This window comes from Triturus cristatus, chromosome 2_2 (genome assembly GCF_964204655.1).
Source record: "Triturus cristatus chromosome 2_2, aTriCri1.1, whole genome shotgun sequence".
Lineage (NCBI taxonomy): Eukaryota > Metazoa > Chordata > Amphibia > Caudata > Salamandridae > Triturus > Triturus cristatus.
In genome coordinates, this window is record NC_140582.1 from 962,859,759 (window position 1) to 962,931,847 (window position 72,089).

Consider the following 72,089-nt stretch of genomic DNA (forward strand, 5'->3'; position numbering starts at 1 on the left):
TCCATGCAACATCCATGTTTCATTAGTTTCAAAGTTGGAACATTTCCTCTGGGAATTTGGATCTGTCTTGCATTCCACTCACAGTGCACTTGTGCATGGGTGTGTCCCTTGGGCACAGCTTTGGCGACTTTAACTATGTGTGGCACAGTCTTACTTGCTGCGTCAAGTGTGACTGCAGTCAGCAGTGGAGTGGGCAGGTGTGGCGAGCCGTGCATTGGCGCCTTCCGTGTTGCACTGTACGTGGGCACATGAAGTTGTTCCACACACTTTAATGATGCAGGTAGCTGTCGTTGTGCTCGTGCACAGGTTATGACATGGCCCTGTGTTTTGCCATGGAGGAGAGGGGGGGTGCTGGCACTGGCCACCCTTGTCTACATGCACGCAGTCCACCTGCTGACGAGCAGACATTCCCACACACCACAAGGCTGATTTGCTCTCCCTGTGTCTCCCTCCCTCTCTGTCCCCCTCTCCCTCCCTCTGTGTGTCAGCCTCCTCCCTCTGTCCGTCTCCCTGTGTCTCCCTCCCTCTCTGTCCCCCTCTCCCTCCCTCTCTGTCCCCCTCTCCCTCCCTCTGTGTGTCAGCCTCCTCCCTCTGTCCGTCTCCCTGTGTCTCCCTCCCTCTCTGTCCCCCTCTCCCTCCCTCTCTGTCCCCCTCTCCCTCCCTTTGTGTGTCAGCCTCCTCCCTCTGTCCGTCTCCCTGTGTCTCCCTCCCTCTCTGTCCCCCTCTCCCTCCCTCTCTGTCCCCCTCTCCCTCCCTCTGTGTGTCAGCCTCCTCCCTCTGTCCGTCTCCCTGTGTCTCCCTCCCTCTCTGTCCCCCTCTCCCTCCCTCTCTGTCCCCCTCTCCCTCCATCTGTGTGTCAGCCTCCTCCCTCTGTCCGTCTCCCTGTGTCTCCCTCCCTCTCTGTCCCCCTCTCCCTCCCTCTCTGTCCCCCTCTCCCTCCCTCTGTGTGTCACCCTCTGTCACCTCAGCCCAGCTTCCTGGGCACACACTGTTAGCAGTTCTTTGAATGGCCCTTGGATTGTTGCTGTGAGTTTGTTTCTGATCTCCAGGCACCCATTGGGTGTAGTGTGTGTGTCTGTGCTGCTGCTGTGGTGGTGTGTGCTGCCACTCTGTCACAGTGTTGGCTGTTCATTAGCTGCTGTCATGTGCAAAACAGTGCCTTCACACCCATGTGTTAATGCAAGGCGTCCGCCATTTGCTGGCGAGTCTTTCCTGTGTGGGGACACACTGTTTGTCTTGCTGTGACCTAGGCCATATGGGCAGAGGGCATTGTTGTCTGCTTCTGAGTTGCACTATGTGATTTTTGGGGCCCACCCTCCCGCCATCCGGGTTCCCGTGTCATGTGTTGGTGTCTTCTGTGGCCTGTGACTTGACATTGTCCAGCTGGGTGCATGGGGCATGGTGGCGCCAGTGGCATGTGCGTGTTCATGGAGTGTGGTTGAGTCATGCGATAGCTTGGGGTGGTTGCGTGCCTGTTTGTGAGTTTGGTTGTGGATGACGTTCCCCCCATGTGAGGTGCGTTGTTTGTGTACTCACCCGGGTCTCGGAGTCCTCCTAATCCTTCGACTGCCTCCACCGACAGTATGGCCATCACCCTCTCCTCCCAGGGATGGTAGTGTATGGGTCTGCGGGACGGCCCTCCTCCAGTGACGTTGGCCTGGTTGTGTTCATCCGTCATCTTGGCTCGGACCCTCCTCCGCAGATCGTACCACCTGGCTTGGCATTCCTGCTTGTTCCTTCTGGTGTCCGCAACAGCATTCACAGCATCGACGATGGTCTGCCACATGGCTGTTTTTTCTGAAATGCTGGTCTGTCTGACCAATGTTCCAAAGAGGTGTGGCTCGACTCTGAGGATTTCATCGACAAGGACCTCCAACTCTCGGTTACTGAACTTTGGATTCTTGTTAGTGGGCATGGTGAGGGGTGTGGGTGTGGATGGTGGGGGGGGGTGTGTGGACGGTTGTGGGTGTGTGGGTGTGGTTGTGCAGGTGTGTGTGTGAATGTGATGAGGGGGTGTTTGTGAAGGTGGTTGTGTGAAGGTGTGCAAGTGTAAGGTGTGGTAAAGCTTCTAGTATGGTGCTGTAGGTTGTCTGTGGGATCTGGCAGCAGTGAGTCTGTTGCAAAGGCTCATGGTTTGTGTGTGTGGGCCCTTTTTATTGGTCCATTGGTGGGTGTGGCTGTGTTTGAAGTTTGGGTGGGTGTGTTATAAGGAGTGGTGGTGTTTTGGTCCTCTGTTTGTCTTTTGGCAGTTGCAGGTCAGTGAATGTGTTGTTTTAGTGGTTGTTGGACATGTTTAGTGGCTTTGTGCCATTCGAATGGTGTATTCTTGTGTTGTTTTGGTTTGTCCTGGTTGTGTACGTGCGTTTTTAGCGTGTGTACGAGGTGTACATGGGCCATTTTGTTGTACAGTGCTGTCCTTGTGTGTGGCTTGGTACGACTCGTACATGCGGTTGTGATGTTGGGGCCTGGGGTGCGCTCCGTACTTAGGATGTTGTGGTGGGGGTACGACTCTAACGTACAGGGGTGTACATACACGGGGGGGTATGACACGTACAGGGGTGTACATACACGGGGGGTACGACACGTACAGGGGTGTACATACACGGGGGTACGACACGTACACGGGTGTACATACACGGGGGGTACGACATGTACAGGGTTGTACATACACGGGGGTACGACACGTACACGGGTGTACATACACGGGGGGTACGACACGTACAGGGGTGTACATACACGGGGGGTTCGACACGTACACGTGTGTACATACACGGAGGGGTACGACACGTACAGGGGTGTACATACACGGGGGGTACGACACGTACACGGGTGTACATACACGGGGGGGTACGACACGTACAGGGGTGTACATACACTGGGGGTACGACATGTACACGGGTGTACATACACGGGTGTACATACACGGGGGTACGACACGTACAGGGGTGTACATACATGGGGGTACGACACGTACACGGGGGTACGACATGTACAGGAGTGTACATACACGGGGGTACAACATGTACAGGGGTGTACATACACGGGGGTATGACACGTACACAGGTGTACATACACGGGTGGGGGTACGACTCTAATGTACACGGGTGTACATACACGGGGGTAGGACACGTACACGGGTGTACATACACGGGGGGTTCGACACGTACACGGGTGTACATACACAGAGGGGTACGACACGTACAGGGGTGTACATACACGGGGGTATGACACATACAGGGGTGTACATACACGGAGGGGTACGACATGTACAGGGGTGTACATACACGGGGGTACGACACGTACAGGGGTGTACATACACGGAGGGGTACGACACGTACACGGGTGTACATACACGGGGGGGTACGACACGTACACGGGTGTACATACACGGGGGTACGACACGTACAGGGGTGTACATACACGGGGGTACGACACGTACACGGGTGTACATACACGGGGGTACGACACGTACAGGGGTGTACATACACGGGGGGTACGACACATACAGGGGTGTACATACACGGGGGTACGACACGTACACGGGTGTACATACACGGGTGGGGGTACGACTCTAATGTACACGGGTGTACATACACGGGGGGTAGGACACGTACACGGGTGTACATACACGGGGGGTACGACACGTACACGGGTGTACATACACGGGGAGGTTCGACACGTACGTACGGGGGCTGGGGGGGGTCGGCGCATACGTACAGGGGCTGGGGGGGTCGGCGCGTATGTACGGGTGCTGGGGGGGTCGGCGCGTACGTACGGGGGCTGGGGGGGTCGGCGCGTATGCGGGCACATGTCTCCATGGTTGCTATGGGTGTTCGGTGCGGACGGTGTTTTTTCCATACGGTTGTAACTTCTGACGCACGGGATGGATCGTGATTCCGCGGTCGGACTTCACTTTTCACATTTGTACGGTGATTCGTCCGAGGACGTGTCGGACACTTTTTCCGACCCGAGGACGTGTGGGGAATGATTCCCAATGCGATTCGTATGGTCTTTTTCCCATGCGAATCGTAATTGGCAGTTTGTACGGCAATTGTACGATTTGTACGGTAAAAAGACCGGATACGAGTCGTACGGGGAAATTTTTTACCGGATCGTAATTGGCACCACAATATCGCTATTAATAGTGCTAATAATAAGAAATCCACCAATCATGAGAGGAGATATTGGCAACTCATCAAGAAATTGAAAGAAAACCATCAGATTATTATACGCAACTCGGATAAAGGAGGCAATCTGGTGTTATGGCCTCTAAAGGAATATTTGGAAGAGGCATACAGTCAACTCAATAACACAGAGTGCTATAGAAGGGTCTCACCTGCTAAATTCAAGGACATACAGGAGGCATTGTTTTCTCAACTTGTAGCCTGGAGGAGCATGGTGTTGCTCAGTTGGGATGAATTTAAATATCTTAAGAAGGAGTATGCCATTATTCCTGTGATCTATTTCATACCCAAACTACATAAAGATATGAACAAACCGCCGGGACACCCCAATATTGCTGCTTGTGATGGCTTGTTAGAGAACCTGTCTAGATACATTTTTTTTCCTGCAAGAATTTGTAAGAAATTTGAAGTCATATGTGCAGGATACAAGTGACTTCCTGAGAAAGGTGCAGAATATAACTTGGAAGTCTACTTACCTAATGATAGCACTTGATGTGTCCTCATTATATACCTGTATTAGGAATAATGATGGTATGAGGGCGGTTGAATATTTCTTGATGAATAGACCGATTGATCTCTTTCAGCATAAAAACATGCTCCTTAAAATGTTATTATTCTGCCTGGAAAATAATCTGCTTCTGTTTAATGGAAAGATGTATCAACAGATCCAGGGAGTTGCTATGGGGGCCAGCTCTCTCCCAGCTACGCCTGTTTATTTATGGGGTGGTGGGAGGAGCTGGTCTTCATGCAGCAACATGAGCAGATTTTTCATAGGAGAGTGGTTACTTGGCTCCGCTATATTGATGATTTGTTTATAGTGTGGGATGGTGATTTTGAAAGTGCCACAACCTTTATTGAGGTATTAAATGACAATTCACTCAATCTTAAATTTACATTTGATATAAGTAAGGAAATGGTCACATTTCTGGACGTACAATCCAGATATTGAATAATAAGCTATCTACTACCCTCTACAGGAAACCTACGGCGGGCAATACATTGCTCCATGCCTCTAGTGCTCATCCTCCGCACCTTATCAAGTGCATCCCCTATGGGGAGATGCTCCGTATCAGACGTATATGCAGTGAGGAAGATGAATGTAACAGAAAACAGAAGGAAAGCCGAATTAGGTTTCTGAATAGGGGACATAGCTCAGATGTGATTGAATCTGCAATTGTTAAGTCTAAATCCTAGGCCAGACATGCCTTGCTAAAGTACAAAAATACACTTGCTGGCCATAAGGGAGAAGAAGAACCCATCAGGTTGATTCTAGGTGGAGAAGTGTGGTTTACTGGTTAGAGTAGGCAGACCTGGAAGCAGAGATCAGCCCGGGACCAGGGTTCAATTCCCGGCTCGGCTGGGTCTTGAGTCCATAAATTGTCCATGGACTCGATAATTCTCGCTCCAGTGCATACTCAATTCATGGGTTCACACTCTGCGACTCTGGGCAATAGCTTGCTTAATCTCCACGATGGCCCCTCGCGGCGGGATGCCTGGCTTTCACCTTGTGGATACCCTGCTGGGTTATCTCACAGGGGAATACCAGGACGGGTTCCCTAAGCAAGCGCTTAGAGACCGGTTGGTGATTTGCGCTATATAAATATCTGTACATTTACATTTACATTCTCTCGCCAAGAAAAACAAATAAGGGCTATAGTGAGAAAAAATTGGCCCATTATGAAGGATGACCCAGTAATTGGGGGATTATTACCAAGCAATCCTTCAGTCACCTTCAGGAAAACAAACAGTATGGGTATGACACTAGTAAAAAGCAACCTAGAGACAAAGGGAACGGGTTCTTGGCTTACGGCAAGGAAGGGGTTCTTTAAATGTTCTTCATGCAAGGCATGCCAATATGGAATTAACACTAAGACCTATACAACAGCATTTGGGTCTAAAACATGTGAAATCGGACATTTTCTTACATGTAAGTCTGATTTTTCAGTTTACGTGCTAACCTGCAGTTGCAATTTGAAATATGTTGGTAGCACGAAGCTGCCTGTGCACAAAAGAATCCTGCAGCACATCCGAGCTATCTGCAACAACGATGATAATTATCCTGTTGCAAGGCATTTTAAGACTAACCACAATAGTGACCCGAAATATCTGAAATACTGTTATAGACACTGTTATCCTTCAAAGGAGAGGAGGAGATAGGGAATCCAAGTTGAGAAGGTTGGAAACAACCTATATTCTGCAATTTGATTCTAAACATCCGAGGGGTCTAAATAACAGTGAAGACTTATAGACATTTCTTTAACATTTTATCATTTAATAAGTAACATCATTGGGGACTCAAGCATACTACATAGGACAAATTATTTTTCATCTATTGGCAGTCTTCCTTTAAAGATGTGCGTCAACAATCTCCACTAGACAAGAATTTTTTAAGGCAAATTTTAGGATGGTATTTATTTATTTCTGATGTTTTAGGATTGATTTTAGAAATCAGTAAGGGAAAGCATATTATATGCTTCCATATATTTGGAATGGTTTCTAGTTGGATCTACCTATTATATTTAAAGATATTTATTATTGTCCTAAAAACTGTTTGCACTTTAGAATACTCTTGCGTTTTGCACAACCCTTCAACTCACATATAAGATACATGAAGTAATATGTGAGTCTGATTGGTCACCTTGGTGTCACCTGAAACTGTGTAGTGTTTACATAATTTTTTTTGCTTTTAAGTTTTATTATAATTGGCACTTTATTATATTTTGGTAAGCACTTTGATTGTTTTAAAGTAAGGACACAGTGAAATATAGAATTTATCTATGCATTTATGCTGCTATTAGTACCTGTTTACTTCAAACAGTGGAAAGTCAAAAGAAACATAAGAAAACAGTTTCTTTTTTATAATCCTGGGGTATATATATATAAAAAATTGTGATCTGAATTTGTATATTCATGCAATTATTTATGATCCTCTTTTTATCACCTCCTCGATATATTGTAGTGTTTCTACTGTGTCTATGAATCAAGCCATTGCACTTGCACTTTAAATAATGTGGTTTGAAGCTAATGAGATGTCATGTGATCAAGGGCGGGATCGCCCGAAATGCGTAATGGTGGAATTGGCTAAATAAACAGGAATAGCACAAGAATTACTGGGTCCACGCTCGTTCATTTCTTCAAAAAAAGGAAAAGTGAGGGAGAGTTATTGCATATATATATATATATATATGTATTTATATAATATATATATATATATATATATATATATATATATATATATATATATGTATATATATATATATATTATCTACTGGCGGTCGCCAGTAGATAGTTATAGTTAGGACCGTGTTTCCATAGGAAGTCTCAAAATTCTTCTTTGAATAACTTTGGCGCCGATTGACAAATCTTCGCGAAATTTTCAAAACTAATGTGGCGCTCCGCTCAGCTCCTACCCTAAAAGTCTCGGGGGGATTCGTCAAGCGGGGGCCGAGAAAAAAGGGGGGTCCCAAAACGCGTTTTCCCCATACATTTTCCCATAGGACCTTTAGTCGAAGGTACAGCCCGAACGGCTGAACAGAATTACTTGAAATTTGGCAGAGAGGTAGTCCTCAGGTCAGGGATGTGCCTTTTGCATACATGGAGTCAATCTGTTCAGTAGTTCCATAGAAAATTGCAGTAAAAAGCACATACATATCTATAGCCACGCACCGTGCGCGCACCCTTACGTGCGCAAGCGTAATTCTGATTGGTTGTTACATGTCAGTCAACGTTCGAATCGGTCGAAATCAGGAAGTGTCGGCCGCCATTTTGTTTGTTTTCAGTGCGAGAGTGGAAAAGGAAGGTGGCGAACGTGAAAAGGGGGCAGGGTAGAGAGTTCCTGACCCCCTGAAGGACCCCGAAGGCAGAAAAAAACATTTAAATGTATTTTTTTTTTAAATCGCGGGGGTGCGCGCACGGTGAAAAACCATAAAAAAAAAAATTTTATACGTAGTTTATTGAAAAATAAATATATATAAAAAATAATAATACATACATAACTTAGCATTTAAAAAAAAAACATACAAATTCACTGATAAAACCATAGGTTTCACACACGTTATAGTTAGGAATTAGCATTTAAAAAACCTTGGAAATTTACTTAAAAAACCATAGGTTTCACACATGTTATAGTTAGGTGGATATTTCACTCGTAAAAAACCAATGAAATTCCCCCGTTATAGTTAGTTGAGATAACTATCACTCGCGCGACCGCCACTCTATCACAAGGATGATGTCATCAGTGATGTCATGAGTTCATGAGTGATGCCACTGACCATGTCATGAGTGATGTAATATGTGACGTCATGAGCAGAGGATTGTGGGCGCGCGAGTTATAGTTATCTCAACTAACTATAACAGGGGATTTTCATTGTTTTTTTACGAGTGAAATATCCACCTAACTATAACATGTGTGAAACCTATAGTTTTTTAAGTGAATATATATATATATATATATATATATATATATATATATATATATATAAAACCAAAGTTGCTCACAAGCAAAGTTGCTCACAAGCTTGAGGCCGCAACCCACTGCAGGCGAAGGAACATCCTTTATTCAAACAAAACAGGCAGCTTTTGATTCAGTTTTTTCACCCATGGCCTGACGCGTTTCAGAGATACAATCTCTTTCCTCAGAGGCCTTCGTATCACAAATGGTGAGTCTTCAAGCATTCTGCAAATGCCTCTGCGTGTTTTTTTAAAGTGTTCTTAATTGGCACCCGGTGTGACTTTCAAATATAATTATTCCACATTGCACGCTGGTATTTGTAGTTGTTTAAAGCTAGTTGCACCCTCCAGTGGGCCCGTTTGCACCGAATTTTTCAGGGTATATTTTCCAGCCCTCCATTGGGCCCCCCAATCAAACTGTGCCTGCTTTAATATAGTTGCCTGCAGCGCCACTCACAAGCGAGATTTCTCCTGTGTGGTTCCCTTTCATTCTCGGGATGGCGCGATCCCTCTGTGGCTGGAGCCGCCACATGTATATATAACCAAAGTTGCTCACAAGCTTGAGGCCGCAACCCACTGCAGGCGAAGGAACATCCTTTATTCAAACAAAACAGGCAGTTTTTGATTCAGTTTTTTCACCCATGGCCTGACGCGTTTCAGAGATACAATCTCTTTCCTCAGAGGCCTTCGTATCATAAACGGTGAGACTTCAAGCATTCTGCAAATGCCTCTGCGTGTTTTTTTAAATCACCGTTTGTGATACGAAGGCCTCTGAGGAAAGAGATTGTTTGAATAAAGGATGTTCCTTCGCCTGCAGTGGGTTGCGGCCTCAAGCTTGTGAGCAACTTTGGTTATATATATATATATATATATATATATCCAAACCAAAACAGTTGCCTGCTGTAAGAAGGCCCACACAGGTAAGTCGGTTTACGCTTCTTTATTCTGTTGGAAGGAACACAAACTCCAAACATCAACTGTGCCTCGCAGTGGTGATTTGACTCGCCCAATGCGTTTCGTGAAAACACTTCATCAGGAGCTAGACATCACTGGAAACAAAGTCACGGCAAAGTTCATTGCACTAATTTAAATGAATGTCTCCGCCTCAGTGGGCGTGGCTACTAGCATACCCTGCTGGATCTTGTAGTGCAATCCGTATTCCTACAGAGAGGCGCCGCGCACTTGCTCGCTAAGTATTCATGAAATTTCATCCCAAGTGGGTTGCGATGACAAACAGCGATGTAGGAATTGCTGATCCATCCTCCCAACGGCATACCTGTCTTCGCGCTGCAGCGTCGGTTGGCGCTGCAGCCAGTCTGCACCGAGGCACAGCAGGGTCTTCCCGCGGCTCAGGCTGGGCCGCTAGTATCCAAACCAAAACAGTTGCCTGCTGTAAGAAGGCCCACACAGGTAAGTCGGTTTACGCCTCTTTATTCTGTTGGAAGGAACACAAACTCCAAACATCAACTGTGCCTCGCAGTGGTGATTTGACTCGCCCAACGCGTTTCGTGAAAACACTTCATCAGGAGCTAGACATCACAGGAAACAAAGTCACGGCAAAGTTCATTGCACTAATTTAAATGAATGTCTCCGCCTCAGTGGGCGTGGCTACTAGCATAGCCTACTGGATCTTGTAGTGCAATGCGTATTCCTACAGTGAGGCGCCGCGCACTTGCTCGCTAAGTATTCATGAAATTTCATCCCAAGTGTGTTGCGATGAGAAACAGCGATGTAGGAATTGCCGATCCATCCTCCCAACGGCATACCTGTCTTCGCGCTGCAGCGTCGGTTGGCGCTGCAGCCAGTCTGCACCGAGGCACAGCAGGGCCTTCCCGCGGCTCAGGCTGGGCCGCTAATATCCAAACCAAAACAGTTGCCTGCTGTAAGAAGGCCCACACAGGTAAGTCGGTTTACGCCTCTTTATTCTGTTGGAAGGAACACAAACTCCAAACATCAACTGTGCCTCGCAGTGGTGATTTGACTCGCCCAACACGTTTCGTGAAAACACTTCATCAGGAACTAGACATCACAGGAAACAAAGTCACGGCAAAGTTCATTGCACTAATTTAAATGAATGTCTCCGCCTCAGTGGGCATGGCTACTAGCATAGCCTGCTGGATCTTGTAGTACAATGCGTATTCCTACAGTGAGGCGCCGCGCACTTGCTCGCTATGTATTCATGAAATTTCCTCCCAAGTGGGTTGCGATGACAAACAGCGATGTAGGAATTGCCGATCCATCCTCCCAACGGCATACCTGTCTTCGCGCTGCAGCGTCGGTTGGCGCTGCAGCCAGTCTGCACCGAGGCACAGCAGGGCCTTCCCGCGGCTCAGGCTGGGCCGCTAATATCCAAACCAAAACAGTTGCCTGCTGTAAGAAGGCCCACACAGGTAAGTCGGTTTACGCCTCTTTATTCTGTTGGAAGGAACACAAACTCCAAACATCAACTGTGCCTCGCAGTGGTGATTGGACTCGCCCAACGCGTTTCGTGAAAACACTTTATCAGGGGCTAGACATCACAGGAAACAAAGTCACGGCAAAGTTCATTGCACTAATTTAAATTAATGTCTCCGCCTCAGTGGGCGTGGCTACTAGCATAGCCTGCTGGATCTTGTAGTGCAATGCGTATTCCTACAGTGAGGCGCCGCGCACTTGCTCTCTAAGTGTTCATGAAATTTCATCCCAAGTGGGTTGCGATGACAAACAGCGATGTAGGAATTGCCGATCCATCCTCCCAACGGCATACCTGTCTTCGCGCTGCAGCGTCGGTTGGCGCTGCAGCCAGTCTGCACCGAGGCACAGCAGGGCCTTCCCGCGGCTCAGGCTGGGCCGCTAATATCCAAACCAAAACAGTTGCCTGCTGTAAGAAGGCCCACACAGGTAAGTCGGTTTACGCCTCTTTATTATGTTGGAAGGAACACAAACTCCAAACATCAACTGTGCCTCGCAGTGGTGATTTGACTCGCCCAACGCGTTTCGTGAAAACACTTCATCAGGAGCTAGACATCACAGGAAACAAAGTCACGGCAAAGTTCCTTGCACTAATTTAAATGAATGTCTCCGCCTCAGTGGGCGTGGCTACTAGCATAGCCTGCTGGATCTTGTAGTGCAATGCGTATTCCTACAGTGAGGCGCTGCGCACTTGCTCGCTAAGTATTCATGAAATTTCATCCCATATATATATATATATATATATATATATTCACTTAAAAAACCATAGGTTTCACACATGTTATAGTTAGCTGGACATTTCACTCATAAAAAACCAATGAAATTCCCCCGTTATAGTTACTGCAGGCAACTATAACTCACGCGACCGTAATCCTCTGCTGATGCTAATACTGTATTTAGACACTTATTTACCCATGTCTTCTTCCATTAATCTTTAGCTATACATATATTACAAATATTTATTTTTCAGAAAGACACATATGTCATCAGTGATGTAATATCTGACGTCATCAGCAGAGGATTGCGGTCGCGTGAGTTATAGTTGCCTGCAGTAACTATAACGGGGGAATTTCATTGGTTTTTTATGAGGGAAATGTCCAGCTAACTATAACATGTGTGAAACCTATGGTTTTTTAAGTGAATTTGCAAGGTTTTTTAAATGCTAATTCCTAACTATAACGTGTGTGAAACCTATGGTTTTTTCAGTGAATTTGTACGGTTTTTTAAATGCTAATTTATTTATGTATTTTTTTTATATATTTATTTTACAATAAACTACGTATTAAAAATTTTTTTTTTTTTTTTTTTTTTTGGCCGAACATCGTGAGTGATCCTCCAATGCTTCAGCGCAATTTGTTTGGTTATAAAGTTGCACGGCTGCCCGGCCGTGGGAGGAAGCACCGTCATCGGTTGGGACCGAATGCACTTTCCAGCCGATGTAAGCCGTAGCTCTGAACTTATCAGGACTTGTACCGGCACGATGTTCTATATGCAAATAGAGCTGGCTCTTTAAGTGCGTGACTCACTCAGAGGTAACAATGTAAATATAATTGAAAACGCACGCATGAACTTACTGAAAGGAGATGACTTACCTGCACAAAGGACTCCATGCCCTACAATGCATCCGGGGAGAGTGTAAGATCCACACGCCCAAGGAGGGCGGGCATGTTTAATAAATACCGGAAATGAACATGTGCAGGCTTCAGGTGTGTGGTTTTTTGCCCAGGAAGAAGGGGCTTGAGGCCCTGAAACGCGTAGGCAGTGTGAAAAGAAACACGCAGTTGAAAGGCTGGCTGCATTTATTAAGCTGGGATGGCCGAACATCGTGAGTGATCCTCCAATGCTTCAGGGCAATTTGTTTGGTTATAAAGTTGCACGGCTGCCCGGCCGTGGGAGGAAGCACCGTCATCGGTTGGGACCGAATGCACTTTCCAGCCGATGTAAGCCGTAGCTCTGAACTTATCGGGACTTGTACCGGCACGATGTTCTATATGCAAATAGAGCTGGCTCTTTAAGTGCATGACTCACTCAGAGGTAACAATGTAAATATAATTGAAAACGCACGCATGAACTTACTGAAAGGAGATGACTTACCTGCACAAAGGACTCCATGCCCCACAATGCATCCGGGGAGAGTGTAAGATCCACACGCCCATGGAAGGCGGGCATGTTTAATAAATACCGGAAATGAACATGTGCAGGCTTCAGGTGTGTGGTTTTTTGCCCAGGAAGAAGGGGCTTGAGGCCCTGAAACGCGTAGGCAGTGTGAAAAGAAACACGCATTTGAAAGGCTGGCTGCATTTATTAAGCTGGATGGCCGAACATCGTGAGTGATCTTCCAATGCTTCAGGGCAATTTGTTTGGTTATAAAGTTGCACGGCTGCCCGGCCGTGGGAGGAAGCACCGTCATCGGTTGGGACCGAATGCACTTTCCAGCCGATGTAAGCCGTAGCTCTGAACTTATCAGGACTTGTACCGGGACGATGTTCTATATGCAAATAGAGCTGGCTCTTTAAGTGCGTGACTCACTCAGAGGTAACAATGTAAATATAATTGAAAACGCACGCATGAACTTACTGAAAGGAAATGACTTACCTGCACAAAGGACTCCATGCCCCACAATGCATCCGGGGAGAGTGTAAGATCCACACGCCCATGGAGGGCAGGCATGTTTAATAAATACCGGAAATGAACATGTGCAGGCTTCAGGTGTGTGGTTTTTTGCCCAGGAAGAAGGGGCTTGAGGCCCTGAAACGCGTAGGCAGTGTGAAAAGAAACACGCATTTGAAAGGCTGGCTGCATTTATTAAGCTGGATGGCCGAACATCGTGAGTGATCCTCCAATGCTTCAGGGCAATTTGTTTGGTTATAAAGTTGCACGGCTGCCCGGCCGTGGGAGGAAGCACCGTCATCGGTTGGGACCGAATGCACTTTCCAGCTGATGTAAGCCGTAGCTCTGAACTTATCGGGACTTGTACCGGCACGATGTTCTATATGCAAATAGAGCTGGCTCTTTAAGTGCATGACTCACTCAGAGGTAACAATGTAAATATAATTGAAAACGCACGCATGAACTTACTGAAAGGAAATGACTTACCTGCACAAAGGACTCCATGCCCCACAATGCATCCGGGGAGAGTGTAAGATCCACACGCCCATGGAGGGTGGGCATGTTTAATAAATACCGGAAATAAACATGTGCAGGCTTCAGGTGTGTGGTTTTTTGCCCAGGAAGAAGGGGCTTGAGGCCCTGAAACGCGTAGGCAGTGTGAAAAGAAACACGCATTTGAAAGGCTGGCTGCATTTATTAAGCTGGATGGCCGAACATCGTGAGTGATCCTCCAATGCCTCAGGGCAATTTGTGGTTATATATATATATATATATATATATATATATATATATATATATATATATATATATATATATATATATATATATATATATATATATTACCTACTGGCGGTCGCCAGTAGGTAGTAATAGTTAGGGCCAAGTTTCCATAGGAAGAGCATTTTCTTTTTTTTGCTTATAACTTTGGCGTCGTTTGATGAATCTTCATGACATTTTTAAAACTAATTCTTTGTTCATATCATCTCCTATGTTGAAAGTTTGGGGGTGATTCGTCAAGGGGGGGCCGAGAAAAAAGGGGGGTCCCTAAACGTGTTTTCTACATGCATTTACATAGGAAACTTTAGACAAGGCTACAGGTCGAACGGGTGAACAGTATTGCCCCAAATTTGGCAGGGAGAAGGGTCTTGGTCTAGAAATCACGTGTTTGTTTATTTGGTGTAAATCCGTTCAGTAGTTTTGGAGAAATATCGAAATTTGCAGATATCGATATTTGGGAATTCTGCCATCTGAATGGCTGAGGCGTTACGAGCACGAGCTTGCTGCTTATTGGCTGCGAGCTGTTGCAACTAGGAAGTGTTGGCAGCCATTTTGTGATTCCGTTGAAACGCGTAAGGGGAAAAACGACAAAAAGAGTAGGAAACAGGAGGATAGGAGCACTGTAACCTCTGTGGGGGAGTGCGAAGCGAAGTAGTCACTCCTACCGGTCTGAAAGTGCGGTGTTGCTCAGAATGACATGGTGCTGAGATGAGATGCTGCTACACTCGGGTATGAAATCGAGAGCCTGAACCGTGATCTCATTGCTGTAAAGTGATGTGCTCTGGTCTTTGCAGCATACCTGTGCAAGTAGTGTTAGTAGGCGTTTATACCATAGAGGGAGTGGGAAGTGAACTACTGACCTCTACCATGTGTTTATACTATACCAGAAGTGGGAAGCGAAGTACTCACGCCTACCTGTGTGAAAACTCGGGGATCAAACCAAGATGATTGCAGTAAAGTGATGGGATCTGGGCACTGTAGCATGCTGGCCGCTGTAGTATAACTGTGTAAGTAGTGTTAGTATGCGTTTGTACTATACAGGGAGTGGGAAGCGAACTACTCAACCCTACTGGTCTGAAGACTCGGGGATTAAACTGTGAGCTCATTGCTGTAAAGTGATGTGCTCTGGGCACATTAGCATACCTGTGGAAGTAGTGTTAGTTTGCGTTTATACAATACAGGGAGTGGGAAGCGAACTACTCACCCCAACCGGTCTCAAGACTCGTTGATGAAACCATGAGCTCATTGCTGTAAAGTCATGTGCTCTGTGTAGTATTCCAATGTAAGTCATAGTAGAATGTTAGTATGTAATGCTACTAGAATGTAAGTATGTAATGTTAGAATGAAGGGCTGTTATGAGGGGAATCTTGGGGAGTTTGTACACAGTGCTGGAGAAGACAGTTGCCTTGCTGTCTGCTCCTGTTGGTGGCTGTTTAAGTTGTCTTCTTTTCCTGCAATAAATCTACTTATTGGATCCACTGCTGTCTTCCTCTTCACTACATGAATTTGGAGACGAGCGGGAGAAGGTAAAAAGAAGGCAGCACTCACCAATATTTTGAGCTTCCTTGCGTTCTGCTGAAGACCCGTTTTCTCAGTGAAGCTGTTTCTACTCATCCCAGGGTCATCGGCTCATGGAACTATGTCATCCGACCTGGTAGGATTTACATTTTTGGATTTTGGGCTTCCTCTGCCTCTTCACTAAACTCTGGTCGCTGTACAACACATGTGCAAGTAGTGTTAGTATGCGTTTATACTAATTCTGTAGTTATGCAGTAACCAATGCATCATGGCCCTATGGAGCGCCACCTACCAGGCGCAGTTCATACTATGTACCAGGGTGTGCATCCGCGGGACATTTATGTTTGCTATTACAGGGTGGGAGCATGGCTTCCACCCTGTGATAGCAAATCCTTGTTTGCCTCGTTGAAGCGAGAGGAGGAAAACCTCGTTACGCTTCAATAAAGCAGATACGGATGGTAAGAATGGAGAAAAAAAATTAAGCGGGGTCTCACCCGTTCATTTAAATAAGCCCCCTGGTGGGTAATGTTCCAGGGCCAATCCTATTATTATATTGCGGGGTATCTGCAGCACTTGTGACCTTAATCTCACATGTAAATTAGGCGCGGGAGGGCACAGACACGTTTCGCAGCCTAGGGGATCACCACCTCCCCGGGTATTGTTTAGTAATTGTTCTGGGGGCTTCGAGGCCAACTCAAGTCCGGGGATCGCCACCCTCCGGAACTTTACTTAAATATGCAGGGTGGGCGTCGTCAGTCCCTGAAGCCTCGGTGGCCCTAGGCAGTGCCTTATTGCTTCTGTAATCACACGGGCAGTACTCATGGTGTTATAAAGTGATACACTCATAGAAGCCTTGCAGTTGTAGAATTACCTAGGCTTCATTTATGTAATAGTCTGTTGGTTTATATTTGGTAGGTGCACCGCAAAATTACAAATGTTTTCCCTCATAACCTCCTATCAACCGCCGATTTTCACAATAAACTGCAGACAAGTGTTGTCAGAAAAAGAAGACCCACACTCACTTATTTATTGGTAAAAAAAATAACTTTTATTAAAACAACACAAATAAATGGAAATGCAACTTTATTCGAACAAACAACAGTAAAACATGAAATAAGTGGGTGGGACTCCTCCGGAAGCAGCGTACAAAACCTGCAAGACAAAAAAGAAACATAAGTATATGTGCCATGTCCAAGAGAAAAAGAAAGATAGTCAGAATGAAAGGAAGAAAGTGAGAATGGGACAGAGAACGAGTGGGTGGAAAGGAGAAGGGGAGGAAGAGTCAAAAGAACAGAGGGAGGAGGAGATAGAGCGTCGGCCTACTGCACCCAGCCCTCACTGTTCACCTCCCATCACCCTTGTGTCTGGGACGCTGGGGTCAGCGAGAAAAAGTGCGGTCTAGCAAGTCTTTAAAATGAAACAGAGATATGAATGAGGCAAGAGATTACATTATTATCTACGGCAACATCGCTTGCCTGCACCTGTGCACCCAGGCTGCTGCACACCAGCTCTTTCCCCCGCACTGTGCTCAATTGCAGCTCCTGCGCACCGAGGGTTCACTGCTCACCTGCCACAACCATTGTGTCCAACGACGTGCCGGTGCAAGCTCCAACTCTGGGGTGCCACCCTCACGGGGGGCACAGCAGGTCTCCGGTCGGGGACGGTGTCTTGATACCACGATGGAAGGCATATGAATGCCCAGGGCCTCATCTGGTGCCACTAACTCAATGTCTGAAAAGGGAGAAATAATATAATGGTGGAAACGTGTTGAGGTAAATGAAGGTTTATTTCAAGCTTAATAGAGAACACCAGTTGAGTGTATCCTTCCTTCTTGAAGTACAATCTACCAACTGTTAGTGTCATTTGAGATGTCATCAGTGATGTCATCAGTGATTTCACTGACCATGTCATGAGTGACATAATATGTGACGTCATCACCAATGCATTGCGGGCGCGCGAGTTATAGTTAGCTCAACTAACTATAACGTGCAAATTTCTCTGGTTTTATATGAGTCAAATGTCCAACTAACTATAACGTCCCTGAAACCTATGTTTTTTTCAGTGAATATATATATATATATATATATATATATATATATATATATCATTCTTTCTTTATGTACATATATATATATATATATATATTATCTACTGGCAATCGCCAGTAGATAGTTATAGTTAGGACCGTGTTTCCATAGGAAATCCGCAACATTCTATTTGGAATAACTTTGGCGCCGGTTAACGAATCCTCGCGAAATTTTCAAAATAGGTGGGGCGCTCCGCTCCGCTCCTACCCTGAAAGTCTTGGGGGGATTCGTCAAGCGGGGGCTGAGAATAAGGGGGGTCCCAAAACGCGTTTTCCCCATGCAATTTTCCATAGGGATATTTAGTCCAAGGTACAGCCCGAACGGCTGAACAGAATTACTTGAAATTTGGCAGAGAGGTAGTCCTCAGCTCAGGGAAGTGCCTTTTGCAGGTCTGGCGTCAATCTGTTCAGTAGTTCCTGAGAAAATCAAAAGTAAAATCATATATATATATGTGGGCGGAGCCTAACCACACATCTCATCCTGAGATCTGATTGGCTGTCAGCACTTCATCCAAGAAGTGTTGGCAGCCATCTTGGGACCAATGTACATGATAGCACCTCATTAAAAAGCATTGCAGTTAATAGAAGGTTTTAAGACTTTAGATACATTATAAATCATTTGTTGATGGTACCATACTCATTTTAGGATTTGTGGTATGTTCTAAGGTGATTTCACCATGTGAAAAAGCCTTCTGCTGGGATATCATGATTGAGAGAAAAATATTTTCTCATGCTTTTCCCACAGAGGTTTGGAAGGTGATCTATAAGCTAAACTGAGAGCTTATTTTCTGTAAATTCACATTATCTTTCTCAGTCATGTGAGAATGAAGTCTGACATTCTCAGTAAAACATGTACATCCAACAAGGGCAGAGACTGTCAGTTGATTCCTTTGTGTTCTACTGCAGCTTCCCAGAGTGTGCCAAAGAACAACTAGAGCTCTAACAGTCCTACTTATGATAAACGTATGGCACACCTGAAGCCATCTTGCTTGGATTAAAGTGGTAACTCTTAAACATTTAATTTAAAAAGGAACAAAATGAGGGGGTTCATTTCTCCATAAAAAGTATGATTAGTGCTGCAGAAAGAAAAATTAGGGCACATTTTGAGTGACTTCTCAAATCCTCTTCTATTTCATTAAAAAATTCTGACATGCAGACTGAAACATGCACTTTCAATACCAGCAGCAGTTTTCCCTGGTGAGCAGTAGCTTTACTACAGTGATCTAATGAGCAAAAAGAGTGCTAACATTCTGAATTTATGGCAAATGTGTGACACATCTGAATGCCTTCTTGATGGAATCAAAGTAAAAAACTGAAAGTAATTCCTACTGAGGAGACTGCAGTAAATGAGGAAATTAGGAAACTTCATAACAAATAAGTCTCCCAAGATGGCCACCAGAGACAAACGAGCCCAAATGTAGCCCAAATATCACCCAGATGTAGCCCAAGTATAGCCCAATGTCAGAATGTCCCAGAGTGTTCTTAAAAACAACTAGAGCGCTTACTGTCTTCATTATGACAAAAGTATGGCACATCTGAAGCCATCTTGATTGGAATAAACTGGTAACACTTAAAACATTTAATTTAAAAAGGAACACAATGAGGGGGTTCATTTTGCCATAGAAATTATGATTAATGCTGAAGAAAGAAAATGAGGGCACATTTTGAGTGACTTCTCAAATCCTCTTCTATTTCATTAAAAAATTCTGACATGCAGACTGAAACATGCACTTTTAATACCAGGAGCAGACTTCCATGGTGAACAGTAGTTTTACTACAGTGATCTAATGAGCAACTAGAGTGCTAACTTTCAGAATTTATGGCAAATCAAAGTAAAAAACTGAAAGCATTTCCTACTGAGGAGACTGCAGTACATGAGGAAATTAGGAAACTTCATAACAAATAAATCTCCCAAGATGGCCACCGGAGACAAAACAGCCTAAATGTAGCCCAAAATCACCCAGATGTAGCCCAAATATAGCCCAATGACAGAAGTGTGCAAAACACTTATTATTTTGTGTTTTTGCAGTGTTATATAGTGCAGACTTGTCAGGTATTGGAGTGCTTTACATGAGCATTGGTTACATCACACAAGAACAAATTCATTTTGGTTGTAGACATGGGGAGACTAAGTGATTTGACCAGAATCACAGAATGTCGAGCTGAAGCAGAATCTCCAACCTGGTTCCCCAGTTGCAAAGTCTGCAGTTCTGGAAGTAACACCACATCCTCTCCCCTAAGTGCAACATTTAATCAAGTGGTCAACTGGATAAAAAAACATAAAGATAACAAATAATTTAAAAGTGCTTTGTCGCTATTTGAGAACTCAGAAAATATGTCCTTATTTTAGTCTTTTAGAGCACTAACCATAATTTTGATGCCAATAAGACCCTCTCATATATGTAATTTCTAAAGGAAATGCTCTAGGTATTACAGTTTTGATTACATCAAGATGACGTCAGGCGTTCCACACTTTTGTAATAAATATAGAATGTTAGCAATCTAGTTATTCATTAGGATACTGTTGAGAGGCAGAGGCCAGGGGCACGGACTCTGAAAATTGAAGGCAGGTAGGAGGGTGCAAAGGCAACAATTTAACCACACTGAGCAGGCAGGAAGGGCCGTGGCAGCACAACAGACTATGGAGGGCAGTGGAAAGGGGGGCAGGGGCAACAAACCAACAATACAGGACTTGCAAGAGAGGCTGTGGCAATGTAATAGACCATTGTGGGCAGAAGGAAGAGGCAATGGTAGTACAACCATACATGCCAACAGACCCGATTCAGCCAGGAAACGTCCAATGTTTTTAAGCTCAAATGGGTTTTATTTGATCTGTCTCCTGTCTACAATCTCCTCTTTTTCAATGTAACTCAAAGGGGAAAATCAATACCCCAGTTTTTTTTCAAAATCTCCCTCTTACCAAGTTCAAAATGTTCGCAAGTATGGTACATTGGATCATGGAAGGAAATGGGGTAGGGACATGGACTTGGATAACAGAGGACAGGCGGGACATGGAGAGGTGCACCAAACTGACCCTGCAGGGCAGGCATCAGGGTTTGCAGCAGCACAATACACCACACAGGGCATGCGGGACGGGAGTGCAGCACAACAATCCATAGAAAGCAAGAGGGAGGGAACAGGACCATGCACATTGACAACAGAGAACAGAGGGGCAAGAGGCAATGGTAGCTAGCTGACCATAATGGACAGACAGGAGAGAAAGCTGCAGCATAATAGACCATAAAGGGCAGGAGGGACGGATCAGGGGCATTACAATGGAACAGACAAGCCAGGAGGGAGGGAGTAGGGGTCTGCACATGTAAACAGAGGGCTGGGGGCAAGGGGGCAGGGCAGGAGCAGCAAGATAGCCATGGAGGTCAGGCAGGATGGGCACTAGAAGCAAGACACACCATGAAGAGCAACAGTGAGACTGTTATGGCAGACACACAGACCATGGAGGGAAGGTGGGAGGGGGTCAGGGGCAGCTAACTGACCACACAGGGAAGGTGGGAGGGGCCATGGCAGCACAGAAGACCATGCATGGCAAGTGGGAGGGTTAGTGGGAGCACAATGGCTATGATGGGCAAGAAGGAGGGTGCAGGGGCATGCACAAAGGACGATGGAGGATAGAAGGGAGGGTCAGGACCTGTGCACAGACAAGAATGTTCAGGGAAGGGGCCTCACAACAGACTGCACGGGGCAGGCAGGAGGAGCAGTTGCAGCACAACAGACCAGGGAGGGCAGAAGGGTGTGGCAGTACAATGGACCATGTAGGACAGGAGGAAGAGGATAGGGGCATGGCATGTGGACAGGTAGGGCGGAGGTGGCAGGGACAGGTTACAGTCATCTGACAATGCTAGGCAGGTGGGAGGGGAGTGGTAGCTCAACAGAACACTCAGAGTAGATAGGAGTGGCAGGTCCATGGAACATGGTGGGCAAAAAGGATGAAGCAGGGGCATGCACAAAGACATCGGAGGGCAGGGGGAAGGAGAATAGGGGCAGCAAGCTAAGCACAGAGTTTAAGCTGGAGGTCAATGATGGGGCATAGAATTGGGCAATGGAGGGCAGGAGGAGTGGACTGGTACATCATACTAAATTGAGGGCAGTGGCAGCACATCAGACCATGCATGGCAGGAGGGAGGAGGCTAGTCCATGGATTCACACAACAGAGGATAGGGAGGAGGGGGATGGGGCAGCAAGCTAACTGTTCAGAGAAGGCCGGTATTAGGAACTTTATTGTTTTTAAAACGTGTGTCTGTGCGAACTACTTAAAATATGAACAAGTATGCAGCATAATCTCACTTTTATTCAGGAAGAAGAGTACGTTTGTGACTGTGACTCCGGGCTCACTTGGCAGAAACACCCCCTGTCCCTCCACCCCCTATCCCAAAATGTAATGCCGGTGAAAAGGGTAGGTGAACACAGTGTTATATAGAACATAGTCCTGAGAGCACGATTGAAAATGAGAACTAGATATAGTGTATGGTATAAACTATGCACCAAAAAGTGTGATATAAGATGAACCGGGCGTGAAATATAATATGCAATACATTGTGCGCAATGACAGATTCATTGGAGAGCGCGAGATAGCACAGGCACTAGCGCGTGCTATGCGATATGCGCCTTGGAGTGTAATATGCACAGGGCAGTGTTGTGTAACCTAACTAGTCTCTAAAGTTGTAATATAAAATATGTGCTGGGGAGTGTAACGTTGCATATGCACTGTGACAAAGATATGGTTCCCAGATTGTAATATGTATGGCATAGCACTGTGCTTTATAACATAGGCATCGAGGAAGGCACGTTAGATGGGGCAATATAACCCGTGTGAAGACAAGTGTGGCATGACATATTCACGGAGTGGTGTTACAGTGCACATGGGCTAGAGAGTGTCATAGCATATGCACTAGCTGGTGGAATACAACACAGAGGTGTGTGGCACTCAGCGGGCACTGGTGGGGGTAACACATCATTGGGCTCAGCCAGGAGCACGCTGTGACTCTCAAGTGAGGTTCGTCTCTTTTCCAGAGAGTAAAATAAGAAGTATTCCACATCCGGCAGTGGATGTGTGTTTTATTAACCGTGAGGGGGGTTTCTTGCATAGTTTTTGTCGAATTTTTGTCGAATCCCCTTTGAATGGCTTGGTGTGCATGTGTATTAAATGTGCCCGTCAATAGCTACCCATGTTTGTATAAATAAACGACAAGGGTGTCTACCGGGATTAGGCACGGTAGGGCATCAGACATGTCAGAGCTTCACTAGTGGTGTAAATACATTCCACGTGGATTCATTGTATGCATAGTCGCCTTTTAATGAATATCACGCAAATCGTCATGGTGATAGGTACGTACGGTTTGTCCAGCATGTCCTAGGTGTGTCTATAAATATATATTTTTAAAGAATAATAAAAAACAGTGGCCGGCCCTGGGGATTGGGGTCAAAAAATATAATTAGGAGACAGGCCCTGGGGAATGGGGTCATCAGGGCCAATAAATTAGAATAAGAAGGGGAACCACACAGCCCCCCTTCTTAAAAAATTAAAATAAAGAAAAGACTGGCATCGCGCCGGAGGCCACGCCCCCTCCTTGCAGCACTCTGCAAACGCGCCCCCTGGCGAGTTGTAAGTTGGGGAATTAATTCCTCTTCAATACTGAGGGTCCCTGAGGGCCAACTAGCCCAACAGGCATCTCCAGTATGCGCCAGGGAGCTGCGCTGCAGACAGGTGTTCTTAGGCCAAGCCCCTTTTTCCACCTCTCTGTAACACAGCTCTGTGGCACTTACTGGAGGTACCTAGTGGTCTAGTTTGACCCTAGGGACCCTTAGGATTCAAGGGGACTTAATCTCTCAACTTAGAACAGCCACAGGGCGCGTTTACACAGTGGTGAAGGGAGGGGACGGGGCCTGAGGTGACGTGTGCAAACACGCACTATGGCACGTTTTAAATTGGGGATATAATTTCCCTTCAATACTGAGGGCCCCTGGGGGCTAACTAGCCCACCAAGTGCTTCCAGTAAGCGCCACTGAGCTGTATTGCAGAGAGGTGGTCCAGGCCATTCCACTTTTTACACCTCTCTGCAACGCAGCTCTGTGGCACTTACTGGAGGTACCTAGTGGGCTAGTTGGACCCTAGGGACCCTCAGGATTCAAATGAACTTAATCTCCCAACTAAAAACGGACACAGGGCGTGTTTACACAGTGGTGAAGGGAGGGGACGGGGCCTGAGTTAACGTGTGCAAAAACGCCCTGTGGCCTGTTTTAAGAGGTAGTTTTAATCCCCCTGCCCTATTATATACTAGGGGCTTACAGAGGAGGTCATGCTAATCACAGGGGGACCCCAACGCATAATGTTCCCTAGTGTATGTAGGTGTTTTCACTGTATTCTAAGTGTGTTTTAACATAGCACTGGCTCTAAGACTGGTTAGTCAGACTCAGTTACCACCAGTATCCGTCTGAAAAAGTTGAGGGTACAGGATGATTTTGCAACAAGGATTCTTTCTGCTCTTCTTTTTGTTCTTTCTGCACGTTATCCTTCTTCCTGCACTTTTCTTCGTCTTTGAGGACTTCTGTTGCTTCTTTCTGCACTTCTTTTTTTTCTTTCTGTGCATTTTTTCCTCTTTCTTCACATGTCCTATCTCTGTAGGCATAGTTAGAAATTAGCATTTAAAAAACCTTTGAAATTCACAGAAAAAAACATAGGTTTCAGGCACGTTATAGTTAGGAATTAGCATTTAAAAAACCTCAGAAATTCACTGAAAAAACCATAGGTTTCAGGGGTGTTATAGTTAGCTGGACTTTTCACTTGTACAAAACCATTGAAATTCCCCCGTTATAGTTAGTTCAGGTAACTATAACTCGCTGATGACGCTGATGACGTCACATATTACATCACTCATGACATGGTCAGTGACATCACTCATGACATCACTGATGACTAGGGGTGGGCAGAATTCGCGTAATCGCGTTACGCAAATCTCCGCGAAACGGTAAAAAATCTCCGCGAACACGCAGAAATTCCGCGAACACGCGGAATTGCTTGTTCGCAATACTTTTTTCCTGTTCGCGATCGCTGTTTGCGTGCTCGGGGTGAAATATCTCGCGAACACGCATATTGAGAACGCGAACAAGCAAAAAATTTCGCGAAGTCGCGGAACACAGATTTTTGGGCAATTTCGCGTTCTCCGCGGAACGTGAAATTACCCAAATTCCGCAAATTCCGCGAACGGAACGGAATTTGCCGCCCAGGCCTACTGATGACATCTCAAATGACATCACTGATGACATCACTGATGACATCATCCTTGTGATAGAGTGGCAGACCTCCTCTCACCCTAATATAACCTTTGATACACACATTCAAAAATAGAGACTAAAATTTTCAAAACAATGGACATACCAATACCAGTTACAACAACCTCTTCAGTAATTCTAAGATCCACATACACATCCACTCATTCACCAACAGTCCTATACAGTCACTCATACATGTACTCACTCATCATATGTACTCATACACCTATACATCCTGTTACACAATGCCACTCATCCATAGAGTTACTGTCATACATAGTCACTCATGCTAATAAAGAATCAAACATACATTTACTTGCATATACAGTTATACACACACCACCACACTTACTTCTACGGAAACTTACACATACTTAGTCTTTTAAGCAATCACTTATAGAAACACATACTTATTCATACAGGAACTCTTTCAATCTCTCACTCTCACATATACTCACTTATATACACCAATAGTCACATATACTAGTTTAAAACATATGTAGTTACTCATAAAGACACTATTGAGACAGTCATTCACTCACTAACACACCCATACACACACTCATCCACCCATACAGTCCTGCACACATGCTGTCTTCAACAAATACAAACAGTGAGTCACTCATTCATGCACCTATGCACTACGTAATACCCCCCACCGAACCATGCAGACACTCAGACTGATACTCAAAAAACCAACTAATAACCTATATAGACACCCATGTAGCTACTCACCAACCCATGCAGCCACTTATACACAAAGTGAGAGACTGATACAGATATTTACATATTTAAACATTACTCACTAAGCCATGTATTCACTATGATACACTTAATCAGTCAGTTACACAATCAATCTTTCAAAAACAAATCATCCATTTAGACACTTATATACCCATTTATTCTTCCATCGACCTTGAGATATACATATATAAAACATGTTTAATTTTCAGAAAAACAGACATTCACTGGATGATGTCATCAGTGATGTCATCAGTGATGTCATTTGAGATGTCATCAGTGATGTCATGAGTGATGTCACTGACCATGTCATGAGTGATGTAATATGTGACGTCATCAGCAGTGCATTGCGGGCGCGCGAGTTCTAGTTAGCTGAACTAACTATAACGGGGGAATTTCAATGGTTTTGTACAAGTGAAAAGTCCAGCTAACTATAACACCCCTGAAACCTATGTTTTTTTTCAGTGAATATATATGTATATATATATATATAATCTACTGGCGGTCGCCAGTAGATAGTTATAGTTAGGACCGTGTTTCCATAGGAAATCTCAAAATTCTATTTTGAATAACTTTGGCGCCGGTTGACGAATCCTCACGGAGATTTCAAAACTAATGGGGCGCTCCGCTCAGCTCGTACCCTGAAAGTCTCGGGGGGGGATTCGTCAAGCAGGGGCCTAGAAAAAAGGGGGGTCCCAAAACGCGTTTTCTCCATGCATTTTCCCATAGGACCTTTAGTCGAAGGTACAGCCCAAACGGCTGAACAGAATTACTTGAAATTTGGCAGAGAGGTAGTCCTCAGGTCAGGGATGTGCCCCTAACGTACGCGAGCATAATTCTGATTGGTGGATTCATGACAGTCAACATTTGAATCGGTTGAAATCAGGAAGTGTCAGCCGCCATTTTGTGTGTTGTGTGTGTGACAGGGAAAAAGAAAGGTGGAGAACGTGAAAAGGGGGCAGGGTAGAGAGTTCCTGACCCCCTAGCCTTTGTCAGGGGGTCCCTGAAGGACCCCGAAGGGTGAAAAAAACATTTTCTTTTTTTTCAAAAAATCACGGGGTGCGCGCACGGTGCGCGCACCCCCATCCACCATTTTGAGTTTTAGAGGCAGAAGAGCTAAAAACACAAGTGGAGAACGTGAAAAGGGGGCAGGGTAGAGAGTCCCTGACCCCCTAGGCCTTCTCAGGGGGACCATAAAAGACCCCTTAGGTCACAAAAAAACCCAACAATTTTTTAAAAATATCGCGGGGTGCGCGCACCGTGCTCGTACGGTGCGCGCACGGTGGCAAAATTTTTAAAAAAAAAATAGATTAAAAAAACAAGTTTAAGTGTTTAGATGTTGGTTGGCTCTAAAAAGAGCCGTTGTGTTCATTGAGTGTTTTTTTGTACCTACAAGTAAGTACCGATGCAGAGTCTAAAGTTCAAGAGGAAGACTCTGTTGCCTTCATCTGTGAAATGAACACCGTCTCCTCTATAAATGCCTTGCATGTTGTAACGCAAGTTGTTGTGGTATATAGAACCCATACCATAGTCTCTGAGGAAAGCAGAAACAGACTTATTGACGTGCTTTCTTGCTTTGTCAATCTGCGGACAATATTGGTTGGACCAGTTCCACTTTTGCCTTTGGCATATATTAGAATATACAAAGGTAGTTTGTGGAAAAAGTGACATCAATTGCACAAAGGTGTCCTTAACAAGCATTTCCAGACCTACCCCAGTTAAAGTGCCTAGGTCATTTCCACCACGGTGCACAATTATAAGGTCAGGCTGTGGGAGATGTAGAAAAGATTTCACCAAAGGCATTAATTGGTGCCACTTTAACCCTCTCTGACCAATCCATTTAATGTCTACATTTGGCAAAGCAAGATCTTTGAAAATACCTCTTTTTTCTGCATACTTTTCACTCCAGAAGACATAGCTATGACCTACAATCCACACTGTGAACATCTTTCAAGGAGATCTGGATGCACTCAGAAGGTGTCTTTCAGTAGAATGGCAATATGAAAAGAAAGATAGTTGTAAAATGGAGGCTTACATACTTTTTTTAAAATAAAAAGAGCTCATTGGCTGTTTCAGACCATTCTACACTAAAAACTAGGCTGTATGTTTAAATTTTTAAAAGCATGTTTTGTATTGGTTCAGAAAAATGTGTTCCCACAGAAGATTACTTTGGATATGCTGTTAGGTTTGAAAAGTCAAGCACTCTTGCTCTTTGGATTAGAAACATTGTGTGCTGAACTTCTGACCTCTCTGCTCACACCAGTGTTCCATTACCTGTTGCTATGGTAGGAGGCAGAAGTCATGTTGGGGGTAGGGATCATTTGGAAAGAGTTGAAATTTGCAACCAATAGAAATGTGTGTTTCCATTTAAAAAAAAGGTGGAGAACGTGAAAAGGGGGCAGGGTACAGAGTTCCTGACCCCCTACCTTTTGACAGGAGGTCCCTGAAGGACCATGAAGGGTGAAAAAACCATAGTCATTTGAGATGTCATCAGTGATGTCATGAGTGATGTCACTGACCATGTCATGAGTGATGTAATATGTGACGTCATCAGCAGTGGATTGCGGTCGCGCGAGTTATAGTTAGCTCAACTAACTATAACGGGGGAATTTCATTGGTTTTTTACGAGTGAAATGTCCAGCTAACTATAACATGTGTGAAACCTATGGTTTTTTCAGTGAATATATATATATATATACTCCACACAGTCCCCTTACTGCCAAGGAAACACTCGGACACTCCGTAGAAAAGTAAATCCTTTAATCAGGCAAGTAGAACGACGCGTTTCACCATTACGGCTTTATCACGCTCGTAAAATCAACATTCCACCATGTTTAAATACAACACGATAGTGAATTGAAAATGAAAAAGAAAAACGGACTTCTCATACCAGCAAAGCTCAAAAATGATACAAATGATGTGGCCATTTTGAAGTGTCACATATACAGAAATACAAGCACGCTAATGCCATGTCACTGCATGAGAAACATTGTAGTCCTAGTGGACAGATATTACATGATTATAAATAATAATAACCTGCAAATTCATGAATTCTCTTGATTTAGAATGATTTGAAATTAATGCTCATTATAATGTATACACTATACAGAGAATACGAATGCAAAAAACATGGCCATCGCGTTACCCTGTTAAGTAGTAAACCATTAATTAAATGGCAAAAACACACCGTTGTTACCGTCCAAGTGGACAATCTGATAACCGAATGACATGTAAGTCATCCAAAACCACATCGTATATGTGTCGTTATAGTGGACTAACATAATAGCGGTACATGCTACATAATTGATGCGACAAACATATGACCGTAATTGATTTCATATATTAATCTCCACATCAGAACATGGACTGAAAAATCTCTTCGAAATATCTGCCATCTCAATACGTATATGTTTCAAACTACTAAGGCCCTAGTGGGCTTGATACTTATACAAGAACATATTGGCAATACTCCAAATACACAGAAAAATCTGTACATAAATCTTTGATAATCTTCAATAATCCAATGATCCTTCAATAGACCCACAAGAGAGAAGTACCTGTAATAAAACAAAATCTAATTTAAAATCACGAGACAGATAATACAGACAATTCATGTTCAATTAATTGTGCAAATGAACTGCCAATTCTTCACTTAAATTCAACCCCATAGGGGCCAGACTGCCCAAGTCAATAATGTAACAAGATTCCAATTTCCTTAGCGACAACTCTCTGTTGCCGCCCCTCACACCCAAATCTACTGTGTCTATTACCACCATGTGGACAAGTGTGTTGTCTTGCATATGTTTTTCATAGAAATGGCGCGCTATGGGCTACTGTTTATTGTTGTTTCGTATTGCACGAAAATGTTCCAAAACTCTTTTTTTCGCCTCATGTTTCGTGATTTGGGTGTGAGGGGCGGCAACAGAGAGTTGCCGCTAAGGAAATTGGAATCTCGAGATGTAGCTTTTCAACCATTGGCTTCACGATCTCCAGCAAGAAAAAGAAAGGTTACTCCACCATCTTCTCAATGTCCCCCTTCTGATAATGTGGACATGGATTTGACCCCAACAGAGTCCAAGAATGCCATGAGGGACAACAAAAAAAGGAAAGTTCCTGAAAACCTTAGAATTATGAAAAGGGATTAGGACAAGCTACTGATTTTCAGTATGGAGGGCAGCTCAGAGGACACCGAGATGACCTTCCTATCCAGGGCCAGACTGGACGTAGCAGGCACCGGGCATTTCCACAGTGGGCCGCTTAGGTGTGGGCCCGTAGCTAGGGCCCCTGGGGCCATTTTGGTTACCGGGGGCAGCAATATCGGCCCCCTGTAACAAAATCAGCCGAAACTGGCCTTCGCAAAACTGCTCGGCTGCAAGCCCCCTCACCCCAGGGGGAGGGGGAGGGACGGCCGAGCAGTTTGCCAGGGCCGGTTTTGGTTCCCAGTCCGGCCCTGCTCCTATCCAACCTGCTCAGAGGGATGTGGCACTGGTACCACCAGTTCCATATTTATAAATAACACGCTGAGATCTGTATCCATCACTACCTCAGTAGAAGTGCGCCCTGCAGAGAGGCAAATGGCATAACCATCTACCTCCAGTTCTTCAGACATTGGCAGTGGAACACAAAAAAAATTCTCCTATCCAGTTGGGGCTTCTTTTCGATTGGCATGCAGGAGTATAACATTGCAATAAGCTCCCTTTGCCACATGAGTGTTCATCGAGGTAAGCCAGGTTTACACTATAGTACTGGAGGCCAAACGTCTCAAATGAAAGACTTAGATGCAGACACCACTTCAAACATTGATTCCCCCAAGCTGCACATCGAGTCTACCACCTCCTGGTTCTCTCTGAAAGTCGCCTCTGCCAGTGGCACAAAAAAAGAAAAAAATACAAGCCTCTATTACAGGCATGTTTAGGCAGGTGGAGCCTTATGAACACAACCACCCAATGGCATATTTGAACTATGGAAAACTGGCTAAAATGTTAGTGCTCGACCGTCTCCCTTTTTCTTTGGTGGAATCTGGTGAGATTTTTAGAATTTGTGCTGACCATCTGCCTGAAATGGAAAGTTTGAGCTGGACCTATTTTGCCTAAGTATTTATTTAAGACAAGATACAACAGCAATACCTCACTACAGTTAGGTCAGCTATCTATCAGTATCTTCTTCTATCGAAAGTAAACACTTTGGCAGGTTTGTGTTACTTTTTTTGTTTGCTTGACAACATTTTAAAAACCAGGTAGTCACTGAGTCAACCAAAAACTATTTTCCTCTAATTGAGACAAGGGCTTATGGTAAGGCTACGAAAGCAGAAGGGGTAGAAGGGAATGCAAAGGACATATGACATTGTTTGTGGTATCTGATTCCTACCATGCTGCACTGTCATGGAGACAGCTAGCATAAGACAACATTGGGGATCCATGATGACTAATCTATCTCTGTCCCTTTACATTATGACTGTTTGATCAATAAAACCACAAACATGTTTGGTGACAAGAGTACTTGGGCCTGGCTGTTTGATTCTCTTTATGTTACCAAGAATCTTCTCTCCTCTTAGTATGTACATGTACAAGATGGGCAAGGGGAAGCTTACAAAAATAGAAAGCAGAAAAAAGCTTCAACTAGGAGAAAGTCAGCAGCGGGAATAAGAAATATAGAAAACACAAGGAAATACAGGAATAGCAAACATCCAATCAGATTTGGAAAAAACAAGTAAATATACATAAGAGCAGATTTTTAGTAGTGGGGAATAGAAATTTCTTACCAGGGACAATAGAGCCATCTTCGGCAGCGCTGATGCTGGTGGTGGTGGTCATCACCACAATCACACCCACCATGGTGCTGGTGTTGGTTACAGCCAGCCCTGGTGCCCTCTTTGCCTTGGGTGCTTAAGAAAGAATAAAAAAAATATGATTGGTGGTACAAAATAAAAACATCTTCACAGGAGCAGCATTGTACTTTTAAAATCAGATCACCCATTCCTTGTTTCATAATCCTAAATCTCAAAAAATAATTATTTTAACTTTTCATGCATTCCAAAGAACGATCTTTGCTTCTCTGCCTCCTTTTAAAGAGTCAAGTCGGTCCCGCTTTGCACATTGCATATATGGGAGATTGGGACAGTGAGCTACATAAAACCACAGAGAAGAACACAAGTTAAACAACATTCCTGATATACTAACATTATAAGAGTGGGTGACATGAGGAGTGACAATCATGCCTTCAATCAGCCCGAGGCAGCACCTGCATAGCTCACACTGGAACTGAATCCTGGCAGTATTATCACTTGACTTCCACTCCCCTTCTACTTTCCTACCTACCTACATCCCCCTGGCAGGCTGGCACCATGCACCTCTGCTCAATCAAGGGTGTGTGTTGCCCTTCCTCTAAGGATTTTGTTGTACAGGGAGGTGCTCCTTCATGTACAAATAGTCCTGGGTGCTGCGCTGTATAACGGGGCACTCTTGCACCCTCATGATGCTAGGGTGCCTGCATTGATGCACTAGGCAGCATTCAATAAGGCAGCACAGGGGGAGAGCAGGAATGAAACATCTCAATAAATAAATGTGACATTCCTGCCCTCTCCCTTTGAGGCAGCACAGCAAGTTGTCTTGCTGCTCTGCATGAAATTTTGATGACTCTGGGCCCTGGCCATTGATGCACTCAGCACTGTTTTCATAAACCCTTCAATATTATTATTACATCACGCCCATACTCCATTTGGACCAAAGACACCAGACGAAACTGCAAGCACTCGCTGATGCTAAAACTAAATTTTGTTAGGTGAGTGGTGCACACTAACATTTAAAAACCTCTTGCATGAACATGGTGCCACACTCATAAATACAATTTCCTTTATGCACCAGAGGGCACATGTGGCCATTGGACACAATCATTGGTGAAAAGAGATTTATATACATATTATTATCCATATTTCAATCTACTTAATACCCAGTGGCTGTCGCCACTGGGTAGATTTAGTTAGGTCAGTTTGCATAGTGATAGCAATTTTTGTGTTGCTAATAACTAGCCCCGTTTGACAAATCTCCACAAAACTTTCCAAAAAGGTGTTACTCTTTGATAAGAGTGTGCATGGAAAGTTTTGGAGTGATCTGTCAAGCGGAGGCCATGAAAAAGAGGGATCCTAAAATGCAATATCCACATGCATTTTCCATAGACTTATTTAAACAGGGCTACAGCAACAACCCCTTAACGGGATAACACCAAATTTGGCAGGAAGCTAGATCTTATTCTGCAGAATGTGCTTTCGATGATTTGGTGTAAATCCGTTCTGTAGTTTTTGAGAAATTAAGGTTAAACAATAATTGTTTATCTGAGTGGTTGGGTTCGCAAGCGGATCGAGAGAGACATTTTAAAAACAGAGTGTTCTGACTTGCCCTGGGAGCTTTATTTCCCTTAGGCCATCTCACTCCCGTGGTAGTCAGACTCCAGCGGGAGCGAGCGCTCTCATTGGCTGCCACTCACATCGGAAATATGTTGCTGGCAGCCAGTACAGTACTTGAGGACTCTTGTCCTGAGGTAAAAAAAGAAAAGTATTATAAGGGGCAGGGTAGGGATACCCGGACCCCTAGGCCCCATGTGTGGACCTTCCCCCCAGGGGGCCAAAAATAAAAACAACAAAAAAATATCAACTATAATTATATATAAATATATAAATATTGAACTAAAAATAAACACAGAAATTCACCAGTTACAGTTAGCAGAACTAACTTTAACTTGTGCACCCATCAAGCACTGCTTAGGACCTCACATGGTACATCACTCATGACATATTCTATGACATCATTCATGTCATCACTGATGACATCTCAAATGACATCAGTGATGACATAATACAAGCTTGTTTTGTACACATTGCTCTATCTAAAGGTATGAAATTAGAGTTATGAAAGGAAGTACAAAATAGCTCAGAATAATATGAAGCATCATTACTGCTACCATACATGCAACTCCCATAGGTAAAGCAAGCGTGTGTTAATTGCAAAATTGACCTCATATTGACTATGAACCACAGATGAAAAGGTAACCTATCCTGCACATGTTGTTCAATTTGTATGCAACTATTCAGGGAAAACCAAGTTCCTCCAGATACTGAAGGCCTATTATGGGCAGGCTTTACCTCTTTCAAACCCCTGATAGTCACTGAACCTACATTGAGAAATGAAGTGGATATAAGTAGAAAAGTGGGTATTCTTAACACTGTTTACTCTATGGAGAGACTTTAGTCTGTACCACTATGTTTGAAGACAGTGAAATTCTCATGAGAAAGGCTCAATAGAGTATTAAAATAGATCTACTAAGAACAGTGCACACTATATGCAAAACGTTCCCAAAGAGCAACTATTGATTTAAAATAACCATGGACTAAAAGTGCTAAAGATCATACTACCTGCAGCCTTCATACTGTGATGAAAACTTTACAGGTAGCCCATCTTGAAGCGAAACAAGGACATGTTCATACGTTCTTTCCTGGTGCATGCAGTCTTCTATGCTAAGTAGAAATTGTCATGCTGAGACACTTCTGCCTAATAACTCAAGGCTGCTTACAATACTTAGTAGATAGGATCTTTGCCCTGATGTAAACTTTTTCTGCAGTACCAAAAAACTTGTGTGCAACCTAATGCACACAAGTCATCAACTGTCACCTGTACATAGAGTTACTCTTCAATACAAAGATGTATAACATGTTCAATATCTCAATTAACCTATGGTGCATTAGGAGCACATGGGTTTTGTAAACACTTACACTGATTAACTGGACACAGGCTGTACAAAAGTATGTAGAAAAGTAATACAGTGGTTCCCGAGACTATGTAGACTATAAAACAAGCTAACGCACTCATTGGAGGATGCCCTCAATGATGTCGTCAGTGACTTCATCAATGATGTCATTTGAGATGTCATCAGTGATGTCATAACTGATGTCATAGAACATATCATGAATGATGTAATATGTGAGACGATAATCAATGCATGGCCGGGGTGAATTTCTGTAGTTTATTTTTGTTCAAAACGTTAACGTTGTGACCTAACTATAATGTTACTTTAACCTTTGTTTTTTTCTGTGAATATATACATTTCAATCAAAGCAAGACAAGCAATACCAGGAAGCCAATTAGAGAAGAAGAATGCGAGATACAAGAGGAACAAAAAGAGAGAAAAATATAAAACCATCTTTCGATTTAAATCCTTTGGAATTACAGAACTATACAAATTCATTAATACATCCATAAATATAAAAATATATTTGTATGCAAAATTGCACCTCATAACATAAAAGCCCACTATCTTTTCTAAAAACAACATCATAAGTGGCCCAACACAAAAAAAAAAAATAGATCAAGACTAAAAGCAATATTGCTAAACTAACCCATGAATTGATAATGCCCACACTCTTTACTGGACTAAAGTACCACATGAGAATGAAAAACCCTTGAAGGAAACCTATGCGGCCCCAATCCTACTATTATAGTTAGAAAGTTCCTATGTCAATGGATGCAGATCCTATTCTAAACTAAGAATTCAAGAATTCATCCAGTTGGACATATCACCCCAGACTGTTTCTCTCAATCGTCGTTTCCTATGACTCGTCAGCGAATACAGGCTAGACTCCAAATTATAGGTCGCCAAAAATCTGGCTCTCCACATTTCATAGGTCGGAGGCACAGTTTTCAGACAGTCTGAAGCAATACTCAATCAGGCTACTGTGGTTACCACAATGATCAAATACCCTCCTTTATTCAAAGTCTTATTAATTTGTGTATCATCAATCAATCATAGCAGCATCATTAGGGGTGTAAGAGTAACCGATGTACCAATAATAGCACTTAACAATTCCCCCATCCCGCATATTAGCCATTTGAATTTGAGACATGTAAAAAACACATGGCGTATTTCCGTCTATTCTGCCCCACATCAAGTGCAATTTCCATCTGTCGCCCTTCCCAATTTATATATCTGTGCTGGGGTACAATACAGATTAAAAGTTATCTTAAAATGTTGAGACCTCAAATTGTTGACAGTAAAATCTCTCCGATTTCAATTGATTCCTGCAAAAATACCCCTTTCTGCTCAAGTCTTAAACCCCATTTGAGATTCTAGGCCTCCGAATCGTTCGCTTGAGTTTGCGTGAGCAGATCATATTAAGTGCTAATTGTGTATCCCCGTCTATTTGCCTCAATTAGGGGTATCTTAGTCATCACACTAAGATAATTTTTCTTTTTAGTCAAAAAATCATGTAAAACTGCAAAAGATCTCCTCTTAGGAATCCATAGACTTCTTGGAATTCTAAAAAAGAGCTAATCTGGGACTCAACATAAAAATCTCCAAGTATACTAATACCCTTTTGCCCCCAATTTTCCATAACTCTGTCCCAAAAAATAAAAGCCAATTATCGTGAAGTGGACATGGGTGTATAGAAGTTTATCTTTCCAAGCTGAAGTAGTCATCTGACTTGATTCCAGACCTTATATGCAGTTATTAACACCTTGGACATGGTGTTTTTGTAAGAGCGTGGCTCTACATTCTTCAACAAGCAACACTTTGCTTCCGCTTCCATCAACATTTGATACACAGATGGAGCCTCTGTACCATCTATAATGTCCTCCCCTGTTATTAAGATTCTCATATGTTGTAGGAGGCAGGCCCAGTAATAAAATGTGAATTTCGGTATTGCCAATCCTCTCTGTATTCTAGGTATGGTCATACATTTCATTGCTCTTTGTGGTTTATTATGGCTCCAAATAAAACTAGTAAAGAGCGACTCTAATTTTTGGAGATGGATTTTAGTAAACTCCAAGGGTACAGAACGGAATATGCATAAGACTTTTGGTAGACTACTAATTTTCAAAACATTGCAACTTCCGACTAATGAAAGATGTAGACATGCGACTCTATCAAGCAAACTTTTAATCTTACCAATCAGTGGGCACCAGTTTGCCACCACCAATTGAACCAAACAAGCTTTGACTTAAATCCCTAAATATACCACCTCCTCAACAATCCTTGGATCGTTGAAGATAACTTGCTTGGTACAAACAATCTGGGTTTTAGCTGCATTTAATGTATAGCCTGAATATAGTCCAAACTGTTTAGCCACCTTCTCAATTTCCAGTACTGCAGTTTCTGGGTCTGCAGTGACTACAGTAACGCTATCTGCATACGCAAATACCCTGTATTCTACCTGACTTTCATAAATAGATTTGATGACAGTATTTCGTTCAAGCATAGCTGAAATGGATCAATTCACAAAGCAATCAATAAGGGAGAACACGGGCAACCCTGTCTAGTTCCCCTAAAAATAGATAGTGAGTCTGATTCCAGACCCATAGCACAAATGTTCGCCATGGGAGTCTTATTAAGAGCCCCTACTGCTGCTATAAAGCCTATCCCAAATCCTTTCAATCGCATCACTGCCCAACGAAAATCCCAAGAGGCACGGTTAAACATCTTTTCAGTATCTAATAAATCAGTCCGAATGGTGCTTGTTGTACATCTGCAAGATCAAATTACGTAATAACCCTCCTAATGTGATTGACTGTGCCTCAGACGTAATGGGGGCATCAAGAACAGCTTGATCTTCTTTGCTTAATTTGCTTTAGTCCAGATCTTGTACTAGCCCCTCTTACCCCCTGCTCGGAGCTACTAAATCATCTTTATATAAATATTTATAGAAATCCTGAAACACTTTTAAAATCTCAAATGGTGTCTCAACCACTCTCTCTCTCCAGGATCCTTAATGTGACTTCTACACCTTTCAGCCTTGTTTTGCCTGATTCATCTCGCTTAGAGTTTTCCTGTAGCCTCGCCATACTCATAGCATTCCTTCTTTATACCAGTGATATTTCATTGTGAACTCCTTACTGAAATATTGATTTATTTTGGTTTTCCAGACAGTTACCTCCTTCCGTACCTCGCTTGTGTCCTGGTTACTTTGAAATCTCTGTACCAATTTACCCCCAGCTTTAATTAGTTCCTCATTCATACAACTCCCAAAGCTCCTTTTTTCTCTGCTTGTGTAATATAAACCAAAACTGAGGGCCTCCCCTTTGATTTCTGGTTTAAGGCATCCCATACTATTTTAATAGTAGCAGAAGTCCTGTAAGTTTTTTCTAATCAACATCTTAGAAGGCTCACAAACGTTGGTTTTAATAACAGCTTTCTGTTAAAACCTGATAAAACCAGAGAGCGGGATCTCAAGCATCAGTGGATTATGGTGTGAGAATACTCTAGGAAATATCTCAATTTTAGCATCAGACGCATGTGTCAGAGATATAAATAAATAATCTAATCTAACCAACTTATTACAAGGGAAAGAATAAAAGGTGAAACCAGCCTCTCGATACAAGTATTTTTCCCATTCATTTATAAGTCCATGATCAATCAAAAAATGCCATAAAGCCCCAAAGACCACAGGTTTCCTCCCCGAGTAATTACCCCCCTCCCATTTGTTTGTGTGACACCTCTAAATGGAAATCACCACATAGAACCAAGGGCGTCGGCCAAGAAGTGCGTTCTAAATCAAGAAAATTAAGAAAATCCAAAATATCCACTTCATCCATATTTGAACGATATACTGAGCGTAATGTAAGTCTGGCTGGGCCAATGCAACATTCCACAAGCACCCAACAACCATACTTATCTGCCAGAGTCTTTTCAGCAATACATATAGAGTGTTTTGAAAAAATAGCGACTCCACGGTTTATTGTGTACAGGCTAACAATGTGACCCCTAATTTCATTAATACTCCACGCCTCCCCCATGGACTATGAGTTTCCTGTATGCAGACTAAATCAGGTTGCCTTGACCTCAGCTCAAGAGCCACTCTATGCCTCTTATTCCGATCATTATCATGAAGTCCACATATATTAATGGAACATATACGCAGTCTTTGAGACATCATCGCACAACCCTCTTATTGATACAATAAATGCCCCTATCTTCTTGCATTAGAATTAAGATACATTCTCGAGACATGTTAAACCTCATTAAGTATCTTGACCACTTCTTGTCTTCAGTTTTTTGTTGAAATGTCGATATATTGCTGTCTTACTTATTCCTTCTAACAGAATAGCTTATTATTCTCCCCTCCTCCACCCAAACACCTCATGCTCCCTCCACCTTCCCCGGCCCAAACCCTGTCTCCACTCGCTCTAAACCCCCAACCGCACACTCATCCTTCAAGGCATTAGGACGTGCTAGGTCTATTGTGATGGGTGGGTTGTGTCCCCCCCTCCCCTGACCCCAATCTTTATATTAACTGCTCATTTTAATCAAGAAGCAGTCCTACCCATCCCTCATTTAAAAAATCTATATCCCCTAACCTGCAGTATCCAAAGTTCTTTTGCTTGTATTTCAGAGACAACAAAGTGAGCTTTATCTTTAAATATAACTTTAAGCTTTGTGGGATTCAATAAAAAGACCTGAGCTCCCTTACTCTGAAACAATGGAATTAACTGTCTTATTTGCCACCTCTTCTCCACAGTCATCTGACAATAATCATAACCTTTTCCCTGCTTTTTCCTATCTGGCCGTGCCAAATCATACAGGGCTTGACATAACAAAAAGTTATTGAAGCATATTAACACTGCCCTCGGTCGTACACCCTCTTGGCCTGCTTGAGAGTTCAACTTAAATGGGAAACGGTGAGCCCTCTGTACTTCATGCTCCCAACTCCATTGTAATAGTTAGAGAAAGGCCTCTGTGAAAAGTTCCACAATAACTTTGCAAACATCTGACCCTTCCACCCCCTCCGGAATCCAGAGTACCCTGAGATTACTATGTCACAGTCAATTTTCCAAATTGGCCAATTTCCATTGATTATCTTCTCGATGCGTTCTGAGCATTTCAGTCGCTTCCTTCGTTGCTGACAATTCGTCTTCCAATATTGAAATTCTGTTCTCAGCCTCCCCAATCCATTCTGCAAATTCTGGACATGATTTGGTCATTCGACAGATAGCATTCTGCATTTTGTGACAGGCTGTTTGTGTTCTTTGACTCTCTGTTCTTGTCTCGACCCTATGTTCCATTACACTTTGATAAATGGTCCTCAATGATATCTCTTTGATATGTCTTTCCCCAAGGAGCCCATCCGAGCCACCTGCGGGAGCCAGCAAGTACAGCGTCCAGCCCTGCCCCGATCCAACAGAAGCTACAAGAAAGCCGCCAACCAGTAGTCCAACCGAAAGGTAAAAGTTATTGTAGCATATGCCGACCGGCAGGGATCAGATCATAAGCAGTGCAAATCATTGCACCTGGAGGGCAGCTATATAGCAATCGGGAGGGAGAACAAAGGGGGTCCAGTTAGGAGGAGTGTGTTCCTCAGCCGACTACACGGCCACCATCTTGCCCTCCCTGGCATGGAATGCTTCTACTGTGGCTTCTGCCATTGAGAAGGAGCTGGACTGGGAACGGGAAGGAAAGAACCAGGAGAAGAGCCAGGAAAGGAAAACAAGCAAACAAAGTACAAAAGAGTTACAAAAACTCACACAGAAATGTAAAATAAACACAAGAAAAGAGAGACAGTAAAACAAACAAACAAACAAAAGTTGGGTTTGCAAGCTGGGAGATCAGGTGGGGGTACTGGGTTGGATTCAGTGGAGCAGGCATCCAGCAAGGCAAAACAGGAGCAGAGAAAACACCTTTGTGCACCCTGTAGTGCTGTTTGTGCTGACATTTCAGCAGGGAATCCACTACTGACATGGAAAAAGCAGCTCAAACTGCAGGACGAGCATTTACTGCTGGTTGGCAGAATTCTGCAGAATCTTGCTGAATTTTTTGTAACGCCACGATATTCAGCGTATTGAAACTCCACGAGTTCCGCCCAGGCCTAGAAAAATATTGGACACTGGTGAGGGTGTTTCATTCTGAGAGCTGCCTGACCTAGCATTTGATTCATGAGCTAATCTTTCTCTGATCTGATGTGATTAATTTACATCACTCCTAAGAATACAACCCTTGGTGGATAATTCTTTGAATACTTCTACTGGTAACCAATACCATCCTTACTGGTTGTCCCACTGTGTCTCCCATGTCCTGAAGAAGACCCGCCGTGACTCCATCTTTAATCACGCACTTCTCTGGGTCGAAATGTTGACGTGCCTGTATAATCCATACTCTACTCTCTCCACTCCATGTGAAAGGCAGATTAAGCCCTAGAAGGACTGGAGATTCACGTGCTTAGGGACGGATGTCCACTGAATTGAACATTTCTAGATACCTCTTGTACAGCACTGTATATAGTTCACTCACTTACAGCACCTTGTCACTTCTAGAGCACCTAATCACCTATAAGTTATCCATGCAACGTTTTCCAAATATTTATTGATTGCTTGTGACAGCCATACTATGTTATGACCATGCTAACTCAAAAATGAAAAAAGAAAAAAGTGATTAAGCTGTTAATATATTGCCATTTGAATAATTCAAAACAGGTGTGTTCTACTTTCTTTGAGTACAATTATTTATGAACGGTTAAAGCAATGTTTGCACCAGACAGAACCAACATTATTACATATTCCAAACTACAGGACAAGCATTTTCTGCTGGTGTGCGGAATTCTGTGGAATCTCGCTGAGTTTTTTGTAACGCCACGATATTCAGTGGAGTGAAACTCCATGAGTTCCGCCTAGGCCTAGACAAATGTTGGACATTGGTGAGAACAGATTTACTATTGCTACTCCAACCTAAGCAAAATTGGTAAATTTATTAGATTTTGGAGAGATCAGATTCTCTATCCCCACTCTAATCTAAGCAACAGGAAGAACAATGCTAGACTATGGGTTTGGCAGCAATTTAGTTGTCATTGTAATTTAAGCAATATTCATAAAAGCATTAAACTTTTGATTGGTCAGATTTAGTAATCTCACTCCAACGTGAGCAACAGTAGAGAAAACACTGGGCATTGGAGGGGTGAGATATACTATTCCCATTCCAACCTAGGCAACAGTAGGGGAAGTGTTGGACTTTGGCATGGTCATGTCTACTACTCCCACTCTAACTTAAGCAAAAGTATGAAACGTGTTGGCCTATGGAAGGGTCAGATTTACTAGTTCACTGCAATCTAAGCTACAGTAGAAAAAGCATTGTACTTAGGTCATGTCAGATTCACTATTCCCACAGGGACATAAGCAACATTGGTGAAGGAATTGGAATTTGGAAGGGTAATATTTGCTATTCCCACTCCAAGCTAAGCAACAGTAGGGAAAATGCTGGGCTTTGGAGAGGTCAGCATTAGCATTCCCACTCCAACCTAGGCAACAGTAGGGACAGTGTCAGACTATGGAGGGGGGCAGATTTACAATTTCCACTCCACCAACAGTAGTGTAAGTGTCGGACGTTGAAGGGGTCGGATTTGACTTTTCCCCCTCCAAACTAAGCAGCAGTAGGGACAGCTATGAAGAAATAGGTAATAATTGCTATACACTATTTAAAAACGCTTATATTAAAAAAGTGCTAAAATATCATAAGAAATGTAAACATACTTTGTTATTAAAAAAACATTTCCATAAGCAACCAAATAATTTTCAAATTTACTTAAACCAATATAGTTAAAAATTACTTATCATTAAATCTTTTACAAAACAATAACAAACCAATAAAATAAATAAAATAAACACATTTAAACAACTCAATGATTTACATAAATAATAAAATAATTATCCAAGAAAATAAAAATGTAAATTTATGCATGGATTTGGCATTTCTTCAGTGCAAATCTAGCCAAATGACAGCATAGCACTGTACAATGTCAAAGACAAGCAGGAAGTCAATGATTATTAGGAGGGCAAACTGAATTGTGGACAGTTAATACAATGTGATGTAGTGTTCTTTAAAGAGATGCTTCTTCATCTCTTTCCCAAATTGGAACAGCATTAGGGTGGTCCTGATGGATACAGGGATGTTGTTGGAGATTCTGGAGGCATGCTGTCTTGCTTTTTTCTTTTTTACACTACTTGGGGCCCCGATTACGAGTTACTCGTAATTTAACAATTACGATTCTAAAGGTATTTAAAGTATCCGATATTTATTTGTTGCGTAAAATAACTCAACATTCATTAAATGGCAGCACGTCAACCCTGCCAAAATTTAACAAGGGAAAGCATACTATTTTTACCGTATTAGGTGAATTTTAGTGCGTTAAACAGCAAAATCTGTATGTTATTCCCCATGAACTTTTAGTTAGTGCTATTTATTGCACCTGATATATACCGTACCCCAGGGTATTGGTATTTATCTGGGGCAATAAATAAAGTTTTAATTCGTAATCGGGCCTATAGTTTGCATTTTTATGGTATTTGACTGCATATGTGCAGGGAACGGCCATATATGGTGTGCTTGTCTGCAAGATAAGCAAGGGTACTGGTGTCATGGCTTTGTAAATGATGCAGCTGGTTTTGAAGATGCTGCAGGCTGGCAAGTGGAGCCAGTGGAGTTCCATCAGGATGGGGGTGATGCAATCACATTTCTTTAGGCCCAGGATAAAACATGCTGTGGCATGTAGGATGCCAATGTGGAGACTGTGAGGCCATGGAGTAAGGCATTACCACCATCCAGATGTGAGAGTATGAGAGCTTGAACAACAGTTCTCAGGTCACTTTCTGGAAGAAACAGTTGACTTTCTTTAGAAGAGGAATATGGTACCAGCCTGTCTTTGTTTTGTTGGCAATGTGTTTCTTGAGGGTGAGATTGGTGTCCAGGGTGAATCCTAGTCACTTGGCATTCAGTGAAAGTTGGGGTTCTAAGCTATCAAGATTCATGTCATTGAGCCAGGTTTGTACTGTATCTTGCTTGTTGTTCTTGGCAAGTAACAGGAATTCTGTCTTGGTTGGGTTGAACTTCAGGTAGGTGCTTGCATCTAGGTGTAGATGATGTACAAGCAGTGTTTGAGGCGTCAAATGTCTGAAGCAGAGGAGACTTTCAAGACAAATTGTGTATAATCTGCATATTGAGGAATCTTGATACTGTTATCTTTGAGAAGAGCACCAAGCGTCTACAGATAAAGGTTGAAGATGACAGAAGACAGTATGGATCCCTTGGGGACTCCATAGGTACGGTGATAGGTACCTTTTGTGACCTGAAGGTGCCCCTGTGAGAAAAATGGTAATAGTTGAAATGTTGGGAGGAAAAACTGTGAAGGACATTACTAGTGAATCCCATTCAAGACTCCAGGGTGTGTATGAGAACTGGAAGGGTGACTGTGCCAATAGCATCTGAGAGGTACAGCAATATCAAGTAAGACCTCTGACCCTTGGTCGAAGGCATACTCTCTCCCCAGCAGCTCCGCTCCTATCTCACCGCCATTGAGCCTCCACTCCTCCCCTGGGAGGTGTTCGAGAGTGCAGCCTGCTTGTTTCCGTGTGCCTCTGCCTAACTCTGCCCCCTGGGGCTGTAACTCCGGTTTTGTCGTCTGTTAATTCCTACTTATTTTCTTGTGTTTTTTAACTCCCGGTATTGTCTTGTGTATTTTGTGGATCTTTTATTTCCTTACACCTTAGTGCCTGTTGTGCCCTTCTTGCCGTTCTCCTGCTTCTATTTCCTGCCGCTGCTGCCCCTGTGGCTCCACCCCCCTGTCCACTCCGATCCCGCCTCCCAGCTGCTCATTCCCTCCCCCCTCCCCTACTTAATGGCGGCCGCTGTGCGGTCGCTCAGTGGACGCGCGCATTCAACCATCCACTCAGGCACTACCCATTTGCTCATCCTATGCACTCATCCAATGACCCAGGCATTACCCTTGCATCCAGCCATTCACTCAGGCACTACCCATACGCTCCTCCAATCACCCAGGCAGTACCCCTGCACCTTTGCAATCAACCAGGCACTTCCCATGCACTCATGGAATCCCTCAGGCACTACTCTTGCATTCAACCATTCACTCAGGTACTACCTATGCACTCATCCAATCACTTATGCACTACCTATGCACTCATCTAATGACCCAGGCATTACCCTTGCATCCATCCTTCCACTCATACAGTACCCATGCACTTATCTATGCACTCAGGCTCTACTCAGGCACTCATACAACCAAGGAGGCACTATCCATGCACTCACGCAGTCACTCAAGCACTACTGTTGCACTCGTCCATTCCCTCAAACACTACCCATGTACTCATCCATTCACTCAGGCACTACCCATGCATTCCTCCAATCAGCCAGGCAGTACCCCTGCACTAATGCAATCACCCAGGCACTACCTATGCACTCATCCAACCACCCAGGCCATACCCCTGCACTTTCACAATCACCCAGGCACTGCCCATGCACTCATGCAATCAAGCAGGCACTACTCTTGCACTCAATCATTCCCTCTGGCACTACCCATGCACTCATCCATTCACTCAGGCAGTACCCTTGCACTCATGCAATCAAAGAGGCACTACCCATACACACATGCAATCACTCAGGCATTACCCATGCAGTCATGACATCATCCAGAGACTACCTATGCACTCATGCAATCACCAAGGCACCATCTTTTCTCTCACCCAGTAACTATCCATATGCTTATTCAATAATCCAGACACTATCCTTGCACTCATTCATACAACACGCACAAGTTTGTCTATCTTTAGCCAAATAGGCGGTTCTAAAAATAACCATTGTTTTCTTAATCTTTTACTTTTTTTGTGTTTTTCTAAATCTTTGATTTATTTTTTGGGTGTTTTAAAAAACAAGTAGTCCAAAAAACAAGGCAACGGACTGCTGTAAAGCAGTAAAAACATTTTGCAACTAGAACGCTATTGCAAAAACAAAAAAACCCCTAGTATTTATGATTTTTGACAGCAAGAATAATTGCTCGGATCTAATGCTCTCCAGTACAAAGAAGCTTCTTACACTTTAAATAGTGTTGCACTAAACCCGCAAATTCAGGTACAATCATGGTTGTGTCATCAGTTAAATTAGAAGTTGAGATGTGCTAGGTCCTGCAACTTCAGCATCCTCAGGTTGTTGTTACAGTTGTCGCCAGTGCTACTCTCTGGCGAGGCGGTTAAGGTGTATTGTCTGTAGATGTTTCATCATAGATGAAGTTCCACAGGAGTACTTTTTCTCGGAGCCCCGAGCTAAAACTTTATCACACAAAGTGCAAGTCACTTTGAGTGTGCTTATTTTTTTCTCTCCAGGTGGTATTGAAAAAAAACTCCAGACAACACTTTCTCTTCTTTCCTTGACCGGCTCCTCCTTGTCCTCAACATCTTGGACTTCATCTGTGAGAGGATTTCCAGATGCCATTTGTAGTCTTCAGTTGAAACACCAAAAAAAGAAATGGAAGACAAAGAGAGAACACAAGAGGTGTTTATTCTCAAGAAGCTCTAGAAAGAAAGAACAAATTGGGTGGGGCCCCCCCAATTAGAAGGATAGAAAGATTCTTTACCAATGAAATTGTTTCTTTTAAAGTCACATGGGATTTGCGTAACAAACGTGCTGCTACTGCGCACCGGACGTGAATCCCAAAAATATGTGTAAACAATATTGTACATCTATTTCAGTTACAAATATAGTAGATTTTCAAATATGTAAGCAAATCTATTTGTGTAAGGTATGATATAAAATTATATATATTTTTTTTAGAAGTACATAATTTCTGCTGGAGTCGCATACCTAGCGCAAACCCGGATATACGTGTGGGAGGGTAAGCAGGAGCGTCGCGATTTTCGTAACTTCATGAGAAGTCAAATAGTCAAATTATTTATATAAAAGTTTATAACTTCTGTTTATAAAATACAAACAGTTGATTTAAAAATTGTACATTATATATCATGTATTTATATTTTACAAATAAAAAAATTTGGGAACTGCGCACCAATCGCGCACCCTATGTGCACTCTACACTCCTGGTATACGATCGGTACGCGATCTTTACAGTTTATTAAAAAATATATATGAATTACTAAATATGTATATATATGTATATATATATATATATATGAAAAAACATTAAAAAATGATGTTTTAAAATATTTTTAACAAGCTTTTTTAAGATGTACTGTAACTTGCACGCATTGCAGTCTTCCAGAAATAGTTGAACATGTTAAACCATTTCTGTTCCACTTTGAAATTTCGACCACTAGTTAAAAAACACTAGGGAGTGCATGCGGATTGGATAAATATGGCTGGAGATTTTTGTCACTTGATGGTTGCCACCCTATGAAAAAGCAGCATGAGCTGCGAAACACGTCGGGACTCTTCAATGTACAGCTGCAGTACGTAGCTTCCTGCTAATAAAAGGTTGGAAACCCTCTTCCTCATGGAGTGACGTCTCTAAAGTATCGGGGCACTTGTAGTGATGTTGTACGCGGCGGCCTCAGCCGCGAGAGATGAACCACCCGCTTTGGAATATGAATGCGGGGCTGCTGGCTGCCATCTGACAGTTTGAATGCAGCACGAGGAAGCTGCAATTAGAGGCTAATCACTGTGTCTGTAACCCACTGGAGGGCAGAAAAAGGAAATAAAGGCAGAAAGAACTGAGTTCTAGTGACGAACCCCACTGAAGGGAAAAAGCAAACTACAGCTACCAGCATGCAACTCACCAGGGAGTGCATGTGGATTGGATAAATATGGCTGGAGATTTTCATCACTTGATGGTTGCCACCCTATGAAAAAGCAGCGTGAGCTGCGAAACGCGTCGGGACTCTTCAATGTACAGCTGCAGTGCGTAGCTTCCTGCTAATAAAAGGTTTGAAACCCTCTTCCTCATGGAGTGACGTCTCTGAAGTATCGGGGCACTTGTAGTGATGTTGTACGCGGCGGCCTCAGCCGCGAGAGATGAACCACCCGCTTTGGAATATGAATGCGGGGCTGCTGACTGCCATATGACAGTTTGAATGCAGCACGAGGAAGCTGCAATTAGAGGCTAATCACTGTGTCTGTAGCCCACTGGAGGGCAGAAAAAGGAAATAAAGGCAAAAAGAACTGAGTTCTAGTGACGAACCCCACTGAAGGGAAAAAGCAAACTACAGCTGCCAGCATGCAACTCACCAGGGAGTGCATGCGGATTGTATAAATATGGCTGGAAATTTTCGTCACTTGATGGTTGCCACCCTATGAAAAATCAGCGTGAGCTGCGAAACGCGTCGGGACTCTTCAATGTACAGCTGCAGTGCGTAGCTTCCTGCTAATAAAAGGTTGGAAACCCTCTTCCTCATGGAGTGACGTCTCTGAAGTATCGGGGCACTTGTAGTGATGTTGTACGCGGCGGCCTCAGCCGCGAGAGATGAACCACCCGCTTTGGAATATAAATGCGGGGCTGCTGGCTGCCATCTGACAGTTTGAATGCAGCACGAGGAAGCTGCAATTAGAGGCTAATCACTGTGTCTGTAACCCACTGGAGGGCAGAAAAAGGAAATAAAGGCAAAAAGAACTGAGTTCTAGTGATGAACCCCACTGAAGGGAAAAAGCAAACTACAGCTACCAGCATGCAACTCACCAGGGAGTGCATGTGGATTGGATAAATATGGCTGGAGATTTTCATCACTTGATGGTTGCCACCCTATGAAAAAGCAGCGTGAGCTGCGAAACGCGTCGGGACTCTTCAATGTACAGCTGCAGTGAGTAGCTTCCTGCTAATAAAAGGTTTGAAACCCTCTTCCTCATGGAGTGACGTCTCTGAAGTATCGGGGCACTTGTAGTGATGTTGTACACGGCGGCCTCAGCCGCGAGAGGTGAACCACCCGCTTTGGAATATGAATGCGGGGCTGCTGACTGCCATCTGACAGTTTGAATGCAGCACGAGGAAGCTGCAATTAGAGGCTAATCACTGTGTCTGTAGCCCACTGGAGGGCAGAAAAAGGAAATAAAGGCAAAAAGAACTGAGTTCTAGTGACGAACCCCACTGAAGGGAAAAAGCAAACTACAGCTGCCAGCATGCAACTCACCAGGGAGTGCATGCGGATTGGATAAATATGGCTGGAGATTTTCGTCACTTGATGGTTGCCACCCTATGAAAAAGCAGCGTGAGCTGCGAAACGCGTCGGGACTCTTCAATGTACAGCTGCAGTGCGTAGCTTCCTGCTAATAAAAGGTTGGAAACCCTCTTCCTCATGGAGTGACGTCTCTGAAGTATCGGGGCACTTGTAGTGATGTTGTACGCGGCGGCCTCAGCCGCGAGAGATGAACCACCCGCTTTGGAATATGAATGCGGGGCTGCTGACTGCCATCTGACAGTTTGAATGCCGCACGAGGAAGCTGCAATTAGAGGCTAATCACTGTGTCTGTAGCCCACTGGAGGGCAGAAAAAGGAAATAAAGGCAAAAAGAACTGAGTTCTAGTGACGAACCCCACTGAAGGGAAAAAGCAAACTACAGCTACCAGCATGCAACTCACCAGGGAGTGCATGCGGATTGGATAAATATGGCTGGAGATTTTCGTCACTTGATGGTTGCCACCCTATGAAAAAGCAGCGTGAGCTTCGAAACGCGTCGGGACTCTTCAATGTACAGCTGCAGTGTGTAGCTTCCGGCTAATAAAAGGTTGGAAACCCTCTTCCTCATAGAGTGACGTCTCTGAAGTATCGGGGCACTTGTAGTGATGTTGTACGCGGCGGCCTCAGCCGCGAGAGATGAACCACCCGCTTTGGAATATGAATGCGGGGCTGCTGACTGCCATCTGACAGTTTGAATGCAGCATGAGGAAGCTGCAATTAGAGGCTAATCACTGTGTCTGTAGCCCACTGGAGGGCAGAAAAAGGAAATAAAGGCAAAAAGAACTGAGTTCTAGTGATGAACCCCACTGAAGGGAAAAAGCAAACTACAGCTACCAGCATGCAACTCACCAGGGAGTGCATGCGGATTGGATAAATATGGCTGGAGATTTTCGTCACTTGATGGTTGCCACCCTATGAAAAAGCAGCGTGAGCTGCGAAACGCGTCGGGGCTCTTCAATGTACAGCTGCAGTGCGTAGCTTCCTGCTAATAAAAGGTTGGAAACCCTCTTTCTCATGGAGTGACGTCTCTGAAGTATCGGGGCACTTGTAGTGATGTTGTACGCGGCAGCCTCAGCCGCGAGAGATGAACCACCCGCTTTGGAATATGAATGCGGGTCTGCTGACTGCCATCTGACAGTTTGAATGCCGCACGAGGAAGCTGCAATTAGAGGCTAATCACTGTGTCTGTAGCCCACTGGAGGGCAGAAAAAGGAAATAAAGGCAAAAAGAACTGAGTTCTAGTGACGAACCCCACTGAAGGGAAAAAGCAAACTACAGCTACCAGGATGCAACTCACCAGGGAGTGCATGTGGATTGGATAAATATGGCTGGAGATTTTCATCACTTGATGGTTGCCACCCTATGAAAAAGCAGCGTGAGCTGCGAAACGCGTCGGGACTCTTCAATGTACAGCTGCAGTGCGTAGCTTCCGGCTAATAAAAGGTTGGAAACCCTCTTCCTCATAGAGTGACGTCTCTGAAGTATCGGGGCACTTGTAGTGATGTTGTACGCGGCGGCCTCAGCCGTGAGAGATGAACCACCCGCTTTGGAATATGAATGCGGGGCTGCTGACTGCCATCTGACAGTTTGAATGCAGCATGAGGAAGCTGCAATTAGAGGCTAATCACTGTGTCTGTAGCCCACTGGAGGGCAGAAAAAGGAAATAAAGGCAAAAAGAACTGAGTTCTAGTGACGAACCCCACTGAAGGGAAAAAGCAAACTACAGCTACCAGCATGCAACTCACCAGGGAGTGCATGCGGATTGGATAAATATGGCTGGAGATTTTCGTCACTTGATGGTTGCCACCCTATGAAAAAGCAGCGTGAGCTGCGAAACGCGTTGGGGCTCTTCAATGTACAGCTGCAGTGCGTAGCTTCCTGCTAATAAAAGGTTGGAAACCCTCTTCCTCATGGAGTGACGTCTCTGAAGTATCGGGGCACTTGTAGTGATATATATATATATATATATATATATATATATATATATATATATAAGAAGCAAGGGCTTCGAAACGCGTCAGGGATGTAAATTATTTGAAAAGCTGGAGCCGGTTTCGGAAATAAATAGTTCTGCGAACTTGTTTCTTGTGGAGTGGCATTCCTTAAGCTTGAGGGCAATTTGGTTGGATATATATATATATATATATATATATATATATATATATATATATATATATTACCTACTGGCGGTCGCCAGTAGGTAGTTATAGTTAGGACCACGTTTCCATAGGAAATCCGCAACATTCTATTTTGAATAACTTTGGCGCCGGTCGACGAATCCTCGCGAATTTTTCACAATAGTTGGGGCGCTACGCTCCGCTCCTACCCTGAAAGTCTCGGGGGGATTCGTCAAGCGGGGGCTGAGATAAAAGGGGGGTCCCAAAACGCGTTTTTCCCATGCATTTTTCCATAGGACCTTTAGACAGGGCTACAGCCCGAACGGCTGAACAGAATTTAATGAAATTTGGCAGAGAGGTAGTCCCCAGGTCAAGGAAGTGCCTTTTGTAGGTTTGGTGTAAATCTGTTCAGTAGAATCTGAGAAAATAGCCTTTAAATCAATATATATATCTGTGGCAGCTTACCGTGCGCTTACCGTACGCGTACGGTGGCGTGCGCGAGCGCGATTCTGATTGGCTGTTAGATCTTAGTAAACATTCGAATCGGTCGAAACCAGGAAGCGGCGGCCGCCATTTCGTGTGTTTCACTCAGAAAAAAAAGAGTGATATCTGGAAAAGGGGACAAGGAGGAGAGTTACAGACCCCCTAAAATTTGTAAGGGGGTCAAAGAAGGACAGAAAAGTTCAAAGAAAACATTTATTATTTTTAAAAAAAATCGCGGGGTACGCGTACGGTAAGCTTACGGTAAGCTTACCGTACGCGTACGGTAGAAAAAAAAATAAAAAAAGAAATAAAATTCAGATTTAAGAGTTTAGATATTAGGGGGCTCTAAAAAGAGCCGTTGTGTTTATGAAGTGATTTTTTAGTGGTACCTACAACTAAGTACCGATGCAGAGTCTAAGGTTCAAGAGGAAGACTCTGTTCCCTTCATCATTGAAGTGCACACCATCTCCTCTATAAATGTCCTGCATGTCGTAACGCAAGTTGTTGTGGTAAATGGAACCCATACCATAGTCACGGAGGAAAGCAGAAACAGATTTGTTGACGTGCTTTCTTGCTTTGTCAATCTGCGGACAGAAATGATTGGACCAGTTCCATTTTTGCCTTTGGCATATGTTGGAAAACACAAAGGCAGTTTTAGGGAAAAGTGAAAACAGTTGTGCAAAGGTGTCCTTCATAAGCATTTCCAGACCTACCCCAGTCAAAGTGCCTAGGTCATTGCCACCACAGTGCACTATTATGAGGTCAGGGTGTTGGATTTGCATGAAGGATTTCACCAATGGCATCAATTGGTGCCACTTTAACCCTCTCTGACCAATCCATTTAATGTCTACATTTGGCAAAGCAAGGTCTCTCACCATACCTGTTTTCTCTGCAAACTTTTCACTCCAGAAAACATTTAACATCTTCCAAGGAGAACTGGATGCACTCAGGAGGTGTAATTCAGTAGAATGGTAAAAAGAAATGAAAGACAGTTTGGAAATGGAGGCATACATATTTTTTTCATAAAAAAAAGAACTGATTGGCTGTTTCATACCATTCTAGAATAAAAACTAGGCTGCATGTGTAAATTAATAGAAGCATGTTTTGTATTGGTACAGAAAAATGTGTTACCAAAGAACAGTACTATGGATTTGCTGTTAGGTTTGAAAAGTCAAGCACTCTTGCTCTGTGGAATTGAAACATTGTTTGGTGAACTTCTGACCTAACTCCACACAGCAGTGTTCCATGAGCTGTTGCTATGGTAGCAGGCAGAAGTCAAGTTGGGGGAAGGGTACTTTTGGAAAAGGGTTGGTTTTCAACCAATAGAAATGTGTGATTACATTTGAAAAAAAGGGGGAAGCACTGAGATTTGAAATTAACATGTATATGTGTGGAAAAAGAGAGGGAAAGTTTGCCATTATCTGGTTCTGCTGAGAGGAGAGAGGTGTAAAGAACAGAGATCCTGGCTCTGATAATCTGCTGTTTGAGTGCCACATTTCTTTCACAGCTAACTAATTTTAAAGGTGAGTTTAGAGTTTGAGAGGGGATGTATATGATAAATTAAGAAATGAATAATAGAAATGGAATTCCTTTTGTTGAAGTTGTGTTTATTATTTTCTGTTTTGGGAGAAATTTAAATGTGAGGAACATGTAAAATAATATGGACTATGTTTTCAAGATAAATTAAGGTGTACTGGTAAATATAAAGAATACTTTAAGGGTTTGAGGTTGGACTCAGTAATGCAAATACATACAGCATCAGTAAGGCTGGTTGCCCTTGCTGGAGTGTAGGCAGTCAGCCAGGTTACACATGGTGCTAGTCTGAAAAAGCAGTTTGGACATTTGCTGTTTTAAGAATCTGAAAAGTGGATTCAAAATGTGTCAGTCTGTAAAAGTGTTTATCACTTGCCAAAAAAAAGAGTAGTAAGTGTGCTTTCAAAATGGCAAAGAAATTTTGTTTTGTGACTAATGTGAAAACATGAGAAATTAGAAGGTCTCTTTCTTCCACTTTATCGCAAAAAGATTTTTAAAAATTAGTTATTAATTTCTCAAGGATCTTGAGATGTGGTAATTGATTTTTAGTGTTTTTAAAAAAAAAAAAAAAAAATACGCTTACGGTAAAAAAAAAAAAAAAGTTTCAAAGAAAAAATAAAAAAAAGTTGAGAGGTAAGGTTGGCTCTTATAAGAGCCGTTGGGTTCATACAGGGATGGAGGAAAGAAAGAATGGGCGTATTATGAGCGTCTACAAACATACTGGTCTATCTTATTGTTAATAAGGGGAAGACTGATCTCCCCAAAAACAATAAGACCACCACATCTTGTACACCTCATTTCAACCCTCCCAAATCGAGGGTTGGTGTCCACAGGAAAAGAAGAAGGTGATGCTCCCACATCAGAGGAAGGGCTCAGCTGAGCTGCCGATGATGTACTCGGCTGAGCATCTGAGGCTGGGCTCTGGTGACTTACTGAAGAGTTTTCTCCAGCATGTCGAGCAAAGGTCCTTGGGTGTCTGTCCTGGAGGTGTCTCTTCATAGAGTGATTTCCAAAGGAATATTTCTTCCTTGGATTTCCTCTTGATAAAACACGACCACAAAGTATGCAAGTGACCAATTGAGCATTCACCTTTTTCTCCCCCTCTGGAAAAGTGAAATACTTCCATACAAAAGAAGTCTTTTGTTTCCTCCTTCTCTGGATCATGGTGGTGCTGCTAGCCTCACTCTCAGAAGAGGTCTGCTGTTCTGCCATTGTATCCCAATGTCAATCCAGCTCCTGCTCCTAGAGAATCACAAGCAGAAATGAGGGGAATGGGTGTGGTGTGGGAAGAATCTGGAACTGAAAGTAGTTTCAACCAATGAAAAGTGTTCTTTCAAGCAGTAATGAGGGGAATGGGTGTGGTGTGGGAAGTTTCTGGAAGTGAAAGTAATTTCAACCAATAAAAAGTGTTCTTTGTAAGTCACATGACCTACCGTGCGCGCACGTGACGCTTACGGTGCGCTTACGAAGCGCGTACGTCACACTCGCGCATGCGCATTACACGCCCCTGCGTAACCGCGACGTTGCTTCCGGGTGTACGCGTACGCCACGCACGTATCGCATATCGCGCATGCGCATTACACGCCCCTGCGTAACCGCGACGTTGCTTCCGGGTGTACGCATACGTCACGCACGTATTGCGTATCGCGCATACGCATTACACGCCCCTGCGTGCCCGCGACGTTGCTTCCGGGTGTACGCGTACGTCACGCACGTATCACGTAGGCGCGCTGTACTAATGATGTCCAGAGCGCGTAGCGTCAGCTTACCGTACGCGTATCCTATTACGTACGCGCACCGTACTTATGACGTACGCAGCGCTTACCATACGCGCACGGAAAAAAATGCATTAAAAAAAAAAAAAACCTTTCCATAATGCAGGATATAGTACATATAATATTTTATACAAAGGCTTACAAAAAATGACAAAAAAAAATTTGCATTTAAAAAACCGTACAAATTCACTGAAAAAACCATGGGTTTCACACACGTTATAGTTAGAAATTAGCATTTTAAAAACCTTGCAAATTCACTGAAAAAACCATAGGTTTCACACATGTTATAGTTAGGGATTAGCATTTAAAAAACCTTGCAAATTCACTGAAAAAACCATAGGTTTCACACACGTTATAGTTAGGAATTAGCATTTAAAAAACCTTAGAAATTCAATGAAAAAACCAAAGGTTTTACACATGTTATAGTTAGCTGGACATTTCACTCGTAAAAAAACAATGAAATTTCCCCGTTATAGTTAGTTCAGCTAACTATAACTCGCGCGCCCGCAATGCACTACTGATGATGTCACATATTACATCACTCATGACATGGTCACTGACATCACTCATGACATCACTGATGACATCTCAAATGACATCACTGATGACATCACTGATGACATCATCCTTGTGAAAGAGTAGCAGACCTCCTCTTCCCCTAATATAACCTTTGATACACACATTCAAAAATAGAAACTAAAATTTTCAAAACAATGGACATACCAATATCAGTTACAACAACCTATTCAGTAATTCTAAGAACCACATACACATCCACTCATTCACCAACAGTCCTATACAGTCACTCATACATGCACTCACTCATCATATGTACTCATACACCTATACATCCTGTTACACAATGCCACTCATCCATAGAGTTACTCACACATACTCACTCATGCTAATAAAGAAACAAACATACATTTATTAGCTTATACAGTTATACACACACCACCACACTTACTTCTACGGAAACTTACACATAGTTAGTCTAAAAAACAATCACTTATAGAAACACATACTTATTCATACAGGAACTCTTTCAATCTCTCACTCTCACATATACTCACTTATATACACCAATAGTCACATATACTAGTTTAATAGATATGTAGTTACTCATAAAGACACTATTGAGACAGTCATTCACTCACTAACACACCCATACACACACTCATCCACCCATACAGTCCTGCACACATGTTGTCTTCAACACATACAAAGAGTGAATCACTCATTCATGCACCTATGCACTACATAATACCCCCCACCGAACCATACAGACACTCAGACTGATACTTAAAAAAACAACTAATAACCTATATAGATACCCATGAAGCTACTCACCAACCCATGCAGCCACTTATACACAAAGTGAGAGACTGATACAGATATTTTCATATTTAAACATTACTCAGTAAGCCATGTATTCACTATGATACACTTAATCAGTCAGTTACCCAAAATTTTTTTCAAAAACAAATCATCCATTTAGACAATTATATACCCATTTATTCTTCCATTGACCTTGAGATATACATATATAAAACATATTTAATTTTCAGAAAAACACACATTCACTGGATGATGTCATCAGTGATGTCATCAGTGATGTCATTTGAGATGTCATCAGTGATGTCATGAGTGATGTCAGTGACCATGTCATGAGTGATGTAATATGTGACGTCATCAGTAGTGCATTGCGGGCGCGCGAGTTATAGTTAGCTGAACTAACTATAACGGGGAAATTTCATTGTTTTTTTACGAGTGAAATGTCCAGCTAACTATAACATGTGTAAAACCTTTGGTTTTTTCATTGAATATATATATATATATATGCATCATTTATATACTAGCCAACAATGTTATAAAGTAAAACACTCCCGTTGTAAAAACTCCTGGTGTAATAACCACGATGTAATGACTCTCTATGTAATTGCCTGTGAAGTAACAACTAATATTATTCTTTGAAGAAGACTGGTCTTAACTGGTTGTCAGTGCGCATGAATGTATAATTCATTAATCAAGCCATATTTGTATAGCTGCTTGACACCTGTGAGGGTATCCAGGCACTTGCTTCTGGTGTCAGTGAAAAAGCCAGGTCTTGAGCCCTTTACTGAAGTCTGTGAGTGAGGGTTCAGTGCGAAGGTAGAGGGGAAGGATGTTCCAGGGTTTGGCGGCAGGATGGGAGGAGGATCTTCTGACAGTGCTGCTGCGGCATATGCGAGGGATCTCTGTGAGGGCAAGGTGTGGGAATGTTCATGGGTAGTCGGTGAAAATGCAGGCGGTGGTTCATGTACGTGGGTCCCTGGTTGTAGAGGGCTTTGTAGGCATGGGTCAGGAGCTTGAAGTTGCATTTCTTCTGAACTGGAAGCCAGTGGAGTTCCTTCAGTTGCTGAGTGATGTGGGTTCTCTTGGGCATTCATCTCACAAAAATCGACAGAAGCGCTGTTGCTAAACGGTGACACTCAAATTCATCAAGAACAAGGTTGTTTGTGGGGAAATTCTCATCTTAACCTATTCCTACTCATCCTATTTGGTTAACCCAATGCCCTTATTGTACTCTATAAAAAACATCTTACTCAGCCAAAATAGGACTGTGCCTGGTCATTGCTTCTGGGTGAGTACACATGGAAAAAACATACACTCATATACCATTTGTGGCAACAGGGTTTGCAACCACGATTTCTTCCACTACCACAACTACATATTTGTATTGGCAAATCAAATACACTTCACTGCTTCGGATCACTGCAACACACTGAACATTGTTCTTCGTATATTAGGGACCACATTACCATTTCCCAGCAGAAGTCTCAGTGTTTGCAATAATGGATTGTGTCCCTTGTCGTTTTTTTTATCTCTCATATAAAGAAGCCCAGTAAGTGGCCACTCCATTTCTGCATATGATTAGGACTCATGCAAGTCGAAACGCGTTGTGCTAGCTGTTTTGCCTGATTAAAGGATTATCACTACGAACTGTAGTTAGGCTTGATTACACTGTCCTGGAAGTGAAGTGTGATGTACTTTTGAAATTTTTGGGGTCTAACGCAACCCAACAAGCCCCGATCCAACAGGATGGGCATCCTGATGCATTGTCTGTCTTTTGGAATATATATGGTTATTGCCAGTAGGTAGTTATAGTTGGGACCTATTGATTTTTCATTTGACAGTAACGGCACAGTTTAACGAATCCTCACTAATATTTCAAAACTAGTACGACACTCAGTCCAGCTGCTGTCTTGAAAGTTTTGGGGTGATCCATTAAGTGGAAGCTGAGAAACAGGAGGGTCCCAAAATGCATTTTCCCCATGGTAATTCCCATAGAGATTTTAGACACAACTACAGCCCGAACTCCTGAATGGAATTGCACCAAATTTAGCAGAAAGGTAGCTGTTGGTCCAGAATGGGGCCTTTTTGTAAATTGGCATAAATCTGTTCAGTAGTTTTTGAAATATTAAGAATAATCCAAATTTGTATATTTAGCGATGTGAACGCTCCGGGATCCCTTTTAATCTTGTGCTGAGATCTGATTTGCTGCCAACACTTCAAACCAATTGGCAGCCATATTGGAACTCGGCTTGACCGGAGTCCCAGAAAAAACATAAAAAAGAAAAGGGGGCAGGGTAAGAATACGCTGACCCCATAGGCCTCTTGGGGATGGAGGGGTCCCAGAGGGACCCAGCCAGCCAGGGCAAAATAGTGTGTTTAAAAAAAAATGTCAGCAGGAGCCACACTGGATCCAAGGCACCCGCCGAAATTAAAATAAAAAAAGAATTGGGGGCTCCTGTGCTTCTTTACTAATCGGGGCCCGGGAGGGCCAGGTCCTGGGGGCATTTGACAAATATCAGTGTCACTGATCAAGTCATGAGTGATGTAATATGTGAGGTCATAAGTCGTGTATTGTGGGGCGTTTTGAGGGTGTCTCAACAGGGGTATGAGTGGATCTTTGAGTAGGTGAGTGGGTGTGTGAGTGGCTGTATGGATCTGTGAGTGGGTGTGTGAGTAGCTGTGTGGGTATGTGAGCACATTTGTGAGTGGCTGTGTAAGTTTGTGAGTGGGTTTGTGAGTGACTGTATCAGTCTGTGAGTGGGTGTGTGAGTGGCTGTATGGATCTGTGAGTGGCTGTATGGGCCTATACATAGATGTGTAAGTAAGTGGCTGTACGGGCCTGTGAGTGGGTGTGTGACCGGTTATGTGGGTGTTTGAGTGGTTGCATGGGTTTTTGAGTGGATGTGTGACTGGTTTTGTGGGTGTGTGAGTGATTGTATGTGTGTGTGGGTTGGTGTGTGAGGGTCTGTGTGGGTCTGTAAGGGGATGTGAAAATAGCAGAATGGGTGTATGAGTGGGTATCTGAGTGTCTGTGTGGGTGTGTCAGTAGCTGTGTAAGTGACTGGGCCAGAACAGACCCTCACCTGCCCATTTATCCAACAAGAGTCTACAGTTTTGCTCAAACTATCTTCCCAACTGATCACTTTCTACTGGTTAATTAGTGCTAACTCATTGAGTAAATGCCCAGTGCATATTCTGTACTACAGCTGCGTAATGGACCAGGAGGAAATTTCTCCAGTGACCTTTTGTGTGTTTTATTTTGGCAATGTGATTATTCCTCAAGAGACTTCTTCCAGAAATCTGTGATAACATGAATTTTCCTTTAGAGAAGATGATGAGAGTACAAAGAGGTGAATCTCCACCAAACAAGGGTACCGCCTGTTAACTATATAAAGTAAGTGCTTCTTTATTTGGTGGAGATATCCTCATATTCTTCGGCATCAAGATTACGTCACCAAAATCATCAAGAAACATGCTGGGAGACCTTTTGGTCTACTGCTCATCATACTGGCAAAAGGAGGGAAGACCTTTACATGCAACTATGGTGGAAGGGGCGGGTCAAATGGGCAGGGTTTCCTGGTAACAAATTTACATACTCGTAGTAATTTAAATGGAGAACTATGGACTCTGCTCTCACCAGGAGAGGCCAAGAAATAACCTACTCATCACAGTCACTGCAGAGTTCACTCCAATAGATCAGCAATGCATTCATGGGGAAGGGGGTCATGCGGTCCCCCTTTCTGGGACAATTCTGAACCCCGGGAATCCCATCCCCTGGATCCCGGCCACTTGATGCTGGGTGCCCTGGCCCCATTTTTGCTCATCGGCCTGGTCTCGAGGTGGTACCAGTCCCCAGAGCCCATATTGACCATGGGGAAGGGGGTCGCATACACCCTTCTCCCCATAATATACATTTAAATGTGCCCCAGGACCTGCGTCCTGGCCCACCTGGGGGCTAAATACAAACAAGGGCAGGATGCCATGCCTGTTGTAAAAAAAAAAACTTTATGCAAATCCACTGTGACTTTTGCAACAATTTCTTTTTTTTTAAATGCTTTTTGGCCCAGGTGGGTTCCCTGGGGTATCCCAGATCCAGACATAGGGGGTCAGGGTATTCCTACCCTGCCCCCTTTACTTTCTTTTTTCCTTTTTTTTTAGACTTAGTCCCAGAATGGCTGCCACCACTTCCTGTTGAAGTGTTGGTTGACAATGAGATCTCAGCATGAGATATGTTGGATTTGTGGAGTGTCCGCTTTTCTAGAAACACACATTTGTTTTTCCTATAATAGCTCAAAAAGTACTTATTGGATTTATACCAAATCACAAAAAGCACTCTTTCTGGATCAAAATTTAGCTTTCTGGCAAATTTAGTGTAATTCCTGTCAGTGGTCCGGACTGTAGTCGTGTCTAAAACCCCATGAAAATTGTATGGGGAAAATGCATTTCGGGCCCCCCCCTTTTTCCTCAGCCCCTGCTGGATGAAGCACCCCGAAACCTTTAAGTTACATCTATCCCTGGTTTTGGTGATTCACCTGCATGACCCTCGATCCGGATAACTGACTTTTTTGATCTTTCCAAGGCTGCAACGCCTTATGTAATAGTACTGGCAAATGTTTCCAATCTATCATTACAAAGCAAGCAAACATGGACCTCGCTGAGAAATATGTCCTTAAACTGGCTTGGTACTGGAACAGGCCTAGCAGGGCACCTCTTTGAAGATATAAAGATGGTCAGGAGAGGTAAATGGGTTGGTAAGGGTCGCAAAACCTTAAAGTGTGGCTGCGTTGTGCTGTCTTTTAAAACTCCACAGTTGGTGGAATCCGTTCTGTATAGAACTGGGCCCACAAATGTGTCTTCCCACACTATTACCGCCCTTCCACTAGGTTACTTTTATCAACCAGTTAAACATCTGACGTGCTCAGGCCCCAGAAGCAAGCCAATCAGAGGGCATTGTCCAACCTTAAGTATGCCATTTCAATTTATAACCATTTCCAGAGACTATAAACTTTAGATGGTTTAGATTGACTTAATGGGGAGCATTGTGAGGACTCTGAAAGAGAGGTAGAAAGGCCCTTTACCTCCAAGAGTACAGGATGTGTCCCGTCCCATAGCTGGTGGATGATCTACGAACTCCGCCAACGGTAATCATTTTTCCATCAAACAACAACACTGCTACGGTTGCCTTATCCCATATCCAAACAGGTAAGTCTCCCATAGTACCTACGGGATTCCTGTTATGGACCCAATCCATATTAATGGTTTTAGAACATATCATGTTCCATAAGTTGCTTCAAAACAAGGAAGGTCAAAGGTGAGCTGTATACTTATGTCTCTAATAATCTCCCATTCACTAACATAACTATGGTGACACATAACCTCTATTATCAACTGATTAAATGTGATACTCCAGGATCTGTCCGGCTAGCGGTGATTAACTTTTACAATAATGCCACTACACCACATATAACTGCTACACCATGACAATTAGATAATGACCTGGGGCTTTTATGTACAAGTAATAGTAAGGATTTGATTGTTCTATAACTTTAACATATATTTGTGCAATATGCCTCCTGAAGAAATATGAGTTTTAACTAACTCGGAAAACATGTTTCAATCCCACTTTACCCATAATCAATATGGGGATAAGTTGAATGAACTGCTACATAAATTTGACCTGGCTTTCTTTGACAAAATTTCCTCTCCTTGTGCTCCATTTAAAAATACTGTTAATGGCAGAGATGCCCACAGTGTTATTGCTATTCTCTTATTGTGCAATAACTTTCGAAAGCATGGGCATATCATTTTGTTACCTAAGACATCTCATTAAGTGAATATTCTCCTCAGAACATCCAACTCTCCCTCATGCCAACCTCCAGCTGGCCTGCAGCCAAATTACTAGTTTTGCCAAAGACATCAAGCTGGCCATTCTAAATTAATACTCTTTGCACAGGTCACAGGTTGTGCCTGAGGGGTTCCTAAAACAGCTAATTAGTACCAATAGAGACGCTGTTGCGATGTGCCTAGATGACACCTCCGAGCCATGTACCCTCATTTAGGCCTTCACGGGGATCACACGTAGTATAAAAGAAGGCCTCTTTGTTGCTGAAGAGCACCTGAGACGTGAGAAAGGGTGGTTTGACTCTGAGTGTACTAAGGCCCATAAGAGATTAAAGGCAGCTTTACATAAATCTCCTAGATGTTAAATCGAGGTACACGCATGACTATGAAAGGGCTGTGAAGCAAAGAAAAATATGCCTGAGGGATAAAGCCTGGCAATCCCTGAATGAGGCAAGTACTGGTAAATACAACAATGCGTTCTGGCGGGTAATCAACTGCCCACCTCTGAGAGATAGAGAACGCCTAAGAATGGAGTCTGCAATCCTGGAAGTAGAGTGGATAAAACATTTTTGTAGTATTTATACAATTCCCGTCAGCATGCTGGAGATGGGCCAGTTCACCTGTAAAATTTGTAACTATACCACACCCCAAAGATCCATCTGCCCTCCTTTTAGCTTGAAGAACGTTAACAGGGCAATAAATGCAAGCAAGGGTGGGAAATCTCCTGCCCCTGATGGAATACCAGTGGATTTGTTTAAGACTAATACCTCTCTGTGGGGCCCCTGTTGATGCAGGTATTGGGAGCATGCTGCAGTATAGGATTTTTACCAACAGGGACAGAATCAATTATATTTCCGATTTATAAAAAGGGAGATCATCTCAATCCTGCATGCCATAGACCAATCTCCCTCCTTGACTCCCTAGCAAAGATAACTGGCCGTATCATCTTGAATAGGTTGTAGGATTGGGCGGAATCCCACAATATTTTGTTGGATCTGCAATACGGTTTCTGCCCTGGCAATGAGACCGTCGAGCAGCGACTAAATTTGAGTATATTAATTGGGAAGTATACTAAGATCGATCAGGGGAACATCTATTTGGTCTTTGTGAATTTGTCATCCGTGTTCAATTGTGTCATTCGCGCTAAATTGTGGACTATTTTGACAGACCTTGGGGTGGAGACATCTATCATCCATTTTCTAAGAGAACTGTATTCTGGATGCAGAGCCAGGGTTCTCTAATACACCAGGGAAGATTTTAAACTATTTAGCTTAGAGAGGGGAAAGACCGAGATGCATTTTATCACCCTTTCTTTGCTCTCAATTCATAAATAGGGTAGGGACAGTGCCTGCCAGTCAATGTAAAGACCGCTGACAAATTGGCCATCACCCCATCCCTGCCCTCCTGTATGCAACGATGCCGCACTCATGGCTCAAACTCCCCATGGCCTACAGAGCTTCCTTACACAATTTGTCTACTTCATGCAGGACCTAGGACTCCTAGTTAACCAATCTAAAACATTTTTCATGAAATGTGGGAGAAGAAAAGTGAGGTGATGAGATATAAAAATTGACGGCACAAATATTGGTATGACAACGACTTTCTCATACTTGGGCATATCATTTGACAAAAATGGCTCATGGACCCATACCATTATCACGAGAAAGCTACAGTTTAAAAGGTCAACCATGGCCCTGCATAATTTTCCTAGGATACTAGGCACGAACCACCGGAAAGAAATTATAAATATCTATAAAGCTAAATGCGTGACAGTTGCTTTAAATAGGACGGGAGTGTGGGCACACAATAATTTTAGGGAATTGCAGACGATGGAAAACGAGTTCCTAAAATACCTTCTTGCCATTCCAAGGAGCTTTCCGTCCTGAGAATGCAATTCCTTACAGATTTAATAATGTTGCCACCCATTTTATATGGCACAAAATCTGGACATCGGAGTATACTGGCTTATATCGTGCCATTATTAGGAACTGCCTTAATGCGAGTCTACCTCTACGTATCCCTTGGCTGACCTGTATCCTATGCTTCTTCTGCAATATGGGGTATTCTCACTACTATAAGAAGCACGAATCCTTGGAAGCTATTACCAGAAAAGATTTGAAAAATGAATGTATGGTGCACTTCAAAAACCATAGGCTGTCCATCAAACTGGGAAAGTCCAGTGTATTAAAAATCGAACTATGTTGATTCCGTATGAAATGCAGTCTTATCTAAAGCTTGTGCTAAATTATATGCACAGATTTGTTCTTACATGCCTAAGAATAGATACCTTCCACCACTTAATTAGTTTTCTTGAAGTGAATGACTGGTCTGCAACGGTAGTAAATTCTCCCTGTGATACATTGAAGGCACAGAGTGCCATGCTTGTAGTCCTCTTCTGTGAATTTTCCACTAATTTGAGAAAGCGTTACATTCTCCTTGTTTTAAGACCTCTCAATTTCTCACAATGCCACCCTGTCTACCTCTATTTACAGTACCTAGAGATATGGTGATATGGAGATGTAGTATGGCAAGTTTTTTTGTGGGCTGTGTTTTATACTAGGAAGACATTTTAATTAATTTAAACTATCCAGATCATGATTGGACAAGAAATTACTTGTTCTTGATTTTAGGATTTGCGTTAATATTGTATGCTTGTGTACTGAGATTTTAAGATATTACAATGTTCTCTATTGCACTTTTATGATTTTATAATGAAATCAAATCAATATTTAAATGAATAAATAAAATGAGTGGCAATCTACTTTTGAAAATGTTGTGAGGATTCATCAAATGGTGCTAAGGTTATCGGCAAAACAAAAAATGCTTTTCCTATGGAAACTAGGGCCCAGCTATAATTACCTAGTGACCACCGCCAGTAGGCAATATATATACACACCTTCCAACACTTTCAAAAAGGTCGTCGACAGCTGGGGTTAAATGAAGAAATTTATTGACCAATTACTTACTGCTTGATTTGCTAACTAATTTAAAAACATAGAAGAAAGACTTAAGCCTGAATTAGGCCTAGGCGGAGTTCGCAGAGTTCTACTCAGGGAACTCCACGAAGTGCTGAAAACCTCCACCGAGCTCTTCGGAGTTCCACCAGCAGCGGAATCTGTTAAATCGCACTGCCTGCACTGGTTTTTAGTGCCTGGAGTTTGTCACGCACTGTAAAATCATGTGAACTGCACTATGCATCATGCCAGAGGGTGCTGCTACTTTCTGCCGCTCGAGTAGGCATTCCACTCATGCTGCAACTTCCTCACATGAGCGGCAGATTTCTCAACGCGAGGGGTCGCGATCAGCTGCGACTGCCCATTTTAAGAAATCTCACAGTGAAGAGGTCTAGCAATCGATTTTTTCTTACAAACGCTCGCCAACCTAATGTTGGCGAGCCACTCGAGAGAAAAACTCTGTTCTGCGTCACTTCGCAGGTTTTGCAGAACTCCTCGCTCCATGCGGATTGGGCAAAACTCTGCAGGGTGGAGCGGAATTGTTCAACCACTCTATCTTTAATTTGAATACCTTATTCATCCGATTCATAAAAATCACTAATTGTGCGGATGTAAGTTGATTGTAATTTTGCTTGAAAGATAGACCTTTGATACCACTCATGTCTGAATAGCGCTTTTGGAGCAAAACACACATGTGCATCATAACACGTCATACGCTGTTTCACCTGCATGATTTACACTTTGCCTCAAAGTGTATGCACCTCATTTAACCTTCTTCAGGACTTCTTAAATTTTGTTTCAATTTCCCTTAATCTCAATTGTGCTTGTGTTAAATTGCTCGGGGCACCATCAGCAAAATGTTCCTAATACTTTGGGAAAGTGACTTAGATGTATTATAGATGTGTATGTATCATTCTGCTGCATTGGTTCCACCTAGGGTCTTCGTATTGAGCTCAATTATGTAACTTGATTAAAGGTTTTCTTAGCTATTTCTCCCTGTCCCCTCCTTTGATGATCCTTGGGAACGAATCAATTACATAATACTGCAGCTCCTTATCATTGCTGTTGTGCATACCTCTTCAAAGTGGCAGGCCAGGGGATAGGTCTTATCTTTCTTTCTGATTGCTCTCACGTGTTTTAATATCCTTTAGTGTACTTGCAATATGGTGCTTCCCACATATGCCAACATGCAAGGCATGTCAAAACGTATACAGCATATTCGCTTTGAAATGAAAAGGACCTCTATTAGTTTTTGGCGCGTTATGGAATTTGGAAAGAAGTCTTTCTTATTGGTCCAAAAGCAATAAGCTTTACATTTGCTGTACTTCTTGAAACCTTTGCTAGATTGCATGTCATCGCTGAATTACTTTTGACTTAAATGTCTTTCATGAATCTTGCGCTTCTGAAAGTGACTCCAGGTTTTCTTAGGACAAGTTTACCTAGTATTTGGTCCTCTTTCACTAAGTACAAGTACTTCTGGTCTAGCTTCCTGATGACACCTTCTTCATTTGAAAAGTAGTAATTGAACTGAACTCTGGAGCCTCCTAGGTCTCTTTTTTGTTTCTATTGAGTAACACCTTCTCACTGTTAGCCTTTGATGTTGCCTGAGTCATTACTTGTGTTGGGTACGTCCTTTACTTTAGTCTTTCTGCCAGAATTTCCTGGGCTATTTTTGCTTGTTCTATTCCACAGTTCCTAACCACCCTCACATTTTCCCCATAGAGTATGCTGTTTTTAGCTTAGTAAGGTGTAACTACTGGTGTGTCGAACTGTATTACCAGCTGTTGGTTTTCTGAATATTTTTTTGTTACTTGAGTACGAAATACCTTTAAAAAAACAAGAGACAAGAGGCGTTTGGCAAAAAAGGGAACAGTTTGTTTAGTTAAACATAGCAATTGGGAGAACAGTTACAGGCACAGAGTCTGAGTACTATCTCAATTTACATTCAGTTGGCATCCATCTTAAATATCAATCAATCAAAATTGCTTTATTTCGATAGCCAATATCTTAAAAGCATTTCCAAACTTACAACTTTCAATTTATACAAGCCATAAAAATATTTAAAACCAGGCAACAATTTAAAAGAATTAAATCCAATACAACATTAAATCATTAAATTCATAAATTTCTCCTAATTTCCCTAAAAATTATATAAAAAAATGATTGAAGCAAGAATGAACTTGAGTCAATATTATATAAGAATTCGTTGCAAGCCCTTCTTCACATAAAACCCCCTCCTCCCCACCCCCCCGTTAGGTTGTTCTTAGTCCAGATATAGGGAATAAAGTGTCAGTGCAGAATGTCATGTGCAAACCATAGAGATAAAAATATAGAGGCATAATTCATTAAAGAACTCCATGCAAAAATGTAAACCTTACAATCCAGGCACAACCAAGATATTTGGCTACACCACAAGCAAAGAGAGTCCGCGCGTCGGCCTTTAAAATACGTAAAGCAGTGCGATATTCGCGCGTGCTCAACTCTCTGCAAATGGGTTTAAGCCATCTGGTTCTTACGCTTTTGTAAGCAGGGCAGGCAAAAATAAAATGGGCTATGGTCTCTATCGGTGTTTTACAACAAGGGCACCCTGATGGTGTCTGGTATGGGGTGCTCCATTTCGCAGTTAACTCTCTAACCGGCAATGAGCCTACCCTAAACTGTATATAGAGTGCTCTGTCCCGTGGTGTTTGGATGAAATCTAAATATGGTTCTAAAAATGTGTAATGCTTGTGGAGATAAAACTCCTCCGTCCGTCTGCCTACTCCTGAATTGTTAAGCTCTTGGGCATTGACCCAAGCCCAATAACATCTTTTGAGGTCGGCCTTACTAGGAGGGGTTTGTGTATCCCATGCTTCCTTTAGGCCTAATGCGACATGGAGATTTTTTAAGATTGTGTACCCAGCTAATTCTTTGTTTGACATCTAAAGCCATGACTTCTGTTAGCGCGGTGGCATAGCTGGTTAATTCTGGGGTTCGACATAAGCGAGCCCAGAATAGCAAGGGTCGTAGCCTAGCTATATCTTTAAAGGAATGCCTACCCATATCTTTTAGCAACGGTTTCAATGGCATACTACGTGGAAGCATCACTAAATTTCTTAAAAATGTATGTTCGGACCTGCAAAGGCTTTCGGTATTCTCGAAACCCCACAGTTCAGCTCCATAAAGAGCTTTTGCTGCATAGATTGTAAGGACAGGAGCCACAGGTCTACTATGCGAGGAGCGGTGTTCTTTAATTAGAGTGCCTGTGACACGTTTGTGGTTTAAAAGCATTTTATCAATATGATGCCTCCATCGCATTTTATCATCTAGTCTTATTCCCAAATAATCAAAGATTGAGACTTTTTCCAAGCGTATGCCATCTAGAGTAAAATTGTCTCTATATGGCTTGTAAGGGTTAAACGTCATAAGCTTAGTCTTAGAGGTATTCACAATCAAACCCCTGGACTCGCAAAAAGTATAAAATCTATCTAGGAGCTTTTGGAGCCCTGCTGGCGTTTTAGAGATAAGCAGCGAGTCATCTGCAAAAAGTAAAGTGGGGACCCTATCTCCTGCCAGGGCAGGTGCATCAGATGGAAACTCCTGCAAATAGCTCACCACCCCGTTCATGTATAAAGAGAACAGGGTGGGAGCCAGAACACAGCCATGGCGTACCCCTCTGTTTACTGGGATCCTGTTTTTTTTTTGTCCCTGGGACCCCCACCTCACTTGGGCATAATTGTCCTCATGTAGGCGGGTCAAGATGTTCAGTATTAGTGGTGGCATCCCCATTACTTCCAATGGATGCCATAGCCGATCACGAGGGACTAGGTCAAAGGCGGTCTTTAAATCAATAAATGCCAAATAAAGGCTACCTTTGCTAATCAGGACCACCTTCCAGTAAATTAAAAACAACCTAAATACTTGGTCCATCGTCCCTGTACATGCCCCAAATCCAGCTTGGTATAGGGAAAGGATGTTTTCTTCATCTATCCATTGAAGGATTCTCTGCAATACCACCCTGCCAACTACCTTCTGCATCGCATCAATCAAACTGATTGGTCGGTAGTTGGCAGGGTCATCTCCTGATCCTTTTTTAAAAATGGGGACCACCTCTGCCCCTTTCCATGATTCTGGTACTGCACTCCCTCTTGCAATTGAGTTAATTAAGAACATAACATAGTTTGCCCATTTACAAGGGTTTGCAAGAAAAAGATCTCCTGGGAGGCCATGTGGTCCTGAGGCTTTAGCTGGAACTATTTTCTTGATGGCCATCTCAACTTCTTCAAGTGTGAAGAGATCTGTAAGATTTAAGATAATATGGGGATTTATTTGCTCTTGTATACCCCCTCGATGGGAAGAGTCTAATGCAGAGTAAAGGTTCTCAAAATGATTATACCAGTCCTGACATGTAATATGATTTGGAATTACGTCAGGATCATTATTACCAAACCGCCTAACCTTGTTCCAGAAAATGTTAGGGTCTCTAGCTGTACTAGCATCTTTTAAATCTTGCCAGTATGACTCATCCCAGTCCAGTTTCGCACGATAGATTGCGCTTTTATAGATCGTTCTAGCTTCTCTAATTTGAAGGGGTTTTTTGCTTTTTATTGCCAAGATTAAGATTTACTTTTTTTGTCTGCAGTCCCCTTTATACCAGGTATAGCACTTTTTAACTCTTCGTGTTGGTTTTCCTGTATTAACTACTATAAAGTATGCTCCTATCTGGGCTATCAAGTTGTCATACAAATCCAGGATTTTTGATAGTCCCCCTGGGGCCTCTGTTGCCTCTAATAGTAGCCGAGTGTTTTCGCTCAAAGCATGGCTAATGCCAGATGTCAATGCTTCTTGGGCGAGAACTTTAGGCCATTTAAGGGTCCTTCTAGAATTTGAAGGTACTAACTCTTTGGTAATCATAAGGGGTTCTAAGATCTGATTACAGGAAAGGGGAGGAGCCCTGGGACTATCTATGGTCATGCTTAGTGTATTGTAGTCACTATCAGAGGATTGGAGGACTTCCATGTCCAGTATCTTTTTTGATAACCTAACGTCAACTAATATATAGTCAATTCTTGAGGGGCAGTTGGCTCTATTGAATGTGTTGGCTCCTGTAGCATCTGAAGAAGTTCTACCGTTCACGGCCCTTAACCCAAATTCTAATGTAAGTGCCGGAACCTGGATTGCAATTTGAGACCATTTCTTAATGGGGGGTATATTTAATGCTGGAACACCCCATTTAATATCTTCTGCTTCTAGCCCCATCAGGTCCTCAGAATCTAGTGGCTCAAAAGTGCAATTAAAATCCCCTCCAATCATAGCACATGAATTTGGTAGGCAGTTAGCTAACTCCAGTTCTAAGGACAATACAATGTTTGACAATTTGCCCCCAGGTGTGCCTCTTATATATACATTAAACAATTCCACAGTTTTACCACATCTATGTCCCTTGATCGAAAGCCGCATAATGTCTGGATTGTCACAATGATGTTCAATAATTTGGCAACTGATGTCGATCTTAATCCAGACAATGAGGCCTCCTGAAGGCCTTCCCCTCCCCTTGGAAACAGCCGATTTGAAAAAACAACTCTAACCAGATTTGTATAGTGGGACTAGGCTCCATGTTTCTTGGAACATGCAGATATGATGTTCCTTGATCAGGTCGTTCCAGTCAGGTAGCAAAATGTTTCTGAATAGACCTGCAATGTTCCATGAAAGAATCTTGAGCTGAGATGTTGGAGTTTTATTACACATAAAGTTTTGGCTTGTCGATTGTGGTGGAACCGATAATTGGGCAAAGATGTTAGTTGAAATTACCATCCCTTGGTCTCTTGGGCTGTTGGTCAGATTATTGCTATAAATGTTGGATTTTTGCAAGGTTGAGAGATCATCAAGAATGGCATTTACTCCAAGAATATGAGGGGTGTTTAAAATATTAGTGGTTATGGCAGATTGTGATTCCTGCCTAAGGTGTTTGGGCTGCTGTAGTCAATCCACGGCCTCAAGTGGGGACCCACTAGAGGTAGATGGTAACTGCACACTATCATTGACCCTGGCCCTGGTAAATACAGGGAAACGCCTAACCTGAATAGATGAAGAATCAGGAGAACAAGTTCTGTACTCCAATGCCAAAAGATTTTCTGCTAAGTCCGGATTGATCAAGGTAAGCTCGATACAATCCAACGATTGGTTGTTAAAAGTACGTCTCCTTGCTCTGACTATGTCTTCCCTGATCAATGAACGGCAACCCCTGACATGACGCAGCCAGTGTATAGACTTGTTTATCAGAGATTCAACGTTCTCGTTTTTCGTGCCTATTTTGGGGACATTGACCATAAAAACTGTCTGAGCGTGGCTAGTAAAGCGGGGTAGTTCCATGTGTTGTTGGGAAAATATATTTCCACCCGAAGGGGGAGAAAATGAGACATTGACTGACCTTCTACAATTAGCGACTGCTTGTGAATAAAGTTGTTTTTGTAAAGTATAGGGAGGGGGGATTCCAGTGAGGCCTAAAGACTTGATAGATTGAGCCTTAGCAGGTCGCTGTAAAGAAACAGCGAAGGCCAGCGGCAGAGCGCTGTCTTTTTGGTCTCCTAGTGTTGGTGTACAATGCGAGTTGGATGAAACGCAGGTGGCTGGAGTATACAATACATTATTAGTAACTAGGAGTTTAACGGTAGCCACTAACTCCTCAATTGTTGTTTTCAGGAACCCAACCTCCTCCCTAAGGAGTTTAACCGTGTGGAAAAAAGACTGTGGGGGTGTAAAAACTGCATCGTCTATCTCATTTTGGCTCTTCTTCAAAGTTATAATGGAGTGTAAAGGATGTGCTTCCTCGTAGGGATCAGCCAGAACTGCAAATCGATTTGTACAAACAATTAGAGGATCTACATGGCATGCTATATCCTGGGCAGGAAGGATAGGCAGTTCAAAAGAAGAGTCAGGTATCTGAAGAGCAGATCCTGACTGTTTTGTCTCATGGCAATCAGCTATTTCCTTAAGTTGTGATTTCTGGAACATTGATGGAACAATGGTAGGG